Here is a 72,089-nt window from a genome sequence, read left to right as displayed (position 1 = left end):
ATTTTTAGGTGCAACATGTGAGTTTTATGGCTTATTATTGTAGAAATTACATGTCAATACATTCAGCAATTCAAAATGTCGGCTACCTTAGTTACAGACAAGGCGATAGAGAATTTTACGCTAACAGTCATCCAATCAGAATAAAATTGAGTATGGAAATGGGGAATGTGTCAAAAAGACAACAACCCGACCATAGAACAGACAACAGCAGAAGGCAAGGCCGTAACTAGGCATATTATTTTAGTGAGGCAAAATAATTGAGCCGAGCGAAGCGAGGCGAAAATTTTTTTTTGGAGGGTATAAAATGAATGGTGCAAAATCCTGCATTCTAGGCATTTCCAGAGAGTTTGACAATGTTTTAAATTTGGACACCTTTTATATAAATTTTTCATATTTTAAGACTTTTACTAACACCAAATTTTGAACAACTTTATTTAATTTTAATGTAAGATAATCATTCAAATATCAATTAGAGGGTGTCGCCAGAACATAGAACAAACATCGATTCAGTAGAGTTTGCCAAATTTTTCTAAGGCCGGTTTCGTCAAATAGTTGTAGTATATATGGTCTGCTAACATCCTTATCGCGATGAACATGGAGCATGACAAGACCGCACAATCTCTCGCCACACATGCATGCGCTTCTCCAAGTTTTCAGTCGTTTCAGGGAAGTCTGTGTTTCTAGCGGTAGCACTTAAACACAATGATCAACGTCTTCTTCCGATTCCTTCTTCATCAACAATTCGGTAGTAGCATCGGTAGTAACAGTTTTGTTTGCAAAAGGGAATTAGGCCGGCTTTCCTGTTAGCACCATCATACAGTGGTAGTTACAAAATATTAAAATCGCTTTTATGCTGACTAAGAGTAAACAAACTAGGGATAGAATAAGATAAGATACATGAATATGATTCTATCTAGAGTAAGTATGACATGGGCACAGGGGAATTGGCTTGGAGTTTTCGCCGTTTACATGTAGGTCCGTAATTTCAAATTATTTCTAGAAATAGTCGATGGTATTTTAGTTCCAGAATCTATAAATTTTGGGGTTAGGAGTTTGGGGTTTACGATTCCGAAACCCCGATTATAAAGAAACGAAATTCCGTTGTCCCATATAAGTAAAGACAAAATCCCGCCTTAAAGTTTCTACCGTTCCTCAATAATGTCAAATTAGAATATGGGATGTTCTTTCAACTTTTAAGGTTAAAGAAAAATGGATAAATACTAATCCATGCATGTCTCATATTATTTATATTTTATTTATCTGTAAAGAGAAAGATTAAAGTTCGCGAAACAGAGAAATAAATACGCAGACAGGCTGACTGCTCCCTTGCAATGCCCAGTACTTGATTTTTCAGTCTACTTATCGTTTCTGGATTAGTTCTAATGAATTTGTATTAAATACTCAGACTCTGTTCACAAAAAAAATAGTTTACTAGAATTGTTCCTTCTTTACATTTACGGTAGAGGTTTCCTTTTTTATGCAAGAGCCTGTTTTTAACCAAAGATCCATGATGATTATCGTTACTAGGTTAATGTAATCGAGAAACATCACCCGTTGAGATGCTGAGTTATTAAATTAATAATTTAAAAGGAATAATGACAAGTTATAGAAATTAAGGTAGAGACAGAACAAAAAATTACTTTTATATTTATACAGGTTTATAAAAAAAAATCAGTGTCGAAATTTTAGTGAGGCAATTGCCTCACTTGCCTCAAGGGTAGTTACGGCCTTGGAAGGTCACCAACAGGTATTCAATGCAACGAGAAATTATCGCACCCGGAGTCGTCCTTCAGCTGGCCCGTAAAAAAATATATACTAGTTCAGTGATAATGAACATCATACTTAACTCCAAATAGTACACAAGAAACTAAAAGTTAAAATAATACAAGACTAACAAAGGCCAGAGCCTCCTGATTTGGGACAGGCACAAAAATGCGGCGGGGTTAAACATGTTTGTGAGATCTCAACCCTCCCCTATACCTCTAGCCAATGCAGAAAAGTAAACACATAACAATACGCACATTAAAATTCAGTTCAACAGAAGTCCGAGTCTGATGTCAGAAGATGTAACCAAAGAAAATAAACAAAATGACAATTATACATAAATAACATCAGACTACTAGCAGTTAACTGACATGCCAGCTCCAGACTTCAATTAAACTGATTGTGTCTTCATCATTTGAATATCAGGCACAATCCTCCCCGTGAGGGGTTTAGTATCATACCCTCGTAACATATATGAGAACATAACCCGTGTCATGCCAACAACTGGTTTATTAGTAATAAGTGTGTTTAGTTCCGATGTAAACCCTATAAGTGAATCAATATTAACGCCAAAATATGCAATCTTTAATGACTTGACAACAGTATCCACTACTGGACGAAAAAACAACTGTCCATACCAGTAACAGTCGTACAACGACTGTCTTAGTCTGTAAAAGACAAGTAATGACTGTCAAATCTGTCATATTTCGTTGCAACAGTTCATTTATGTCTGTCCCAACTTTTCTACGGGTTGTGAAAGTCAAAAAATGCTACCATCAGTCATTTCAGACCTGTTGTAGTGGTTTACGGTGTTGTCACAGTCAAAATCTATTTATTACAGTCTTTCTAATAGTTGTGGCAGTTGCATAATGTCCGTCCCAACCTTTTAATAGTTGGGACAGTTAAAATTTGTTTGTGTCAACTTTTCAGACGTCGATGCAGTCAAAAAATGTTTGTCACAACGTTTTTAGAGTTGGGACAGTCGTTAAATGTTTGTTACAACTTTCTAAAGGTTGGCACAGTCATTAAATGTTTATTACAACTTATAAAAGGTTGACACAGTCGTTAAATGTTTAAAACAAACACTTCATAGGTTGATACAGTCGGTAAATGTTTTAATACAAATATTTTAGCGTTACGGTAGTCCATCAGTGTAAAAAAAAATCACGTCTCACCCGGCTCTCAAGATTTGATTTTGTTGTGAAATAGTCCATTACTTATACTATTAACGTCTATCGTGCGATTGTAAACTTGTTTTGCTGTTTATTCACTTATTTTGCGATCGTTGTTTGTCTTTTGTCGTTTTCCATTTATTGCCGTAGCATTGTCCAATCATTTTTTACAGTCATGTGCGTTTGACTTTAAATAATCCTTTTGATATCCTTACTTTTTATTTTATAATATCTGTGTTATAACATTTTCGTTCATAACTGGTTTTAAAAACCAGAAGCTTTCGTTTAAAATAGAGTTTTAATATTATTGCCGAAGAATGAGAAGATGATGGATTCATTAAAATTCATATTTGATAAATTCTGCGCAATAGAAAAATGTACAAAATTAAGGGTGTACCTGAAATAAATTTAAAGATTATGACTAAGTTACCAATATTTTACATCATAATAAACCCGTTTTAATTCGAATTACACCAAGAGGGACATTTCCGATGATTAAAAAAATAATTAGTAAAATCTGTCAAGTTTCATTAAAAACGGAAAACAATTCTTCACCGTAAACGATTTATCCACTTTAATTTTTTGTCGGCAAAAAAACAAAAAAACCGGGACGTCAGGTCGGCAAACTATATTTTTACACAGGTAACTACAGATGTTAGACCACATGTTCAATAATCTGAGCTGGAAAATACAATCGGTGAGTAGAAATTATCAATATTTTAAAGCATGTCTATCGAATAATCATGGATTCATAATTTTGAAGGGAAAATGTGCACATTTGTCGGCTTACAGACCTTACAATGTGTTTTCATTGGCGGATTCAAAGGACTTGTGGGGGGGGGGGGGGGGGGGGGGGTCCAAGGGTTCGAACCTCCTTTGTTTAATGCATTTAAATGGGGACATATAGTTGGACCCCCCCTCCCCCTGTTTCGTTCTGGGCTGGAACCCCCCCCCCCCCTTTTTAGAATGGCTGGATCCGCGACTGATCCTACGGAATCTACAGTACAGTTCAAGAGTACCAACTCTCCCACACCCTACACCGAGGAAAATGTCGGAGCCACTCCGACAAACTCCGATATTCCTCCCAAAATGTTGGGAGGAATTTGGGAGTAATCTCTCCCAAAATCAGGTAAATGTTTATTGTGATAACGAGCTCACACTCTACACCGAGGAATTAATTGCCCTTATCATACTTTGATCTATACCGGCACAAGACTGAATGGGTAATTGGATTACCTGACAGGTAAAGGTTGAAGTAATAAAGAGTTATATTTCCGGTCTACTGTACCAGTTTAAGTGTCAAACAGGTGTATAATTTTAAATGTCTTTTATACTAATTAAATTTCATTTGTGGTAATAAAAACTAAAGTCAAAATATTTTCGTATTTTTTGTTAGCCCATCTAAAAATATCTTAACCTTAATGTACTTGCTTTAAAAAAAAACGATTATAAAATATAGCGGAATATGTGAAAAACAAAATATTCTACTTCAAAGTTAGTCTTTATTTAAAAATTATAAGTCTAAAAGTTTTATATATGCAAGTAAAAAGGAAAATTTATTCACCATTCATTAGACAAAATGATTGCCCCGTATTAATTGTGTAAATCTACGGCATTTTCTTTTTACGATTATCTAATTGCTGGAATGAATAAAAGATTTAAAAGCAAAATGTTGTTGTTAATTCTTTCAATTGTATTTAAGTTTTATAAAAAATGAAAACTACTTAATTTTGACCTCGATGTCTTCACCAGTAAATTAATATTTTATTTACGAAAAGAGCATACTTGTGTAAAAATAACCGGAAACTTTCGCTAAATTAATCTGAGCAGTTAAATAAAATTAGCGTGTTTGAAAGTTTTGTATATTCAAGTAAAAAGGAAAATATTATTCACCATTCGTTATGCTTAACAATTACGGCATTTTCGTTTTACGATTTGTTGGCGGTACAGCAGAATAATAATACATTTCCGTTACAACAGGAATACTTCCAGCTGCATTAATTCGTCTTTGTTTAATATTAACTTTCGCACAATGAATGTAAATTTGTGTATTTTCAACAAAAGATTTTAAAAACAATTATTTGCCGTGCGAAGACAATTCCACGATACACATCTCAGTTATCAACAGTTTGGGTTGAACTTGAACTTGACTTACTTAACAATGTTAAATGCTAAAAATAGTTAACATCAATGTTATCCACAGCACGAGTTTTTTAAAGGGCGGGAAAAAATATCGCGTACTAGTAAACTCAGGTGACCTTTCTGGCCGACCGTGGGAAAGCCCATTCAAGGTTTCTAAAGTTGCAGAACGACATTTTTGTGCAATCGTATTGAGGCTCCAGAAGGTCCTTTTACAATTGATTTATCGGGAAAATATAATTCTTATCCGAATGAACGTGAACACATTTTTAACTATTTGAATTTTAATGTTTTATCTTTCAAAAAAGAAAGTACATTAGTTATATGTCCATGGTCAATGATATAGATTTACAGTTGGTGGTGTATTAATTGAAATTATGATGGAAATTGTCCGGGGTGACTGATTGTATTCAAATGACAATAATCATGATAATACGATAAAGAAATGCCAATTGTAGGCGGTTGGGAAATTTTGAAAATAAAATGATGACTGATTTAACTGGAATAGAATATTATGATGGGCAATTATGAGGTTTGATAAATTTTATTAATAATTAAAGGATTAGTGGGAATAATTTGGTCGATTATATAGGGAATCACTCAAGCATGACTGGATCCGTGTCCCTAAGGGCAGTCAGGGGCCCTGTCCCTTATGAAAAGTTCTGGATCTGCCACTGACCATGCTGACCTATACATCATGTAGTGTACATATTGTATGTTAATGTATTGCTAACTCGGGTCATAAATTTGCATGAAATACTTGTCACTGGACATTTTATAACCAACAACCAACTGATCTTTACATGTACATGTACGTATCCATATAAATGTGTTTCTTATCATGCTTATGCTGGATTACTAGTATTTCCCTAGTTTTGCTTTATCAGCTGATAGTTTTTGTTCTATTTAGAATGCATTGTGACGTCACGATTTCGATAAAAAAAAACATGCATATATATATATAGTACAAACACATATGATTTGATCATAAAATGTTAAGAAAATTATTAACTTTAAGATTAAATAGTGACTTATTTAGCAAGTGTCCATTTTCATTTAGATTTTAAATAATTCTCAAATCATGGACAACAAAACATTAATATATTTGATAATAGCATGCATATGCCAGGCATTGAAAGTGAATAAATATTTTAAAAATGGTTTAAAATAGCATTAATCATCAAAATAAAACAATATTATTAAATTAATGTTCCTGAAACAAGGCACAGAGTCATAAACAGTTGCCATTTAAACACAGTTGATTAAACAAATTGTGCTAATTCAATTAGTAATTGTTTTATCATGTACTACATTGTTTAAAAAACACATATTAAAAGAGCAAAGCTAGCATCATAATTTTATTCTTTTTAGATTTAACATAGAATTTATATTAAATCACTATAATTTGTTAATACTTTGAACCTTAACTATATATTTTCATGTGAAATTTTTATATAAATTGTGCCCTGTTAGCATTGTTTTTCAAAATTCATTTGTGCCATACATGTTATCTAAGGCCGTGTTCACATTGACCTAAACTCGGTGTTGTGTAAGTGTAACTCACACGTAAACTAAACAAAATTACGTTCCCATTGATAAAATTCAATGTTTAGATGTAGTGTAAAACATGTTTTGTCTACATGCAGTCGATACTCGATGTAGGCCTTGTGTAGATTAAGTGTACACAGAACTAGGCATTTAAAACATTAGTTTCACCGTGTATATTTAAGGAAGAAACAATTTTTGAATAAAATTGATATTTATAACAATTATTAATAAAGTTCTTTACAGAAATATTTGTCTAAACTTGATATATTTATTTGGTTTTTTTTTAAACTTAACGTAGCTTTATTGAAGCCCTTATCAAGACTCAAAGCAGCATCATTGCCGAACACATAATTCATTTGAAAATTAAGGTCTTTCCGAATCGACTTGACTTGCACAGAAATGTTTGCCACTGGTCTTTACTGAAACAACGATTCACTCATAAATGCATTACTTAAAAAGTGTGAGGTAAATGTATTGTTTGTCTAGTACATGTATCTCGGATCCGTTAAATTACCCTTAAAACTAAAAAAAAAAACATTACCCCCTCCCTTTGTCAAATACTCCTTGGAGAAGAAATACCATTTGAAACAAACAGAAAAGATAGGAATAATATGGTGATCCCTAATATATCATTTCCTCTTCTCCTTCAATCTCTGTACCGATGTAATGCATTGGCTTTATGAGAATAAAATATATATTTTTTTCACCTGTAAGCACGCTGCTGCAGCCTACGTTTTCTAATGCTTAATCGAGACATCTTTATTATTTTTAACTACTGCAAATCATCAAAATGGCTTTCATAAAGAAGCAACCACTTAACTTTAAAAAAGGGAGGGGTATTTTGTTAATTAATCTGAGCCAGAAATTTTTCCGCGCAAACGTTTTATTCCGTTTTTTTTTTCGATGCTGGTAATCAATTTTTTTTCAACATTTAACGCTATAATGTATGGGGAAACTCTTGATTTAGAATATTTTTGTATCATCGGTAGGACCTTTTTTTATGTATATAGTAACAGGGCATTTATTTATTTTATTTTTTCGTTCCTTAAACTTTTCTTTGTCATGTTTGTAGTATCAATATATTTCATATTAAATCATAAACATAATTAAAATAAACAAAAGAAATAACCTGTTGTGTTTTAGAGAGGAATAACTATGTCCATGATGTCTGACTTTAAAGAATTGATGAAAAAAAGTATGGTGTGAGCCTCAATGAGACAGTAACCCTTCAATGAAAGTACACAATCACAATTAACAAATCATTAATGTAGGAAAAAAGACAACACTATATAGAATTTAGACCCCCTTAAAAGATTTATTTTTCTTGTTAATAGGGACTTGAAAATAGAATTGTATTAGTGCTAGAATTTTTTGGTCAATCAAATGAGAAGCGCTAGTTTTATCTAGGTAAATACAGTTATTGTAATTAACTTTCTTATTATTGCACAATGTATATACATGTAGTATTATATATTTATTATTAGTTAAACATTTACTGTACTTGAGTCTAAATGTATATTTTATTTTGTAGAATCATACTGAATATGTATTGGTTTGACCATGATTCCCACTTTAATAGAATATGACACCTGCTAGTACATGTACACTTTGATGCATAGAAAATATAGATGTCACTGAGTCGCTGTATAGCTGCAAATTGTGAAACAATGGATTAATTCATTATTTAATGCTAGTTATCTATTGTTTTTGGAAATTATGAATATGGCGTGCAGCATTATTCCATGATGATAATGTGATGTTCTGATTAAATTGGACAAGAAGAAAATTGTGCCTTGTACAAATAGGAAAATTACAAATTGTATTAAAGGAGACCTAGGACCATATTACTGGAGGACTAATAACCTTGGATTATCATGATCAATTGTGAATTTGGAATAACAAAATTTCGTAGTTGCAGTGAATATTAATAGTGCAATCATACATGTACATTATTTCTGAATTCCATGAATACCAAGGATAACTATTCATTTGAAATAGCAATTTGGAATAATGAAAATACATAGTTTCAGTGAATACTACTAATAATAGTGCATCATATCTGAATTCATGAATACTTTTAATTAGTGGATAATCAGTCATTTTAATATAATAACAATATGGATAATGTGAATTTCTAGTTTCAGTGAAATTAACAAAACAGTACATGTATATCACATCTGAAGTTTATGTTGGCATTGCAATTGTTAACTACCGCCAGCATGTCCAGGGTGTGTAAAAAGATCTTAACCAACTATGAGGGTCTCGTGCAGTCCGTGTCAATTGTTTATCTATAGAGTCAAATGACTGCTTGCTGTACTTAAATTATTAAAGTCTGAATTAGAATTAAATAAAAATCTTAATAAGCATGATTAGTCATGTTAGTGGCCAAGTGTTCATGGTTTTTGAAACAAATATACCATGCACGTACATTAAAGTATAATTTTATTATCCCTCCTGCAACAAAAGTTGAAGTACATGCATGCAAGCCAAGAAATATGTATTACAATCTGGCAGTGGCTACAGCGTACCGTTTTGTATTTAAGCTTCACCAGATACATTTTAGAAGCTGAAATGCCTGGATACTTCCTTTAAAATGTTATGAAGTTTCTGTTATTGATTGATTGTAACATGTAACTGTTTACAAAAAATATTACTGTTTGAACAGTCACAGTGAAATACACTTGAAGTCTAAAATGTATAACTTATGTATATTAATTGAGTTACTGGATTAATTGTTATGGTATCTTGAAAGGTGTACATGTCTCAGTGTCTGTCAGGCAGGGTTAGCCTGATCCTGACTTCATTTCATGGATCAGTGATTAAGGTTACTTCAGTTACATGTAATTTGTCAAGTTTGTTTCTCACACATGTTTAAAAATACTACAAGCAGTAGGAAAAGTAGGTCAACTATATTTGGTTTATGAAACGAGTGTAAGGTGAATATGTCTAATTGCAAGACTTACATCAGACTTTGACCCCAATGAAAATGTCATGGTTCATTGAACAATGCTTAGTTTTTGTGGTTTGATCTATTTCCAAATGTTTCTCAGATGCTACAGTATAAACTACATGTACATGCATGACATGTATAGGATCACTATTTTGGGCATATTATTGGATATTCATAAGTTAGTTTTCATGGTTTGGATGTTAAGAATGTTAAGTCTATTTCACAGACAGTATAAATCACTAAATTTTGGGTATCATGGGTATGGAATGTCAGTTTGTAGGGTGTACATCATCTAGCTGTCTGGCTTGGTTAATTTGACTGCAACTTCATTTTCAAAGGTTAATGAAAATTGAAAGTTTATGTGATACTTGTACATGTAGTAAAACCTTCATACATGTAGGCAAAGCAGAGATGACATTTCAGCATTTGCACAGTCACTCTTGTTTACATCTGACACCAGTGATCATGTCTACATCTTGATTATACACGTACAGTAGCTGCTTTTTGATAACAAAAGTCTGACAACTATTAACAATTGTTATAATTCATTTGATAATACTAGGTATTTTAGTCTTGTATAACATATAAAAAAGAAGATGTGGTATGATTGCCAATGAGACAACTATCCACAAAAGACCAAAATGACACAAACATTAACAATTTAAGGTAACCGTACGGCCTTCAACAATGAGGAAAGCCCATACCACATAGTCAGCTATAAAAGGCCCTGATAAGACAATGTAAAACAATTCAAACGAGAAAACTAACGGCCTTATTTATTTTAAAAAATGAACGAAAAACAAATATGTAACACATAAACAAACGACAACCACTGAATTACAGGCTACAGACTTGGGACAGGCACATACATAAATAATGTGGCGGGGTTAAACATGTTAGCGAGTTCCCAACCCTCCCACTAACCTGGGACATTGGTATAACATGTATACTGTATGATAACCAGAATAAGGAGATGTGGTATGAATTTCAATAAGACAACCATCAACCGTAAACCAAGACAGGGATCTCCATGGATGAAAATTGAACGATGGAGGAACTTCAAGTGAAGTGATGTAATTGTTAGTAACTGTACATCCTTCAACAATGAGCAAAATCAGTTCCCCATAAGTGTGATAATGAAAAACCTATAACAGGCAAAGCTATATTAGATAATGTAACACCGTGTGAACAAGTTCAGATGAGAAACCCAAGTTGGAATTTTATACCATGTATACAAAAGCAACATTGATACGTCAGTGATGACAAATATAATATTGTGGTTAATCAAAGACTTGTACTATAATAGTTGATCATCTGCCCTTTAATATTCATGTTTTTCTACAAATTAATTCTATCTGCTTTTGAATAAATGCCTTCTTAATATATATCCCAAGATGTTAAGCAACATTTTTCCATTGTTTTCCATAAACACAATAAGCATTACAAAGTCATACATGTATAACGCACTAAACCATTATAGGTCAATGTATAGCCTCAGGCGCGGATCCAGGGGAGGGGGGTTCCGGGGGTTTGAACCCCCCTTTTTTGGACGATCAAGGCATTTGAATGGGTACATGTAATTGGAACCCCCCTTTGTCCTGGGTTAGTAACAACTCCTTTTTAAAATGGCTGGATCCGCTCCTTGGTCTTCAACATGGAGCCTCGGCTCACACCGAACAAAACTAGAGGCTCTAAAGAGCCTGTGTCGCTCACCTTGGTCTATGTGCATATTAAACAAAGGACACAAATGGATTCATGACAAAATTGTATTTTGGTGATGGTGATGTGTTTGAAGTTTTTGAACGATTTTGCTTCTTACAATTATATCTATCATGAACTTTGCCCATTAGTAACAGAGAACTATATTTGGTAAAAATTTACATAAATTTACCAAATTAATGAAAATTGTTAAAAATTGACTATAAAGGGCAATAACTCCTTAAGGGGTCAATTGACCATTTAGGTCATGTTGACTTATTTGTAGATCTTACTTTGCTGAACATTATTGCTGTTTACAGTTTATCGCTATCTATAATAGTATTCAAGATAACCAAAAACGGCAAAATTTCTTTAAAAATTACCAATTGGAGGGCAGCAACCCAACAACCAGTTGTCCAATTCATCTGAAAAATTCAGGGCAGATAGATATTGACTTGATTAACAATTTAACTTCTTGTCAGATTTGCTCTAGATGCTTTGGTTTCATAGTTATAAGCAAAAAACTGCATTTTACCCCTATGTTCTATTTTTAGCCGTGGCGGCCATCTTGGTTGAATGGCCAGGTCATCGGACACATTTTTCAAACTAGATACCCCAAAGATGATTGTGGCCTAGTAGTTTCAGTGGAGATTTTGTAAAAGATTACTTAGATTTATGAAAAATGGTTAAAGATTGACTATAAAGGGCAATAACTCCTAAAGGGGTCAACTGACCATTTTGGTCATGTTGACTTATTTGTAGATCTTACTTTGCTGAACATTATTGCTGTTTACAATTTATCTCTATCTATAATAATATTCAAGATAATAACCAAAAACAGCAAAATTTCCTCAAAATTACCAATTCAGGGGCAGCAACCCAACAACCGATTGACCGATTCATCTGAAAATTTCAGGGCAGATAGATCTTGACCTGATAAACATTTTTATCCCATGTCAGATTTCCTCAAAATGCTTTGGTTTTTGAGTTATAAGCCAAAAACTGCATTTTACCCCTATGTTCTATTTTTAGCGGTGGCGGCCATCTTGGTTGGTTGACCGGGTCACGCCACACATTTTTTAAACTAGATACCCCAAAGATGATTGTGGCCAAGTTTGGATTAATTTGGCCAAGTAGTTTCAGAGGAGAAGATTTTTGTAAAAGATTACTTTAATTAACGAAAAATGGTTAAAAATTGACTATAAAGGGCAATAACTCCTAAACGGGTCAACTGACCATTTTGGTCATGTTGACTTATTTGTAGATCTTACTTTGCTGAACATTATTGCTGTTTACAGTTTATCTCTAACTATAATAATATTCAAGATAATAACCAAAAACAGCAAAATTTCTTCAAAATTACCAATTCAGGGGCAGCAACCCAACAACCGATTGACCGATTCATCTGAAAATTTCAGGGCAGATAGATCTTGACCTGATAAACATTTTTACCCCATGTCAGATTTGCTCTAAATGCTTTGGTTTTTGAGTTATAAGCCAAAAACTGCATTTTACCCCTATGTTCTATTTTTAGCCGTGGCGGCCATCTTGGTTGGTTGACCGGGTCACGCCACACATTTTTTAAACTAGATACCCCAATGATGATTGTGGCCAATTTTGGTTTGATTTGGCCCAGTAGTTTCAGAGGAGAAGATTTTTGTAAAAGTTAACGACGACGGACGACGACGACGGACGACGACGGACGACGGACGCCAAGTGATGAGAAAAGCTCACTTGGCCCTTCGGGCCAGGTGAGCTAAAAATATAAAGGGACCCAAAATATTGTCTGTACATAATTATCTATCTATCTATCTAGTAACATTGTTAGTTTCTTTACTGATTGAATAATATGTCATTATTGTACAAGCATTTATGGGATTAAATTATTTGAATTTGAACAATTGAAATGGGAAAATATTTAGGATAAACGTTAGTACATCTGATCAACTGAAACCACACGTCAGTCTTTAGAATTTAATAAGACCGGAGTCTAAAGAATACATCAAGTTCTAAAAAGTGATGTGAAAAAAATAAAAGAATTAAGATTTGATTTCCCTGTCTTAAACAATGCGAGTTTTCATGGTTTGAACATTTGAACTTTCACTTGCGCTAGTTATTTTGTCGGGTCTTGAACAGTACGTCCATCTACTAGTATTTACATAAATTATGTATGGTAAATTCTTTGCGAAAAATCCGGTGAAAATATGAATTTTTCTCGCGAGTGATAATATTTTTTTACCTCAATCATGAATGCTGACGTGCTATTTACCTGTATCATGTGTATCAATTACAATTGAACTTCAAATAGACCATTCCGTACAATGTACAATACAAAGTCGAGTTAATATTGACCTATTCAAAAATAAAATACGGTAAAATAAAATAAATTAAATTCAGATAGATTTAAGATTTGTTTTCCATAGCTGCAAAAGATGTCTTAAATGTCTGATTTTTTTTTACATGTATAGAAATCAAAATGATTTTACGGCAATATTTATAATTTTACAAGAAATGTAGCCCCCAAAAATTAGTGTGTGAAATAAGCCCTCAAGAAAATATAAAGCAGTTTTATGTGGGGATAAGTTTAACAAGTGCGTGTATTAGGAGTTCCCCGCTAGGTTTAGAGTATATCCTGTATATTCAGCGTTATTATGAAGTGATGTGATTCGTAAAACTACGGGTATTGAAAACAACCGTGTATGCATGAATGATTTTACACCTAACTTATTTAATAGAAAAATAATTAAATTGTTATTTAGATGATATAAAAATTGTCAACTTTTAATTCAGTTATAAAGATACATTTGGTAACAAATATATTGCGTAACGTTTTTCGATTTTTCTGTTAGTAGATATATCTTTTATCTAGTGAAATTGCAGGTATCTTGTGCTGGTTCTGATTTTATTGGTTCGAAGAGATAAGGGCGAGGAAGTGTTAAAAAAATATATAAATTCAGCACATTCACTAAATAACCGAGGAATACAAAAATGTGTTCAGCGGCAAATATTTCAAAATACTTTTCTTTTTAAATCAATATCTATCTAAAATTAATGTATTACATTGGAGTGATAGTTGTTTCTCTTTGTCACAACCTTATATTTCACACAGTAAATTTTTTTTTACAAATAATTGAACCTATATCCCTGACTGTTAGACATTTTGTATCCTTGATTTTAAGTGTACATGAAGATCAATGTTTGGAAGTTGCTACGCTTATAAATTAGCTATGCCTATACAATGGTTGTAGCTATCATATTTTAACTGTTACAACCTTTTCTGCGTTTAAACAGTTTATTTATGACTGTTTCAACGTTTTCCGTGTTGGTACAGTAATTAAATGACTGTTACAACTTTCAAATGGTTGCATCAGTTTTATTACGACTGTGACAACCCTTTAGGCGTTTAATCAGTTTATTTATGACTGTTGCAACGTTTTTCGAGTTGGGACAGTTGTAAATCAACTGTTACAACTTTGAAATAGTTGTATCAGTCCTTTAATAACGGTGACAGTTATTTCTTGCGTTGTTACAGTCGATTTATGTTGTAGACAAACACTTTTAAAGTTGGGACAGTTACAAAAAAACTGCAGCAGTGAAATTTAACAACTGTTACAACTTTAACAAACATTATCAGTCTTAGAACGACTGTTACTGGTATGGACAGACGTTTTTTCGTCCAGTAGTGATCGTAACTTTATCCCTTCTAAATAAGTCTATTTAAAGGTTTTGTTAGTTTCTGAGGTGAATACTGACATTTTTGTGCTTTATAAAGAATATTTCCATAAAATATTGGATGTGAAATACCTGAACGTATAAGTAGTCTGCATGTTGAGCTATATTTACGAATGATCTCCTTATACCGATGATAAAATTTAGTAAATGTTTTGACTTGTTTGTGATGTCGAAAACCCTGGTGTAATAATTTTTCAGTAATACATGAATTTCTCTCGTTAAAATCTAAAACATTGTTAAATACACGAGCGAATCGTACAAGTTGAGATATATAAGCACCATAAGATGGTGACAATGGAACGTCACCATCTAAAAATGGATAATTAACGATAGGAAATGAGAAATCATCTCTATTATCATAAATTTTAGTATTAAGCTTTCCGTTAATGATATATATATATATCAAGATCGAGGAAAGGGCAGTGATCATTGTTAGTATTAGCTTTATTTAATGTAAGTTCAACAGGATAAATTTCTTTAGTAAACAGGCTGAGGTCGTCATTATTGAGAGCCAAAATATCATCCAAATATCTGAAAGTATTATAAAATTTGTTTATCGGTAATTTGTACATTTTTCCTTTGATGTGTACTCGCTGATAATGTCAGTATCAGTGGACTGGCCGTGATATAAAAATTATTGGGTTAGTACGCAAATGACATGCGCGAATGCAACGCGTAAGGATCTACTTTCCCCTTTCATTCACAAAATTGCGCGTGATTTTTATCGCAGAAACGCACGAGATTTTTGGCGAATGAAACACTTGACATTGATTATAACTTTCACAAAGTTAGTTTAGACTTTTTTGTTGTGAAAATGTGAACAGAAAATGCATGAAAAAGTCGACAGACTGAAAAAAAAAATGCGTTATCTATAATTGATATATGAAGTACAACTAACACATCGACCATGGTGTTCCAATCCGAGTTTTTATTCATACAATACCAATACATAGCCTGGTGCCGTCCCAAGTAGTTTTCTTTTTCTGTTTCTTGAGAAGTATTTGTTTTACCTGTTCAGTCACTATTAAGTGTTACAATTCATATTTAAACGCAAGACATAAATAGTGACCAAAAAGGTACCGCTATTGCATGAGAGAAGCTAGAAAAAAAATGAAATTTACGCATTTTCGACATATACAATTTTAAAAGATGTGGTTTCATTGTCAATTTAAAGACAGATATTCATAGAACAAAGAACAAAAAAGTGAACTTATTCATATGCGGATCTAGGATAAATTTTAAAAAGGGGGTAACCGGGGCACCATAAAATGTTTGAAATAATTATGAAGTAGACAAGAAATGAGCTTGTTCAGATAATTTACAAACTACAGTCAGCTTTAAGTATTGAAAATATAATTATAACTTGACGTCGTTGAACTTAAAAATGATGATCGATGAAAAATCTGCTGATTAATATCGTATCATTCTACTGTAATGTTCTCTTCGAGAGAAGCTCTACTGTGATAGTCGACTTTGGTATATTTTTGAACTCTTCGAGAGAAGCTCTACTGTGATAGTCGACTTTGGTATATTTTAGAACTCTTCGAGAGAAGCTCTACTGTGATAGTCGACTTTGGTATATTTTTAACCCCTTATTGATAGGATAAGAGAGCTCTTCAAGTGAAGCTATACTGTGATAGTCGACTTTGGTATATTTTTAACCCCTTATTGATAGGATTTAAACTCCTGTGATTTAAATTCAGGACCTCGTGATTTCGTGTTTTTAAACCCGGGATTTCGGGATCAGGACCCTCCTACTCCCCCCCTCTATGTTGATGCTTTGTGAAAAATAAAGAAATCTGACTTACCGGTATGCAACCATTATATTTGCCATTGTTAGAGTCATGTCCAAAGCAGAATATTAATGAAACACATGCAATAATTCCTTTTCAATACTTTGTGCAAGAGAACGCCATGTTTACTGCACTGTGACAAAATTTCAAATGACGTAATGCACCCTGTGACGTCAAGTGTGATTCGCCGTGATTCGACACGAAAAAGAATTAAGTTCGTTTGTTATTTTCTCTATTATTGTAGTAATTTTTATCTGTTTTAAATTACCGATAAACAGAATAAAGGACTTTTTGTTTTTGAAACTGACTTTATCACAGAAAATATCAGGCTCGCCCTTCGGGCTCACCTGATATTTTACTGTGATAAAGTCAGTATCAAAAACAAAAAGTCCTTTATTCTATATGTATCAGATGTTGTTTTGATGGGTCTTTGCTGATTTTTGTCATAAATTGTAACTCATAGCAATACAAAAACAGGTCCGCAATAAGATAGTTAGTCCCCATTGGAATTCTGATAACCTGACGATATACGGAATCTCCAAAGCGAACAAAAATATTATCTAGTAAAAATTCAAGGGCAGGTAAAGTATCAAAGCATGTCCAATTGACATAGTTTTTTTGTTTATTGCTACTAAAAAATGAACTAATAGAGTTTGAACATTCTGACTTTTTAAATGCCCATTAAATTAGGTGTGTGAATTTTTCATAATGAGAATGTGAGGCAATGTGGTATAAAGGGTTGAAAAATCAAAACTTTGAACAGATTCAAAATCACCAATATAAGCATAAAATTTCTCAAGTACTTCCAACGAGTTTTTGACACTCCAAAAGTAATTAATTCCACTATTTTCGAAGGCCTTTTTGAATAATTTATTATCAGGTTTTTGATTGTACCAAGTGTACTGGTAAGAAGAATAGATAATTTAGTAGTGGATAAATGGCTAGAAGACGTAATAAATCTATATTTGTAAGGTGTTTTGTGTAGTTTCGGAAGCCAATACATAGTTGGGACTTTCATTGTTTTTGGTTCTGCTTGAAAAGCGGTAGCTAAAAGTTGATGTTTGTTACAGATGCCGTTTTCTGAAAATGGAGTCAGTTGGAATGTTGGTGAATTGGTGATTTCCTTTTGTAGAACCTCAATGTAAAATTTAAGTCATACGATAATAATATTATTAGCAGCTTTATCGGCCGGGACAAAAACAAATTCCTTGGCTAGTTCTTTTAGTTTATGTTTGATACGAGAAATAGGTTTATTGTGGTTATTGTTAAGAGTAAAATGTTCTTTAAAATGTTGAATATGTATATCAACTACGTTCATTACTGAATTAAAAAAAGAGTCCAAAGATTTTTTGTCAGCTTTTTCCCGTTTTATCCATTTCAAACAGTAAGTACAGAGTGAGTCGTGGATGATATCACGACACTCATTCCAATTAATAATTGACGGGGGACGATATTTAGGTCCTTTACTGAGGAATCATTTATGATTTCAACTCTCGGTCTTGAACGATGTTAAGATCTCCTGTTATAACATGGGAAATGGGTCCATAAATGTATTCGGAATTAACGCAATTTCATAAAGTAGGTGAATTTTCACTGATATTAACATCTTTACACAATTGGCTATAATTAAACACAAATGTCCTGGTAGATTTCTCGTAAATATAACAAATAAGAGGGAGTTCAGTATTATCAAAATATCCAGGAATTTGTTCTTTAACAGAACCATTGATACAAACTAATTGCATTAAAATTTTGTTTTTACTACATAGACTGCCATAAAATTTATGTATAGACATTTACAAATATTGTTGCGTGTTATATGTAATAAGAGAGGTTTTTTTCCTGATCATTAATTTATATCGATACAATTCTGTGATTCTCAAAACAGGTTGGGCTTTCTAAAAATAGTTATATGGCCTACATGTCATTGACTGTACTTAGAACTAGTTTTATTCTTTACACGAACCAATGAAAAAAAGCAGAATTTTGGAAATGAACATTCTAGCTTGTTAAGTACTACAAAATAACTTCCCCTATGATGAGTTGGCAAACAGATATTCTGTACAAAATGAAGGGATAAAATTTGTACAAAAGTGAAAATATTATTAGACATAAAGTTCTACTAGTATTTCTTTTGAACCAATACAAAAGAATAGCCCTGTTACTAGATATGTTCATCTGGAGTATGCTGCAGTTTCTTATTTACAACATATTTGTTAAGTTTGGAGGTAGACTTTGTCAACAAATTCCTATGAGAACAAACTCCTTGCCGACCTCTGTTTATTTGCATATGAATCGGAGTTCCTACAGACACTTGTCAAAAAAGAAAAGATCAAAGAAACCAGCTTATCTAATATCACATTCAGATACTAGTATATTAATAATGTTCTTTCAATGAACAATCCGAACATTTTGCATTGGTTTCCATTAATATATCCCCCAGAACTTGAAACCAAATAACAGAAATGGCTTCTTCTGCCTCAATTTTAGATTTATACCTCGAATTAGACATTCACATTCATCTCAGTGTCAGAATCGGAAACAAACGAGACGATTTTAATTTTGAAATAATCAATTTCCCCCACCTTAGTAGCAATATGCCAATAGTTATCAAAGGTACCAGGATTATAATTTAGTACGCCAGACGCGCGTTTCGTCTATATAAGACTCATCAGTGACGCTCAAATCAAAATATTTATAAAGCCAAACAAGTAAAAAGTTGAAGAGCATTGAGGATCCAAAACATCACCTGAATATGGGATATACATTTCCCAACTTTTTCGGTATTCAAGAGCTTGAAGTTTCTCTTAGACTTTGTAAACAGTCAAAAGTGTCTGAGCGGAAAGTTGATTCTAAAAAAGTTCATCGAAAGGTATCAAGACCTTGTTGATAAATATTCGTATGAAATTCACATATAGTTCACGATGGCATTCAAGTATAGATTCTGGGTACTAACGTTGTTTATTATCTTAATAACGTGTTATATTATTTCTATATTTGTATTTATGAATATTATTGTTACTGTTAAGTCTGTTCTTATGGATATCCATTAAACGTACTTATTTATTGTGTTATTGTTTTAATTATTTGTACTCTTGTCTTTCATTTTTGCTAATTTGCATTTTCCTAATCCTTTTTTTTTTTTTTTTTTTCTTTGATACATATGACGTTGCTCTGTACTTATACATTTCGTCATAATATAATTGTGCTATTGTAAATTTATGTATTCTTGTATTTCATTTTGGCTTATGTTCTGTTCGTTATATTTGCTTCTTTGATACATATTTGTTTGTTTGAACTAGAAATTAAAGAAATAACAGCCACGGCTTCCTCCGCCTCATTTTTAGACTTATATCTCGAATTTGACTTACACAGTCATCTCAGTACCAGAATCTATGACAAAGGAGACGATTTTAATTTTGAAATTATAGATTCCCCCATCTTAGTAGCAATATACCAACTTCACCTGCATATGGGATATACATTTCCCAAGTTATTCGATATCCAAGAGCTTGCAGCTCCTACCCAGACTTTGTAAAACGTCATCAGTGTCTGAGCAGAAAGTTGATGAACCAGTGGTATGTCAAAAACGTCTCGTACTTTTTCAAAAAAAAAAGTTCTTCGGAAGGTACCAAGACCTTGTTGATAAATATTGCGTACCAACTTCACAAATAATACATGATGGTCTTTATGTATAGATTCTGCGTACTGACGTTGATTATCATTAACAACGTGTTATATTGTTCTTTCATTTGTCTTTGCTCTATTATTAATATTAATTTTACAGTTGAATTGTTGTTTTGTAACGTGGCTCGGCACTTATACATCCGGTCAATGTGTTTGTATTATCTTTTGTATATGCGACTTTTTGTGTTTCTTTGGTTCTTATAACGTGACTCTTTCTTTTTAAAGATCCTGTCAGTATGTTATTGTTCCATACTATGTCTTTATGTTATATTTTTATATATTATAAATTAGAAAACACGTTGAACCGCAAAGTCAAAATTATTTTATCGCGTAGTGGAATTAACCAATGTGGATTCTTATAAATTCTATATAAATTTTGGACTATTTTAAATCTCTGTCTATTCCTGAAATTAATTCTTACTACTTTTGATTTTTTATCCCTGTATGCTAACATTGCCCATGAGAAATTTTAAAATTAATTGTATAAACATTGAACGACAAAATTATGTGACGTATAAATAGTCTGACGTCAAACACGCGAAGCAATGAGTGTGTTTTTAATTTGATAGATGCTTTTGTGTTTTGTTAAATTGTTTCTTTTAAGATTGTTCTGTTAAATAGTTTCTTTTAAAATTGTAACACGATGATGACTCCGGTACCCATATTTAGACTATTTAATTTATGATTTCTGTTTAGTTCACGCATCGTTGTAAATAGAACGAAATTTGACGAGACTGTTGTACAAAGTGAAAGGTTTAGTGCTATAAAATTAGGTTTAATCCACAATTTTCTACATTTAAAAATGCCTGTACCAAGTCAGGAATATAACAGTTCTTGACCATTCGTTTTTTATGTGTTTTGACATTTGAATTTGCCGTGTGATTAGGGACTTTTCGATTTGATTTTCCCTGTGAGTTAAGTATTTTTGTGATTTTACTTTTTTTGAGGATTAAGGTTAGGGAGCCAACATTTGATTTTTAGAGGGGGGGGACTAGGATGAAATTTGAAAAAAATAGGCAGGACAGGAGTTTTGAGTAAAAAAAAAAGGCAGGATGTGACACTTGCAAAAAAAAAGTCAGGACGACAATTTAGGTAAAAAAAGTCAGGATAAACTAAAAAAAAAAAAAGGCAGGACCGATTAGAGTGAAAAATAAAAAGGCAGGACAGAGATTACAGCTAAAAAAAATGCAGGACAAAATTTTTCATCCTAGCCCCCCCCCCCCCCCCCCCCCCCCCCCCCCCAATAAAAATCAAATGGTAGCTCCCTTATAACAATATGTTGACTGCTCGTACCCTATTTGGACATCTTTACCTATTATGTTTGTTTGTTTAGTTCACACACTGTTGAATAGATCAGCTGGAAACAAGAAGCAAAAAGTAAAATCACGAAAATACTGAACTCCGATGAAAATTCAAAACGGAAAGTCACTAATCAAAAAGCAACTGACACCTGTATTAGTCACAAACACATTGAAAGCACTTCTCAGCGTATCTTCTTTACCTTATAAGGACGTAGATAATTTGCAAGCCGAACTTGGTCAGACATATATATTTTTAATTCGTATTTCTTTTCAATTCTACACATTATTACATTTTTTGCTGATATTTAAGAGAACCATAATAATTTGTCAATATTATGAACTTTGATGCGTCATTCATACAAGTGACAAGTTTAGCTAGCTATAAAACCAGGTTTGAGACATCATTTTCTACCTAAGAGTATGCCTGTACCAAGTCAGGAATATGAAAGTTGTTATCCATTCTGTTGATGTGTTTGAGCTTTTGATTTTGCCATTTGATTAGGGACTTTCCATTTTGAATTTTCCTCGGAGTTCAGTACTTTTTTTATTTTACTCTTCACGATCAAATACAAAATTAGTCAAGAACCTGATGTTCAGTGTTTGTGCGTTTGTTGATATGGTTCATAAGTGGTTTTTCGTTTTTTTTTTGAAGTAGATTTATTTAGACCGATGGTTTCCCTAACATAGATATGAATAACCATCTTAAAGTTATATATAAAACTCATCTGAAAGGCTTATTTCATCTACTCAACATTCATTCTTGACGATTAAATTAATCACAATACATATTTATTTAAGTAAAATAGCTCAATTATACTTTAAGTAAGCATCAGCAAATAAAAAGAAATAATATTATATACCTATATGGAGTTATTTTCTTTCAGAACCATAGGTCATTCTTTTTCAGAACCAATCCGGACGATACCATGTTTCAAAGAAGTAAGCTCCAAGGCATAACATAATGACCTGTGTTGGGTCATTATTTTTCTTGATAAAAAGCATTCTATATTATTGACTTCAAAATCATATTCGTCTGATAGTTTTTTGTTGCCGATTTGGGAATTATTTTTTTTTTAAGTTCAATTAATGATAGGTGTAATAAAAATGTCATTGCCCACATTTCAATTTTAGAAACAAGAAAGGTGAAGTTTTGTAAATTTATCGCTCCAATAAGCTTCGGTCACACCTTACCGGATAGCACGAACGGACGACTAACGGATGAAAATAAAAGTTGTCCGTTGACAAAATTATTATCCGTTGGGAGTCCGTTGATGTACTGAATAAAACGGACGTGTAACGGAAGCATAACGGACTCACACCGGATACATGTATGTAACGTAAGAGAAAAGGACACGTACCGGACAGAACGGATGTCGAACGTACATCCCACGGACGAGTACCGCATAAAACGGACACATAACGGAAGCGTACCGGATAAAACGGACGAACAAGATATACGGAAAAATCAAAGGCGACAATAACAAGAGGCTCTCAAGAGCCTGAATCGCTCACCTGGTAAACAATGCCTTATTGAACATATTGAACCATGCCAGGCAAACATGTACAGCTAACATTTCTTCAATATTACAAATATATATGACTTACTGTTTATAAATAAAGAAAATGAGACCAAAACACAAACACTTAAAACTTAGCAATGGACTGTGAAAATGAGGTCAAGTTCAAATAAAACTTGCGTAACCGACATATAGATCATAAAATATTTTCATACACCAAATATAGTTGACCTAATGCATAAAGTATTAAAAAAATAGACCAAAACTAAAAAAGTTAACTTTGACCACTGAATTATGAAAATGAGGTCAAGGTTAGATGACACCTGTCAGCTAGACATGTACACCTTACAATCATTCTATACACCAATTTTAGTAGACCTGAAAATTTCAGGGCTGATAGATCTTGACCTAATGAACACTTTAACCCCATGTCAGATTTGCTCTAAATGCTTTCGTTTTTGAGATATAAGCCAAAAACTGCATTTGACCCCTATGTTCTATTTAAAGTAAGGGCGGCCATGTTTTTTGACGGATCAAAAATCGAAGCACACACTTTGTGCAGGATAATCTAAGGAACTATCATGCTAAGTTTCATCCAAATCCATTCAGTAGTTTCAGAGGAGAAGAATTTTTAAAGTTAGCAAATATGATGAACAAATTGTTAAAAATTGTCATTAAAGGACATTTACCCCTTAAGGGGTCAATTGACAATTTTGGTCATATTAACCTATTTGTAGATCTTACTTTGCTGATCATTTTTGCTGTTTACAGTTTATCTTCATCTATAATAATATTCAAGATAATGACCAAAAACTGCAAAATTTCCTTAAAATTACCAATTAAGTGGCAGCAACCCAACAATGGTTTGTTTGATTCATCTGAAAATTTCTGGGCTGATAGATCTTGACCTAATGAACATTTTTACCCCATGTCAGATTTGCTCTAAATGCTTCCGTTTTTGAGATATAAGCCAAAAACTGCATTTGACCCCTATGTTCTATTTTAAGTAACGGCGGCCATGTTTTTTGACGGATCAAAAATCGAAGCACACACTTTGTGCAGGATAATCTAAGGAACAATCATTTTAAGTTTCATTCAAATCCATTTAGTAGTTTCAGAGGAGAAGATGTTTGAAAAATTGTTAACGACGACAGACGACGACGACGACGACGACGACGACGGACGCCAAGTGATGAGAAAAGCTCACATGGCCTTTTAGGCCATGTGAGCTAATAATACATGTAAATCGCATAAATATTCAAAATGTTTCTGTGTAACTGGTTTTGGTTTGTTCTTCAAAATTCCGCCAAAGGGCAGTGTCTGGCCTGAATAAAAACTGCTTGATTGTGTTGACGTGCCTATACTCAAAGATCGATTAAGAAATCTGACATATCAATATTTGGCATTTCTGACGCGCAATTTTCAATTGGCATTTATCCGTTTCAGATCCGTTCATCATCCGTTTTATCCGTTATACGTCCGGTAGAAGTCCGTTTCTCATCCGTTCAACATCCGTTTTATCCGTTAAACGTCCGGTAGAAGTCCGTTGGTAAATTTATCTTCCAGACCTCCAACGGATGTAAAACGGACACGTAACGGATACAAAACGGAAACGAAACGGACGAGTACCGTACAAAACGGACGCCTAACGGACGTTCAACGGACATTTTATCCGTTGGACGTCCGTTCAAAGTTTTGAACATGCTAAAATTTTCCACCGGACAGAACGGACGTCGACGGATAAAACGTACGCTTAACGGACATGCAACGGATATGGACGGACGTCTAACGGATAAGAACGGACGTCTAACGGACATGAACGGATTAAAAAAAAGTTATTCGTTAGGCGTCCGTTCGAGCTATCCGGTAAGGTGTGACCGAGGCTATACACAGACATTCTCACATATGCGAGATGAATTTTAATGTAAACTTTCATAAAATAAAGCCAAATTTAATATATTCTTGTGTAAGATTTTGCAAATCTTATTGTATTACACTGAATAGGTTGATTGATTGTTGGTTGCTTAACGTCCAGTGGGAAATATTTCATGCATGTTCAGGACGATACACTATATAGGAAATCATGATTTGACCTACGTGTATCTTTATTCGTCTTCATGTCAGTTCTTAACTTTTTTTAAATTGATGTATACCTTTTACTTTATCAAATGATCAACTAATAAAAGAATAACATGCACGTAACTCACAAAAGGGCGGGTGAGGAGGGTAAATAATTATATCCTGATTAACTGTTAAAAATGTATTGCTATTCAAAAGACAATCTTTCTGAATTTTTCATTCGATTCAACTAAAATTGTTGAAAAAATAAAGACTTTTCCGTGATAGAAATGTCATTACAAATTTAACCCAGCCCCCCCCCCCCCCCCCCCCCCCCCCCCCCCCCCACACACACCTTTTCCATAAACTAAGTTGGTATAATAAATAACTTACAACGTGTCCTGTATTTGTCATACACCGTTATCGAATGGTAACAATTCATTTGTGTCTTTCTTCATGCAGTTAAAGTAATATATTTATTGTATATGGATGATAATTTCAAAGGTTTATATGTGAGCACGAACTATAAAGAGATTTTGATTAAAGTTGATATTGGTAAACCCTTTTGTTTAATTAATTGACTATGCAGGGTCTAGAGACGTATTCATTTTAAGTCTTCAACCTAAGAGGTACATAACTTGGCATAACATTTGATACAAACCACCGGCTAGAAATGTTGGCACCTGCTTAATTCAATTGTATAATACTATTTATGTAAGAGAAATTGAAACTGTGACCATTCTTTGATCAATGACACGTTAGTAATAAACAAAAATATTTATATGATTACAAACAACTTGAGATTAATTGATTTTTAGTTGGAAAAAAATAATAATTTCAAATTTTTAGGTCAAAATCTTGACAGTTGAAGATATTTAATTTATACGTCAAAAATAAACATCCAAATGTCAATACTAAAATGAACCTAGTTTCTCTAACATATGCCACATGGCCATGAAACTTAGCAAACTATCTCATAATTGCCTAAGCTTAGGTCATGCAAAGGGTTTTATAAAGATTGGTCAAGTCTTTCTGTCCTATTAGGTCCAAGGACATGTGTTATCGTCCTTTGGTTTTCGTTGTCGAATATAGCCCCTAGTGTAAACAGTGTATAACTTGCATGTTTTATTTGATACACGTTCCCAATTTATTAAATGCATGACATATTAAGTAGGGGGTGTATTTACATTTAAAAAAAAAAATGGTGCTGAATCTTTATGTTAAGTAGTGATTTGGTCCAGTTCAAAAAGGTCAAATTTTATCACGTCTGAAGCTGTCAAACTGAATTTTACACCCCCTTAACACAGAATTGTCAATATTTTGAGTTAGAGCTGGTAGAAGTTTCTATAATTTTGATCTTTTTGAGAAAGAGCAGATGCGATTTTTTTAATTTGAATTTATTGTCTAAAAGAAATGCACTACAAAATAACTGTGTTCTCGGGCCCACTCATTGTTTAATTTATTTATAAGTGGTCTCCTTTTCTTGTCTGTTTGCCTGATCTGCTAGTAGAGGTGGCTCAGCCAGTCTTTTATCAACTGCTGCTACAAATGTATATCTAAGCCACTTTTGTATGAAGGATACTTCCATAAGTTCATGCACATTACCTTTAAAAATAAATAAAAAGAGAATAAGTCTTGTTCAATTGAAAAAACGATTTGATTTGCATAGGAACAACATAGCTTGAATCTTTCAGCATGGTTAATAATTATGGACAACTTTCATTGGATGCCAGACTCCTAATGGATTTTTTTAAATGATAACACCATAATTAATATGTACTTTGTGCATCATTTAGTCTCTGGTGGAGAGATGTCTCATTGGAAATCATATCTCATCTTCTTATTTCTATATGTGTTAATTAATCAGTTTCAAATTAATGTGACTGACTAGAAAACATAATGCCCATCTACTACTGTCATAGACATGTGAACAAAAACAAGAGAAGCTATAAAGAAAGCAGGAATGAATATAAAAATAGAAGATCTGGTATGTTTTCAAATAGACATTTGCGGAAACTAGGTCTATACCTAGAATTACACTTTAGTCTTACGATTACAGGTGACAAAAACAATGGCTCATCTCAAAATACAAAAACAAACCAACAATACAGATACAAAATAGCAAATGCTGTTTTTTTTATTAAAAAAGATGTAAGCAACACGTTAAAATTTCTTGTGTTCGAAGCGTTTTTTTGAATTTACCGTCAGGACCACACAAAACCGAATATTTGAAGACGAGGATTTATAAGGACCGAAGGTATAGATAAACATATGATATATTATATTACTAGCAGGAGCAATAGACTTTCCCTGCTAAACAGGGTACTTTTAATGCAATGGTTAGTATACGAAAACCAGCAAAAATATTGTTCAGAGGACACTTTACAAACTGTTTCATTTGAAATAGTAATGTTGGTGTCGTTTTTGTTATGCACGATTACAACTTTGTATCCGCAACTGTTGCCTTGCCGACTTAAATGTATTGTGATTTTAACAATTTCTTCTCGCCTGCTACACTTGTGCATTTTTTTATCCCTAACAATCAATTGAATAGCTTTGCGTATAAACTTTGTGTTTAAATGAACAACGTCGCAGTGAGAGATAATGGACTGTTCCGGGGGTTGGAACACCCTTTTCTTTCCGATCAACGCTTTTGAATAGGGACATATGACTGCACCCCCTTTTTTATCTTGGGTTGGAATTCCCTTTTAAAAATGGCTGGATCGACTCCTGCGTCGTCAGTGCACTCTATAAAACAACTCCATGAAAACAGTACCCGTCTAGGAACAGGAGTTAAAGCTCATGTTTCGAGCATACCAGCCCCACATGTTCATAGGGGATAATTATCGACACCGCGGGAAAAAAAACCGTCCATACTTTATGATTCCCAAGATCTCTATTATAGTAATTGCGTAAAAGAAAAACAGCTTGGAACTCGCTTGTTCTTGTATGTTTGTTAGTGTGGAAAACATAGATAGCAAAGTTTTAACTATTTTAGTACACCTATTCTTACATTTTAACTGAGTTTGTCGAACAGTTTAAAAAATATTTCCGACATAAAGAATTTCGTTTCCACTGTATTTCCTTGTTTTCTTTTAAACAAAATAAAAGAGAGAAAGTTTGTCTTAGAATAAACATGTTACATGCTTCATGGTTGATTGCCTTTTTCCTTTTTTCAGCAATTGTCCCAATCTAGCTACTGCAAAGACAATTGCGATATTTTGTGTGTATCATATCAAATTTATCTTTAAAATAATGTTAATTCATTCTAACTCTATCGTATTTCGTACAATTACAACATTATCAACCTGGATAACACCGTATACAATAATTAATGTTAACACATTGCTGCAAATATATTAGAAAAAAAACGTGGTTTAACTGCAGAAAAACATCTACTAATACTATCGTATCATTGTTTGGATCGACGGTTTAATTTTACACTTTGAGAAAGCCGAAGATTTGAATGTTACCTGTAAGTGTAATTGTAATCCTAATCGTAGGTGTATGACAGTTTTCGCAAATGTCTAATAAGACAACTCTCCAGAAAATTTTCGCAAATGTCTAATAAGACAACTCTCCAGAAAAGACAAAATATCATAGAAATTAACAACTATAGCTCATCGTACAGCCTTCAACAATGAGCAAAGCCCATACCACATAGTAAGCTATAGAAGGTCCTATTGAAAAATGTAAAACAATTCAAAAGAGAAAACTGTTGGCTAATTTATGTACAAAAAATGAACAAAAAACAATTATGTAACAAATTAACAAACAACATCAACTGAATTTCAGGCTCCTGACACAGAGAGGACGTAGCCGGGTACTTGTACATGTATATATCTCAACCACAAAAAGAATAATTACTGATCTGAATGTACTGGCAGTTACTGACAACTAATAAAAAAAGTCTTTCATATCTCTGAATCCAGTTATCTTTTCTTTTTCTTTCTTAATTCCTTTTATCCTTTTTTTTATGAAAAAGGGGGGGGGGGCATTGTTTAATGATGGCCATACAGAGTTGGCTTAGGCTCATTTTTAAAATCTGTAAATTGACTTGATAGTTGTATACAATATAAAAAAGAAGATGTGATGACATGAGCAAACGACAACCACTGGATTACAGGCTCCTGACTTGGGACAGGTACATACATAAATAATGTGGCGGGGTTAAACATGTTTGCGGGATCCCAACCCTCCCCTAACTTGTGACAGTGGTTTAACAGTACAACATATGTCGAACTGATAAATTAAAACAATCTTTACCATTTAGCGATAACAAGCACTTTTTTTTACATTTTAATATTTTATGATGTATTTAAATGAGTAGTTATTGTTGCAAACTCCATTATTAATTTGAATTGAGATCAGTTTTGGGATAAGGGAAAGGGGGATGTGAAAAAAAATTGGGGAGGGGTTCAATTTTTCTCATTTCAGATTTCATCAATAAAAAGAAAATTTCTTCAAACATTTTTTCTGAGAGGATTAATATTCAACAGCATAGTGAATTGCTCAAAGGCAAAAAACAAATTTTAAGTTTATTATACCACATTCATTCTGTGTCAGAAACCTATGCTGTGTCAACTATTTAATCACAATCCAAATTTAGAGCTGAATCCCGCTTGAATGTTGTGTCCATACTTGCCCCAACCGTTCAGGGTTCAACCTCTGTGGTCGTATAAAGCTGCGCCCTGCGGAGCATCTGGTTAAACATTTAGTATATTCATTAACTATCCTGGGTTTTTACCAGACTTGGACAGAAGCTGCTCACAATATAAAGATAGAATCAAGTGGTTTTTTAATTACATTTTCCCCTCATTTTTGTTGAGCCTTTAACAATTAACATCAAAAGTAGGCGAAGCACTGTGTTCCGCCGAACTCTTACATATATTATACAATACTATATATATATACATAAATAAGACAGCAAACCTATAAACAAATTATTTTTTTAATACTATATATACATAAATTAGACAGCAACTTATCAGCAAATTATTTTTTGAAAAAAGATCAGTGATTGACTTTCAAACCTACCACTATTTTGTTATCAGTCTTAGAAAACATTTCAAATGTCTGTATTTGGTCTGTCGTACATGTAACTGCAATTTTTGTAAGCGCTTAGACAATTCCAGTGCACCGTTACGATTCAAATATGATGTAATGGTATAGAAAAACCTTGCATCTGAGTAACTATTGACAAAAACATCCTACATTTGAGAAAAATGACTGTAAATATTTTACCTATATCTGCCGTCGCCATATTGGGATAGTCGTAATTCCAGTTACGGTTATCCCTTTAATACCAGTGAGACACGTAAAACAAGAAGATAACTTTCACATTTAAATTAAGTGATTATGGGCTTTCCATTAAGAACCAAAACTTTTATGATTTGGTTCCATTAACATATTCTCCACAAGTAGAAATAAAAGAAATACAGGACACGGCTTCCTCCGCCTCATTTTTAGACTTATACCTCAAATTTGGCATACGCTGTCGTACTTTATTTAGCCTTTTTAACTTTTTTGGATTCGAGCGTCACTGATGAGTCTTTTGTAGACGAAACGCGCGTCTGACGTATATACAAAATTTAGTCCTGGTATCTATGATGAGTTTATTCAGTACCAGAATCTATGACAAACGATTTTAATTTTGAAATTATCAATTTCTCCCACCTAAGTAGCAATATACCAACTTCACCTGCATTCGGAATATCATTTCCCAAATCATTCGGTATTCAAAAGCTTGGAACTTTTTCTAAAAAATGGTTCATGGGTGAACATGTATATCTGTAGCGTTTTGATAAATTTAAACTTCGGTATCAACTTCACAAACAATACATGATGGTCTTGAAATATTGATTGTAGGAACTGACGTTGTTTTTTTTTACCTTAATAATGTGTTATAAGCTCAGTTATTTGTGTTTGTAATTTATTACCCTTTATGGTTTAGTGCATTTTGGTTATATCCTTTTATCGTGGCTCAAGACTTGTGCAGTCCCTCAATTTGCTGTTTTGCTTTGGTAATATTTTGTATTTTTGTCCTTCATTTTTGATTACATGTACATGTATGTACTTTGCATATATGCCATTTTGATTTTCTTCATTGACAACCTTTTTTAAAAAAAATATTACTAGTATAGTTCAATATTGACTGCTGTAGCCCTATTTTTTGACATTTGTATCTATTAGGTCTGTCTGTTTGTTCACGCATTGTTATTAAATTAAATATAATGGCATTTTATGCGACTGTTGTAAAAGAAAGAGGTTTAGTTAGCTATAAAACCAGGTTTAATTAACCTTTTCTACATAAGGAAATGCCTGTAGCAAGCCAGGAATATGACAAATGTTTTCCATTCGTTTGAGGTGTTAGTGATTTCGATTTTGGCATTCGATACTGGATTTTCCGCTTTAAACTTTCCTTTGGGTTCGATATCTATAAAAACATATTTACGCAGTTTTAGCTGCTGGGCTACATTTTTTGTTACATTATCCAATATGTTGGATTTTGTTGCATACTCAACGCTATCAACATAACGGAACTAATAAACAACTTCCACACAATTCTACATCATTGCAGAAAACTGTGCCTACCTATACTGGTGTTGACATTGATAAACGCGACAGCACATTGCCGATATTAAAATCTCTACAACCGATTTGGGGAGGCCAATCATGGTAAATAAAACTGAATCTGGCGGATTCGCATAAACCCTTAAAGGAGCGAGACATGGTAGGGGTTTATTCATCACCCACCATGCATATTCAGTCAGCTAACATTTCGCAATCAGGATATGACACAATCGGTATTTTTTTATTTCTGGATTCAAATAAGTGTATGACGATTGATTTGTTAGCAAATATTTTAATGTACGTGGCACCAGCTAAACAATTTCACCATTATCCTTTACTTCATTATTGTTAATACGTTATTGTTAATACGTTATTGTTAATACGTTATTGTTAATACCATTTTAAATCGTTTATCAATTCATTTCGTTTCTGGACAGAGCTATGCAATTAGATGTAAGTTTGAATACAACGGGATGGAGTTATGCAAAATATAAAAAGTCATCTAGATTGGTATGGTTGAAGACCGGCGCGGTTAAACAAAGACACACTGTATTAATGCGAGTATACAATGATACTAAATGATATTGCTATAATGCTTGTTTTAATTACTTGATAAAGTCATTATAGATACCAGGACATTCAGCGTTACATTTTTATACGACAGACGCGCGCTTTGTCCTCAAAGAAATATATATAAATTCTACCTAAAAGAACAAACAAGTTCAACTGTCGCGTATGTCGCTTGTACTTTCTATCTAATGATCATATAAGCAATAAAAACAATAGAATTCAATGTGTTCATTTGTATTGATTTGTTTTTATTAAGCTCGCCGTATCATCATGCGTGTTGTTTTCAATGAGTAGTTGTATCCTTTCCAGGTAGCCCAAATAACACCAGTTCCACGAGAACTGTTTTTTACCATGACGTACATTCCATTCAAATTTGAGTAATGACAACCAATATACCACCATGCTCCGTAGAACACCTCAGCACAGTTTCTATTGTAAGCATCATTATCTCTGTCCCTTGTAGTAAATCTATATCCATTATGTTTGCTGAGTGAATCCCCTGTATAACATAATGTAAATATTCATATATCATGACTGTCTATAACTATATAGATACAGGAAGATGTGGTGTGAGTGCCAATGAGACAACTCCCCATCCAAATAACAATTATTAAAAGTAAACCATTATAGGTCAATGTACGGCCTTCAACACGGAGCATTGGCTCACACCGAACACCAAGCTGTAAAGAGTCCAACAATTACTAGTGTAAAACCATTCAAACGGGAAAACCAACGGTCTTATTTATATTTAAAAAAAACGAGAAACGAGAAACACGTATAAATTACATAAACAAACAAAAACTACTGTACATCATATTCCTGACTTGGGACAGGTGCAAACATTTGCAGCGGGATTAAACGTTTTAAAGGTACCAAACCTTCTCCCTTTTTCTGAAACAATAGTATAACATCACAACGTAGAAAGCATACGATAAAATTTAATTGGAAGGTTTAACTCAATCAAAAAACGTAAATTAACTATGTATTTAAGTACTATATTGCCAGTTCGTTTCTAAAAAAAATAGAAGATAACTGTGTATTTGTAAAATGTAAAATCTTCATAAACAAATTTGATTTATGACTTTCGAACAGCGGTACACTACGATTGCCTTTATTTATATTGATTTGTAAGTATAAAATGATGTCTGTTGTCATACGCAAATATATATATTTGTTTTGTTATTTATATTCATCTTAGATATATTTGTTTTGATATTTATTCCCAGTGGCTTATGTATTAAAGCACTGCCTCAAACTACCGGCAACCTGTCTAATACATTTCTTCGCAGGTGGGATCAAACCCTATTTCACTGTTCCCTCCGTCTACTCATACTTCTTAGAGAACACTGTATTGAACATCTTAAAAACCTAACACTTCAATTTGACTCCTTGTCTCAGGCTTGCAAAACAGATCTAACAGCAAGTGAATTCGAGAACATCCAAGAGCGCCTGAGAGATATAACCAACACTAAGACCGCCACTCTCCGCTCCAGACAAAGATGCAAATTTCAACGGGATGGTACTTCTTTCCCATCCGTTAGTACAAAAGAAAAAAAGAATAATAAAACCAAAAACAGACATTTTAGACGTAGACCTCAAGTCCTTAGCAACAAGATCAATACCGTTGTTAATCTTTCCAGCAAACAACTTACTGAGGACGAAACGTCATTACTATCCAGAGGCCTAAACTTTTGTCCAGTCCCAGGTCCAGTGAATGATACTAAATTGTCTGAGGAACTGGATTATTTTGCCAGGAGCCTCCGCATCAAGGAACATTTTGCATCGAAAGAGGACGATAGCACCACCTCAGATAGTGACTCTGATGACTCCAACGAATATAGATTTAGAAAGAAAAGCAACTGGGTCCCTAAACCAAGCAAAAACACCACCTTAGAATCATTTATAGACAATGTTAAAACGGATATACTTACAAATGTAAAAATAAACAATCAGACCTATGATAATTTAACACCTGATGAACGTGTGGCTTTGACAAATTTGAGAGATAATGACGACATTGTTATTAAACCTGCAGACAAAGGGAGTGCAGTTGTCGTCATGGACAAATCTAACTATGTCCAAGAGGCCATTCGCCAATTAGATGATGACCGGTTTTACAGAAAACTTAATTCGGACCCCACCCTCCAATTCAGCGAGGAAATAACAGAATGTTTAAAGGAAATGTGTGACAATAACATCATTGATATAGATACTTTCAAATATTTAAAACCTGAAAATTCAAAACCTGGGCGATTCTACCTGCTCCCTAAAATTCATAAACCTGGTAACCCAGGTAGACCAATCGTCTCAGCTAATGGTCATCCCACAGAAAAAATATCCGAATTCGTTGATTACTATCTTCGACCTCATGTAGAAAACTTGCCATCTTTTATTAAAGATTCTACAGATTACATACTAAAGATGCAGGATTTAAACCCTCTACCTGCCAATACTACTCTTGTCACTATGGATGTCACCTCTCTCTATACGAATATTCCCCATGCAGATGGTATTGAAGCATGTAGAGAAGTTTGGGACTCTCGATCTCTTAAAATTCCACCTACTGATTGCTTAGTTGAAATGCTTACTATGGTCTTGAAAAAGAACAACTTCACATTCCAAGGAGAACACTATTTACAGACAAATGGCACTGCTATGGGTACAAAAATGGCTCCATCTTATGCCAATATATTCATGGGTAAATTTGAAAAGCAACTGCTGGAGTGCTCTATCGAAAAACCGCTTTCCTGGTATCGATTTATTGATGACGTTGACATGAAATGGGACAAGGGAGACCAAAAATTACAAACTTTTATAACAAATGCTAACAATCAACACCCTACCATCAAATTCACCCATGAAACATCTAATTCCACCATAAACTTCCTTGATACATCTAGCACCCTCTCTGTAGGTATAATAAACACAGATATATACTCTAAACCTACAGATACTCATCAATACTTGTCGCCTGAAAGTTGCCATCCTCCACACTGCACGAAGAGCATTCCATACAGCCAAGCTCTAAGAATAAGGCGAATCTGCTCCTCTGAAGACACTGCAAAACAACGTCTGGGGCAGCTTAAAGGACATTTGAAAAGAAGGGGATATAAACACAAAAACATCAAAAATAGTTTTCGAAAAGCGGAATCCATCCACAGAAGCAGTCTGCTAACTTACAAAGATAAACAGAAAAGTAAAAGAATCCCATGTGTGCTCACCTACCATCCATGCCTGAGAAATAGAGCCAAGACCATTCGTGATCATTGGACAGCAATCGAGAAACATTCGAAGTTATCCAAAATCTTTCCTGAGCCTCCCATGATTGCCTTCAAACAACCTAACAGCCTGAGAAATATACTTGTCCGTGCTGACCTTTCCAAACCTAACCATACTGTAGGTAATTGTCAGCCTTGTGGGGATAAGCGCTGCAAATGTTGCAACCAATTGCAGCATTCATCAACATTTCACAGTAAGACCACAGAAAAGACATACAAGATCTTCTGCAATGTCAACTGCAAAAGCTCAAACGTGATTTACGTTCTTGAGTGTCCTAGATGTGGTCTCCAATATGTTGGTGAATCTATGCAGCCATTTCACAAACGCCTCAATGGCCACAGGAGTGACCTCACAAAAAAACCGTATATTCCTGTCAGCCAACATTTCAGGTTACCAGATCACAATCTGAAAGATTTTGATCACATGAAGATCCTTGTGATCGAACAGGATTGTACATGGCAACATAGGCAAAGAGAAAATCGGGAGAGGTTTTGGATAAAAACACTGGGTGTCCTCCATCCAGATGGAATCAATAGAAAGAAATAATTAAATTTACAGTCTAGTGTTTATATTATTATATTCAGGATTTTGGATTAAAATCAATCGACCATCAATTTTCTTACAAATAAGGGAAATGTACACCAAAAGGAAACTGTCCTCTCTGAAAATAATGTTTTAATTACAAAACAGGAGGAGGTGTGTGAGATATTTAATGATTATTTTGTAAATGTTGCAAAGAATATAGGAAGCAGTCAAATAAAGGTTAATGATGATCACCCGAGTATTTTGGCCATTAAAGATAATATTCCTGATCTTGATCAAAACAATTTTACCTTTTCCCCTATTGATCAAGACTTTGTTGAGAAACGTATACGTAAAATTAATGTTAAAAAAGCCACTGGTATAGATGGCATCTCACCTAAATTACTGCATTTTGCTAAACCTGCTAATGTAAAACCCCTTACTGATATTGTTAATTTGTCATTATCATCATCGACCTTCCCTGACCGTCTTAAGGAAGCTCAAGTTGCACCTATTCACAAAAAGAATAGTGTTTTAGAAAAAGGAAATTATAGACCGGTAAGTGTATTACCGGCTATTTCTAAAATTTTTGAAAATGCCATAGAAGTACAATTAGTACAGTACTTTGATAAAATCTTCAGTCCATTTTTGGCAGCTTTTAGATCTGGTTTTGGATGTCAGTCAACTTTATTAAGAGTGATTGAAGATTGGAAATTAGCCTTAGATCAAAATAAATACCTTGCAGCTATCCTTATGGACTTGTCCAAAGCATTTGACTGTCTACCCCATGACTTACTGCTACTGAAACTAAAAGCTTATGGTCTATCCAAATCCTCACTTGATATGTTATATAGTTATTTAACAAAAAGAAAACAATGTGTGAAAGTAAACCAAAATTTAAGTGGTATGCTTGACATATTTAAAGGGGTACCACAAGGCTCTATCCTTGGACCCATCCTATTTAATATTTTTATTAACGATTTGTTCTTTTTTGTAAAAAATTGTTCTTTATATAACTATGCTGATGACAATACTTTGTCAAAGTCTGGAAATTCCTTACAAGATGTAATTTCTGCTCTTGAGGAAGACAGCAATCATTTAATACAGTGGTTTTCTTCCAATAAAATGCAGGCCAACCCAGAGAAATTTCAAGCTATCTCTCTTGGCAAAAAAACACATGATAAAAAGATTGTGTTTGACTTGAATGGTATTTCTATATCATGTGAGGATGAGGTGAAACTTCTTGGAGTTACAATTGATTTTAAATTAAACTTTAATTTACACATTTCAAATATTTGTAAAAAGGCTGCAAGGCAATTAAATGTTTTGAAAAGAATTTGGAAACATCTAAACAAACTGAGTAAGCTTACAATTTACTACTCTTTTATTATGTCTAATTTCAGTTACTGCCCTTTGACTTGGCATTTCTGTGGGGAACAAAATACCAGAAAAATAGAAAAAATACAAGAACGAGCGCTTCGATTTATTTATGAAGACCATCTGAGCTCATACGAAACACTCCTACAGATTTCGAACCTTCCATCATTAAAAACTCGTAGAATGCGCTCAATTGCCTTGGAGACCTTTAAAATAATTAATAAAAAATGTCCTTTATTTATTCAAGATTTAGTTGTAATAAAAAACAATTCATATAATTTCAGGTATGTAAACACTGCTGAGGTACCTAGACCTAGAACCTCCAGTTATGGTAAAAGATCTTTTAGATTTGAGGCAGCACAAGTATGGAACTCACTTCCTAATGAGGCTAGACTCATGACTTCTTTTGACCAGTTTAGGAATTACATAAATTCCTGGTGTGGGGGTCAAAAAATGCTTCTGCAGTTCATGTCGTTTCCATCCAGTGCTGTCTCAAAGCTGAAATTTCTTTCTTTCTTTTTATAATGGCCTTTTGCTCTGCTTTTTATGCATTTTTTAAATATATATCTGCCATTAAATGCTAGTGCTTATTTTTATTTATTTATTGTTTGTATGCTTTTAGTTTGTTATATTTTATGATCGTCAAGTGATTTGTTGATTCCTCCGCTTCAATGCACATAGAGGCGCTTGCCACATGAGCTTTGACTCTGGAGGCTCACAAATCAAATAGAAGTTTGCTTTATTATATTGCATGTTTTATTTGGTAGTATTTGCATGATGCTGCATGATTTTTATTGTGATAGTCGGTTAAAGAGCTCACCAGAGCTCATGTTTTCTCTGTTATAATGTATATATATGCCGACTCTAAATAAAATTTACTTACTTACTTACTTACTTACCAAAACTTACCTGTATTATTAGTGATCTATGTTTACACCTTATACATTATATCTCATTATTGTTAAAACTTTTGTCACCGAAGAAGGCCATTTGTTGAGCCGAAATATTTGCAATTATTGTACAATTTATATCATCTGTTCAGTTTTTCCATCTTTGTGCAATGATATTCAACACTTTTTAGTGTTTTGTTTTCCATCTATTTATCGGTATTGTTACACAATCTTTCAGACTCATATATATATATGATCCTATATGATATATAAAATTTGTTGAGTTATATATCATGATCCTATATGATATATAAAATTTGTTGAGTTAGATTGCTGACAAATAATAAATACATTGTGTATGAATATAATAATATAACATCTACACACGCTTAAAAAACACGTGTCTCATGTCTATCTCTAGATTCACCTTCCGTGACAAGGTAACACTACGACTATTGAAGTTATATTTTTAAATAGCGGATGTGGTCGAGTGGTCTAGAGCGCTGGACATGAGGCTAAGCGAATGGTGCTGTAGTGTATCAAAGGTGTGAGTTCGAATCCCGCTGAGGGACGGACAAAAATTTGTCAGTATAAAATCTAACTCTAACACTGTTTGGTGTAATTTTCAGACTTATATATATATATATATATATATTTTGATAAATAAAAAGTCCTTGGTACAGAAAATATAATTTAAAAGTAAAAAACACAAAAAATCACATCATAAATCGAACATTGTTTCTGTTAGCGCTTTCACCGCATCTCCAGCGGTTCATCAGACAGAATTGTTATCGTTAATAGTAACGACTTGTGACGTTACGTTATAGTAACGACTTGTGACGTTACGTTATAGTAACGTCATGCGGTAGTTGTATATATCTTACGGAATTTTATTAACGGACCGAATTTCACTTCCTATTTAGTGTGGGCTTATAAAGTTCAATAAAATATTGTTCCTTGGCTTCACGCGGAATTTTATCTTCGGTCCACATCTTAAACAAGAGGCTCTCAAGAGCCTGAATCGCTCACCTTAATTTTTTTGGTTAAATCTCTCATCAATGATTATTTTGGCTTTTCATTTTATTTAAATGTTCTTTGAATCTCCTATTTTCTTCAAAAGCAAAAAAAAAATCATTTTCTCCTATGTTCTATTTAAGCCATAGAAGCTATGTTTCTGACATACAAGGAAATGAAATATAAAATTTATACTAGATACTCTGAAACTCATTTAGCCTAAGTTTGGCTGAAATTGATACAGCAGTTTCAAAGGAGAAGATTTTTTAAAGTAAGTCAACATGATGAACAAATTGTGAAAAAAAGTCTTTAAAGGGCAATAACTCCTTAAGGGGTCAATTGACAATTTTGGTCAAATTGACTTATTTGTAGATCTTACTTTGCTTAACATTTTTGCTATAACAGTTTATCTGTATCTATAATAATATTCAAGATAATAACCAAAAACTGCAAAATTTCTTTAAAATCATCAATTCAGGGGCATTATACCTGAAAAACCAGTTATCCAATTCGGCTGAAATTTTCAGGACAGGTAGACCTTGACCTAATAAATATGTCTTATTTGCTCTAAATGCTGGAGTTTTTGAGATATAAGCCAAAAACTGCATTTTACCCTGTGTTCTATTTTTAGCCATGACGACCATGTTTTTTGACGAAATAAAAAATAAAGCACAAACTTTATTTTATACAACCTACTGATCATTCAGTTGAAGTTTGGTTGAATTTGGTTTAGTAGTTTTAGAGGAGAAGACTTTTTAAAAGTTAGCAAATATGATGAACAAATTGTGAAAAATTGTCATTAAAGGACAATAACCCCTTAAGGGGTCAATTGACAATTTTGGTCATATTAACTTATTTGTAGATCTTACTTTGCTGATCATTTTTGCTGTTTACAGTTTATCTTTATCTATAATAATATTCAAGATAATGACCAAAAACTGCAAAATTTCCTTAAAATTACCAATTAAGTGCCAGCAACCCAACAATGGTTTGTTTGATTCATCTGAAAATTTCAGGGCTGATAGATCTTGACCTAATGAACATTTTTACCCCATGTCAGATTGCTCTAAATGCTTTCGTTTTTGAGATATAAGCCAAAAACTGCATTTGACCCCTATGTTCTATTTTAAGTAACGGCGGCCATGTTTTTTGACGGATCAAAAATCGAAGCACACACTTTGTGCAGGATAATCTAAGGAACAATCATGCTAAGTTTCATCCAAATCCATTCAGCAGTTTCAGAGGAGAAGATTTTTTAAAGTTAGCAAATGTGATGAACAAATTGTGAAAAATTGTCATTAAAGGACAATAACCCCTTAAGGGGTCAATTGACAATTTTGGTCATATTAACTTATTTGTAGATCTTACTTTGCTGATCATTTTTGCTGTTTACAGTTTATCTTTATCTATAATAATATTCAAGATAATGACCAAAAACTGCAAAATTTCCTTAAAATTACCAATTAAGTGGCAGCAACCCAACAAAGGTTTGTTTGATTCATCTGGAAATTTCAGGGCTGATAGATCTTGACCTAATGAACATTTTTACCCCATGTCAGATTTGCTCTAAATGCTTTCGTTTTTGAGATATAAGCCAAAAACTGCATTTGACCCCTATGTTCTATTTTAAGAAACGGCGGCCATGTTTTTTGACGGATCAAAAATCGAAGCACACACTTTGTGCAGGATAATCTAAGGAACAATCATGCTAAGTTTCATTCAAATCCATTCAGTAGTTTCAGAGGAGAAGATGTTTGAAAAATTGTTAACGACGACGACGACGACGTCGACGACGACGACGGACGCCAAGTGATGAGAAAAGCTCACATGGCCTTTTAGGCCAGGTGAGCTAAAAAGGGATATATTTTAAATTTTCCCTTTCCACATCGGTCAAAGTGTTCAGAACAGGGAGAATTTCGAATTGACGGGTCTTTTATCTGCTGTTTATGAACTCTCACTCTATCAATTAGTCTATTTGTTTGACCTATGTAGTTTTTATTACAAGTGGGACAGGTTGCACAATAAATGACATTTTCCGATTTGCAGTTCATGCTTTTATTCGGTTTGATTACTGTGCCGGATTTCAGAGTTTTACTTTGTCCCACTTCTAGCATTTCGCACGTTCCACATCTGGGATCCCCGCATTTTTGTATTTCTGCTACCTTCTGTGTACTGAATTGTGCTCGTGTGAGAAGTTTCTTCAGATTTGGTGCTTGTCGACGGCTCCCAATAAGCTGTGATTTGTCGACAAGATCTTTCATTTTCTCTGATTTGTGAAGAATAGGTAAAAACCCTTTAGCAGAATTTAAGATCTGGTGATTACGTGGATTATGAGTTATAACAAAAGGAATTGATTGTTGTTTATCTTTTTTGTCTTCCCTTGATACTGTTTTTCTTAGTTCAGCGATTGGAATTTTCAATGCATTTTTAATTCCATTTTCAATTAATCTGACTGGGTAGTTTTGTCTTTTTAGATAATTTTTCAATTCCTGTAGTCTCTTATCACGTAACTCCAAATTTATTACTATTGTGCATATACGTCGGGCTAAATTAAAAGGAATATTTCGTTTGGTATGTGACGGGTGACATGACCTAAAATCCAAATACTGATGGGTATCAGTGGGTTTACAGTATAAGTCCGTTATTATTTCTTCTTCTTCCTTGATAATATTGATGTCTAGGAATGGGAGTTTTGAAGAGCTGGAATCGTAAGTGAATTGTATTGATTCATTTAAGGCATTCAGCATTGAATGAAATTTATCTAGTTCAACTTCACTTTTTGTCCAGAAAATAAAACAATCATCAAGATATCGCTTCCAATTTTCTTCAATGTAAAGTCTGAAGTTTTCATCGAATTCGGAAGGTATCTTTTCGTATAGTTGTTTTTCTATGTAACCCATAACCAGAGTGGCATATGTTGGTGCCACCTTTGTACCCATCGCGGTTCCCTTGATTTGAAGGAAATAAGTGTCGTTAAACTGGAAATAGTTGTTCTCAAGGATAAGTTTTAATCCTTTGATGATGAAGTCCTTAGAAAAACGTTCCGGAATTTCATCTAGATACTTTTCCAACCAGTATTGTACAGCTTTTAATCCTAATTCGTGCGGGATGTTCGTGTAAAGGCTTATTACGTCAAAACTCACTAGTATTGTATCAAGGGGTACCCGGTCTGGAATATAGTTTAGAAAATCCATGTCGTCTCTGACAAAACTTGGCACTTTTATACAAAGTGGTTTAAGTAGGATATCAAGGAGGTTGCTTAGCCTTTGGGTACTACATGAAGGTCCTGCAATAATCGGTCTTATTTTAAGATCAGTAGGCCTGTTGATTTTGATATACATAGAATCACAGTTTTCTACATGGTCTTGAATTTCCTTGGATTTGTGGATTTTCGGAAGGCCGTAAAAATTGCTAGTTTTAACCTCAAAATTTTTAAGATAATCTTTTTCCTTATCGGTAAGGTTGTCAGAATATTCCTTTATTAGTTTTCTTATTTTCGACATTGTGCTTTTGTCTCTATTTCCATTTAGTTTTTGGTAGAATACCCCGTCTTCAAGTTGATTAAGAACCATGTCTTTGTAGTGATCTTTGTCCATAATCACTATACCCCGCCTTTATCCGCCTCTTTTATTATAATTGATTCATCATTTTGAAGTTTCTTTATAGTCTTTTGTTGAGACTTCGGCAGATTTGATTTTACGTGTGAATCGACAATATTTGTGTTGGCGGTTTGTTTTAAACAATTAATATATTCTTCTAAATGTTTGTCCCTATTCGGTTGAGGATAACAAGCCGAAATATTTGTCAACACGATTTATTTACAACATTTTCGTATTATAACATCTTATATCAGTACCGTTGTGCAAATCTTTAGACTGATATAATTTTTTCCTTATCTGCATAGTATCGCCTATTTTAGACGATCCGGTACATAGTAAATTTGCTGGTTGGTCTTTTTTATAGACTTTTATATATACTAGTATATATATATATATATATTTGTTTTGTTATTTATATTCATCTTAGATATATTTGTTTTGATATTTAGTTTTATCTTAGATATCTGTGTTTTGTTATTTAGTTCTATCTTATGTATATGTGCCCTCCAAGGGTGACTGAGGAATAGAAATATGGTCACTTGGTCTTCTCCTCACCGGCAGTAAAACTCTTGCCGAAATGGGGCGTCTTTTTGACTGTGCGGTCAGAATGGGGACGTTAGATCCGATGTCTCGTGTAAACAGAGTGCCAGGCTCTTTGGACGTTAAGAACCCTTACAACAACTCTTTGAGGGCCCGTAGGTGGCCTGTTGTAAGGCAAAATTTTATACCCTCATTTTCCAGTGGCAGTTGAAATTTCCCCGACCCTCATCCCTTATGGCCTCTATTATGGCAAGAATTCCTATTGTATTTATTGTGAACTTGTTCTCGTCCTGAATATGCATGAAATATTTGCCACTGGACGTTAAGCAACCAACAATCAATCAATCATTGTATATATGTGTTTTGTTATTAAGTTCTATCTTATATATATATATGTGTTTTGTTATTTAGTTTTATCTTATATATATTTGTTTTCTTTTAATGTATTTACCTTTCGCTTGTTTTATTTTCCGTTTCAAATATCATTTTATTACCTGCATTTCCAGTATAACCAGCTACCTTCAGTTTGTATCCTGACTTCTCGTTCTCAACAGCAAATTTCTCATAGATGGCGTATTTGTGATTATTTTCAAAATCCTCCATATCAATCCGCAGTATGTAATATCCTTGTTCAGTTATTTTGTTCAAATACTCGTTTCCTGTAATAAAATACATAAACCTCTTACACTTCTTTTATATAACTGACAGTTAATTTGTTTATGAATATAGTTTATATTTTACACGATGACTGTGTAAATGAGTGCTAACATTTAATGAATCCGAGTGATCTTGGAAATAAGGATACAATGGAAATAAGAGATTAACTTCATACCTCTTATCCAGGATATGAACAGAGACGATCTATGAAAAACGTGTTACTTGTTTATCTGTTATTTTTCAGCGGTTACATATTTAATGTTCCATTGTATGGTTCTGACATATTTCAGTAAGCACATTATGCTCATCCATGTTTACACAATATGGACATCATTAACAGAGATATGCTGCCTATACAAAACCTGTTTAACAAAAATATGTGGTGAAACGACTGATATTCACGCATGGGTTGACTGATACGATGTGTCGGTATTCAACTCACTGTCGACATATTTACGAGGTTATGGATAAGCATAGATACCAGCATAATCCAAGTATCTGTAATTTTAACGTGTTTGTCCTATTCCTGATTCTTACATTTTGACTGAGTGTGAATTTGATAGGTTGGTGGTTTATATATAAAAAGGAAGATGTGGTATGATTACCAATTAGACAACTCTCAAGAAGAAACCAAATGACACAAAAATTAAAAGCTATAGGTCACATGGAAATGAGTGCTAACATAGAACAAATTCCATACCGCATAGTTAGTTATTGAAGGCTCCGAAATCACAAATGAAAAACAATTCAAACGAGAAAACTAACGGCTTAACTGATGAACAAAAATATACAAAAAAAAAAAACACAAATACGAACACTAACGACAACCACTGAAAAACAGGCTGTGGACATGGGACAGTCAAATATATACAGAATATGGCGGGGTTAAACTAGTTAGTTGGATCCAAATCCTCCACTAACCTCGGACAATTGTGCAACAGTACATCATAGGAACAAACTATACACATTTATTGAAAAGGCTTCTCTTATCAGATAGAGAGAGTCGTTTGTACTATTGGCACAACCGGTCGACGTGCTTTTGCAGTTGATTTTACTTCATCAGTGTTTGTTTGTTACCTTGATCTTTTTACTCCCTAATTGATTATCGTTATTGGATTATCACAAAATCGGTATCACCTTAATTTAACATTGATGAAAATGCATATATAATCATATAAATAAAGGCAACAGTATTATACCGCTGTTCAAACTCATAAATCCATGGACAAAAAACAAAATCGGGGTAACAAACTAAAACTGAGGGAAATGCATAAATATAAGAGGAGAACAACGACACAACACTACAATGTAACACACACAGAAACGGACCAAGCATCAGACAAAATCCCACGAGAATAACAAATATAAGATCAAAAACAAATACAAGAATTTGGGATAGACAAGTACCGTGACACGTCTTATCGCAATGTCAATTTACACTCAAAAATAAGAGAAAACAAACGACGCAACGTTAAATTGTAACACACACAGAAACGAACTATAACATTACAATGGCCAATATAATTGTTAATGCAATACTCAAAATAAAACCATACCTAACCAGAAGTCACTCTTTAGATTTCCAAAGCCATTCTTATAAGATTCCCATTCTCTATAAAAGCCGACATAATTGTTTGTTCTTCGTTGAAATACCTGTGAAAGTACATTGTAAACACTTATTATTTCTCATTCTAATGCAATATGACATGTATAGCTCAAGATCAAATGTCTTGTCTGGATTTAGTTACATTTCAAGTTGCTTTTTGGTTTCATCGATCAGAACTTCATCTTTTAAATTAGATTTCGATTTTTAAATAATTCGGCCTCGACCATGCTCCATGTTGAAGGCCGTACATTGACCTATAATGGTTTACTTTTGTAAATTGCTATTTGGATGGAGAGTTGTCTCATTGGCACTCACACCACATCTTCCTATAACTATAAACCAGCCAGATTATGTTATAACCTTCCCACGACAGGAAGTTCTATTTAAGTTGTAGTTGCTTTATCCTGTTTATCATAAACAGAATTATCGTTTATTGTTTAGAACAGTAATCGAGTCGTTAGTTTTTTCGATTCATTTTTTTTTATATTTATCATTAAGAGGGTTACTATAAGCTTACTATAAGGTATGCATATTGCTCATTGTTGAAGGCCTTATGATGACCTATCATCGCGAACTACTACGTCATTTCAGGTAAATAGTTCGTAGTTTCATATCAAAACACATTATTTGAATAAAAACATGAATTGTTCGTAATGTGCTGGCATTGGGAGAAATACGTCGTCACAACATATTGAGCAAAATATAATGTATCTTTATGATAAACATTGTATAAAGTATCGTACAGTTGCAATTGTTTTAAGTTACAGAACATAATGGGATTTAAGCGGCTTTCATTCAAGTGAGAGATTCCGCTAGCTATAAAACCATATTCAATTTATCATTGTCTTCATATGGAAATGTCTGTATCTAATAAGGAACTTGACGGTTGTTTTCCATTGGTTTGATGTGCTTTGGCTTTTAATTTTGCCATTTGTATAGGGACTTTCTATTTTGAATTTTCCTTGGAGTTTGATATTTTTGACATAATACTTTTTACCTTCGGTAGGGGACACAATGCATTGACTTGTTGTTTCAGTAATTAGATTAGCCACTTTGTCGATTACATCCCTGACACATTTCTCTACAATGAAAATTTGAAGACGTCTTATATATAATTTCAGTCCTTAGAACTAAAACAAGTCCTATGAAACAATTACAAATTCTATACTAGATAAAACCGGAATACTTAAAAACAATACCGATGTTAAATTGCAATTAAATGATCTCGCATACAGAATTTTAAATATCATAAGCATCCCTTTTCAAGTAAATAAAAAATCTTTTTTTGAGAATTACATACTACAATCTAAATAATTTAAACGATATCGACGCGATGTTGCATTTATATATTCCCTCTGCCAAAACTTAGTTCACCTTGTCAAATTTTCAACAAGATTAATTGAGAAACCGATTTTGTAACAGCATACGCCTTGCTGTCACCAAACAATATCAATTGTGTTGTTTCGCATGCTTATATTATAAAAGCAAATTATTTTAGTCAGACACATAACTCTTTTAAGTTAAATTATTAACGGTATGTCTTAATACATATATTTTCACCCAAACTTACAGTGTAATATGATATCAGAAAGACTTTAGGAATTTGATGAGAATCATACCATCTTAACAAGTTTTTAGTTGACTTTTAAGGTTTGCTTTCAATGTTTTGTTCTTCCCTTTTGGATTTCATCGGTCACCCTTTTAACCATTTGCTTTCCAAACAAACTGTTCTTCAACGTTCTAATATAGTTTAATAATATTACAGAATATATTTATACAATGTCTTTTCAAACACACTTGTTTATTCTTTGACAAATTTGAATGAGATTGAAAATGCAACACAGGTTTGTTCGTACAACTGTATGTATTTTCATTATGTTATTGTACGTATACGAAACTAATTTCGCTTTTTAAATTAAAATCTTTATTTATTTTTCAGATATTAATTGATTATATTCATTTGTTCACCAAATCAAGCATTTATATAAACATCGTCGTTCTGATATTGCATGACATATTTCCCTGTGGACGTAAAGTAAACAACAATCTATTATTACATATGCAATTCTTACCTTTGTTTATTTTATGGCCATAGCATTCCTCAGAAACAAAGAGCAAAGCGGTTAACAATATCTTCATGTGCATGGTATTCCAATATTCACTTCAGAGGAAAAAATTGTACTGAATGTGTTTCCATGGTATTTTGACTACATCATGTACATATGTCAACATATCAAATACATTTTATAAATTTTTTGTCGTGTTGCATGTGATATGAGCCGTATTGTTTTCCTGGTCAATATATCAACTGAATGCTGAAATTCCAAAAAACATTTTAAGGACTGAAGATATGGTTTCATTTTATGCAACTATTCATTACTTTTCTTTAGTGAGTAATTTGTTATTTATTTATTTTGGTTTATTCTTTCGGCATTTATTACTTGTAAATATTATTTTCATATCCAATTGTGAAGCTAGCTAAAATACATTCGGAAATAGTAATATGGCCACTTTGATCTTCCTCCGACCGGCAGTCAAACCCTTGCTATATTAGGGCGTCTGTTTGGATAAACCGAACGAAGAGGTACACAAACTTGTCCAGTCAGAATGAGAATCTTTTGTGTATAGAGAGTATTATGGCTCTTCGCGTTAAGAACTTTAGCAAAAACTCTTTGAAGAGTATGTAGGTGGCCTTGTTGTAAGGTAAAATGTCTCTACCCATTATGTCATTTTCAGTGGCAGTCAAAATTTCCCCAATTCTCATCCCGGACAGCGTTTACCACAGGGCTTAACTATTATATGCATACTTATTCTCATCCTGACTATGCATAAACCATTTGCAACTGTACGTTAAGCAAACTAACTAAATAAATCAATATAGAAATGCAGTAGCACGATGTCTAATTTTTTTTATCAAGCGAATAAAAGTAACCCAAGACAGACTGAGAAGTATATTCACAAAACTCATGACATACCGTAACGATTTCTATTAAATATATACATTTGAACAACATGCAACCTGTGTATATCCAAGACAATTGTGACATATTTGGACCAAAACGGTTGCTAGAAAAAATATCCTGCATGAATTGTAAATATAGGACAAGTAACCATATGTTCATAACGTGTGACGCAAAACTTCCATGTTAAATACATGTATGAATACAGCTTAAAACTTACCAATGCAGTAGTTTCGAGGTAACCTATTCACCGTGAGAGTGGGAGCACGAGTGTCCGTCAGCCACTGAATTAAATTATAAACATGAAAATTGGTAAATACTGCTTCTATGATAAGCACAATCATAATGAAATAAGTGAAAGTTTTAGAGTCAGAAAAATGTGTTCGGGTAGGACGATATGTCTTGTGGACTGTTATCTTGTTAACTAGAACATATAAAAAATGGTTCAGCGCAGAGTCTAGCTCAAAGAATAATTACTGTCACAAAAATGTTCTTATTTTCATGAAAAACATTGCTCTGTTAACTTTCGAAAAATAAATAGCAGTGCGTAGCAGATACGAAAAGAAATTTCCCCTTAAACGACAAAACAAATTTTAATACATTTCCTTTCCAAACTGCTCTTCGACGTACTTTTCCAAGTTAACTAATATATCGAAATCACGTATCACGCGCTTTGAATACGCTTTGAATACAACATTCTACGTTAAAATCACAATCACCGAACTAGAACATCTAATAGTGGACTGCTAGTCCCCGGTGGTACCCTCCGGAATACTAATATTGATATGATTTCACATGTCTTAATATGTTTTGATTATAAATCTGATAATTGTCCTATTATCAATGTTGAAACTCAATATTGTAAAAGTATTTCTAATTCATTGAAAAGAGGAACCTTTTCTTGTTAAGACCTTACATTTTTTGTGTCTTGCATACCGGAACCACGTGTATGTAAAAATCACTATCAATTGGTTGGTACCTTTGTTGTTTGAATTTCTCAGCAGGTACCATTGAATGAAAATGGTTCGGCTAGAACAATAAAAAAAAATCAAATCAAAATGAAGGCGAGATGTCCTGTTTGTAATATGTTTTTCTTTATCTCATTCAGACTTGCTATACCAAATAATTGTTTCCAGGAGAACATTTTAGTGAAGGTTCTAAGTAATCTCTATATATATACTTATTTATTGAGCATTATCTCAGATTTCCAGTGTAATTCTGTGGCCATTTCTAACTGAAAATATGCCATGATTTTTTAAATGGAATGAACCCATGCGCGCCGACCATTCACGATATTTGAACCCTGTATAGAAACATTATGATGCACTCTATGTACATTGTTGCATTATTGTTATGACAAAAACTATGCAATGACATTTGGTGACTGAATACACAGTTTCGTTTAATTTCAGCGATGTAAAATAACGGAATCTGACTCTAAAACAATATTTCATTGCCAAAAAAGTTATCGCTCTTAGCCTAAAAATTGAAACTATGCGTGCATACAAAACACCAAAAGATGATAAAACAGAAATAATTAGACTGTAATGAGTATAGCATCACAATAAAAAGCATGAAAAAGGAAACAACACACGAGTTATAGATGTAACTTAAATTGCATAAATTATTCCCATTTATTCGTCCAAACATTTGCATCGTATATTTGTAAACGAAATCCGATTGAAGTATCAATATATATTTCCGTAAGTAATGCGGTATTATGTGAAATATTTAACCATACTTTATTAAAGAAAACGTTTATCTTTACAAAAAAAAAAAAAAAAAAAAAAGAGAAAAGAATGTTAATGACTTTTATACTTCTGCAGGTAATCATGAAAATATTTTCTGTAGTTATTTCAAATGTTTGAAGTATATGCAGCGTTTGTCAAAATGGAATCGATATTCATCAGAGGCATTATTTGATCTAGACACAATATGTAACTGCATAATGTTTGCTTGATTGTAGATATTTTCTCTTGTTGTGCAGTATATCTTAATAATATATTGACCGACTGTGTACGCATATTGTTTTTAACCTTGCAATCTAATCATGGCACTTGAGGCGTTTAGTTTTGTGCGTTCAAATGATCCAATTGCTTATTTATATAGAAATGGAGTAAACTTAAATGCGAACCAAGAATAGAGTCCCAAAATGACATTGGCTTGGTTTTCAAAAGTATCTAAGACATGTCTAGTGATGGTCTTAGAACATATCATTATCATAAGATGTTTCAAAAGTGTCCAAACAAGGATTTTAATTCCTTTTCATATAAAATTTCATGTTCCTTATAATGAAGAAAACAATGTTAGTAAATAATAAGAATAGTAATAATTATTATGTTCATACTTATTAGGTATCTCCACTATTCTGTAAAAAGACCTATTGTCTTTTTCCGCCAAATTTGTTACGTGCCCTGTTTTGTGGTTTCGCAAGATGTCGCTTTGCTTTTTTTTGCATATGATATCGAACAGCAATAGCTTTTGAGACTGACCCTTTTTAGTCGAAGACCTTAGCTGTATTTGGCACAACTTTTAGGAATTTTGGTCCTCAATGCTCTTCAACTTCGTACTTTATTTGGAATTTTTAACTTTTCTTGGATTCGAGCGTCACTGATGAGTCTTTTTTGACGAAACGCGCGTCCGGCGTAAATACAAAATTTAGTCCTGGTATCTATGATGAGTTTATTCAAACAGGTTGTATAAATACACATCCACGTTCATTTTCTATATCGCGGTTAACTTCTGACTACTTGTATCCTATTGTCTGTCGATTTTTTTCTTTTTGGCATTGTACAAGTCATGTCATGTCATGTCCGTGTATGTATGCTGTCTATAACGTTAAAATTATAAATCCCTTGGACGTTTTTTACTTAATTTAGTCTCTGATGCATGATTTATTGTATCATTAATTGTACTTTCGTGTTAATTTGACCTGTTGATACAATTTGTAATGATTTTGTGTTATTTAATGTTTACTTATTTAGTTTAATATTTCGCCTCTCTACTTTTGATACATAACAGCTTTGATAAGTCTTTGGTATGAATATACGCTTTTACTTCTGTTCTCGTAGTATGGAAAACTAAATAATTTATTTTGTAAAAACTATTTATACTGTTTACCGTACAACAAAATTTGTATTTACCTGTATTTGTGTTAATATGTCTTTTGATTGAGTTAAGCCATTTCAATTGATATTTTATAGTGTATCTTTATATATTATGATGCTACACTACTGTTGCAGGTGAGGGTAAAGGTTGGTACCTATTAACACGTTTAAATCCGCTGCGTTTTTCTATCATCTGTACTAAACCAGAAACTGAATGTTCAACAGTTGTCGTTTGTTGATGTGGTTCATTATTGTTTCTCGTTGTTTCCCGTTTTTATATAGATTAGACCGTTGATTTTCCTGTTTGAATGGAGTTGTCTCATTGACACTCAGACCACATCTTCTTATATATATATACATATAAAAAAGAAGATGATAGATAAAGGAAGATGTGGTGTGAGTGCCAATGAGTGATTGTCAATGAGACAACTTTCCACAAGAGACAAAATGACACAGAAATTAACAGCTATAGGTCAACGAACGATCTTTAACAATAAGCAAAGCCCAAACTGCCTAGTCAGCAATAAAATCCCCGATATCACAAATGTTAAATAAATCAAACGAGAAAAATCAACGGCCTAAAAAATGACAAAAATGAACGACAAACAAATATGAAACACAGCAACAGACAAACTAATGTATTGCTAGCTCCTGATTCCGGTTAGGCACATACATACAGAATGTGGCGGAGGTTAAACATGTTAGCGGGGTCCTAACCCTCCCCTACCCTGAAACAATTAGTATACGGTAGACGCAGACTTAACAATATCTAATGTGTGATTAAAGGTCAAACTTGATTGAAATTAAAAGCATATACACACATATGACTACGACCAGAAAAAGAATAAACGATTCCATGTGCGTTGCTTGCATTTAAGAAGTATTCATGAAAGTGATAACATAGAATACACATTTTTAATTTTATTCATTATAATTTGCTAGACTCGCCGTATCATCATACGTGTTCTTTTCAATGAGTAGTGATATCCTTTCCAGTCATACCAATTAACACCATCAGCGTAGCTACTATGGTATCCATTCAGATACTTCCCGTTAAGATTGGAGCGATGACATTTGTTATACCACCATCCTCCTTTATACCTCTCAGCACAGTTGGCTCTAGACACATCATTATCTCTATCCCATGTAGAAAACCTATATCCATTATGTTCGCTTAATGAATCCCCTAAATGGCATAAATATGTAACTTTAATATGTAGCCTATTCTAGCTAGATGGGCTGAGCCTTCTTTTTTATTTAATTAATAAAATGTATAAGAATAGAAAAGTAAGGAAAACAGTGTTCACTTTGAACAGTTTGAAATGACATATCAATTACAAGGAAACGTGTCGTGCTTACATTATTTTGTCGAGTATCTAACATAGATTATACATTTCGTCAAGTCCTTATGAATTAACTATTTCAAATTCTAATAAGAAAATTAAAGAAAAGAAACCAGTAAAGTCGCACTAAAAGAATCGTATAAATATTGTTTATTTTCAAAATTAGCACTATTGACTGATATAAAGTAGATGAAGTAATTACAGATGTTTAAAACAATGTGTGGCATTACAAAACTTGTGTGTCGACATGAATAATCATTGAAATTGTCATATTTATAATTTTGGGAAGGGAATTTCATTTCTGAGTTTTTCTCGGAGTTCAGTATTTTTGTGATTTTGCTTCTTTTTTTTTAACTGTTTTCAAACGTACTTTTTTTAACCTTTTCAACTTGTTTTTAATTCGAGCATCCCTGGTGAGTCTTTTGTAGACAAAACGCGCGTCTGTCACAAATAAATATATTCAACCCTAGTATCTATGATGAGTTTATTTACAAGCACTTGGTCGATGCCACTGCTGGTGGAGTTTTTAACCCCGAAGATTTACCAGTAGTCAGCAATTTTGTGTTGACACGCATGCATTATCATACATAATTATAAATTAACTGTTTACAAAACTTTGAATGAACTCTGGTATCTATGATGAGTTTATATATCTCGGTACGTATAAACATGTATATGTGTCTAAGTGTTTCGAAATAATCTAAGTATTCAACGAAATATGGTTACTATCTACTTTTGTTAAAATTAGGAAAATGTCTGTCTATTACCTGTTTATAACATTTCTTTACTGATGTCATAAGATATGTAGTTCAAATATTTTTTCAATGAAATTGGCGCAAAAATTTGCTACTTTAAAAGAGGGGCGAAATATACCAGAGGGACAGTCAAACTCATGAATCGTAAAATAAACTGACGACGCCATGGCTAAAAATGAAAAGGACGAACAGACAAACAATAGTACACATGACACAACATAGAAAAGTAAAGAATAAACAAAAATAAATATTCAGCTTTGCTCGTTCCTGCAGAATGTAAAGCCACAAAAAAGCGATCCAAACGCATGAAACTTATAAAGTGTTGTTTAAACATATTCTTAAATATAAAACTAGATGTCGCGAAGGTTTTGATATAAAACGTCAAATTAAACTTTGACCTCGACCTCATTTTTATGGTTATATAGCTAGGAAATCAAATCAAAAGACCATAGGTCTTTATTATATATGACTAATGAGTTATATCATTATACAGCATATTCTAAATATCAGGTTGGGAACATTCTCATTAAATGTCAATGTATCCTTTCAACCAAAATAGATGTATTAGAACATGTCACAGTCAACAATATAGTTCAGATATTTTGTATATTCTGTTTCTCAGAAGTAGCGATAATAAGCAAAAGTCAAAATTAAAAACACGATCTAGCCATTTTCTTCTTCTCATGTCCATGAACCAACGACCTCAAATCAAAATACAGTTATTTACCATCGATTACTGTTTACAATTACAATTTATAATTTTCTCATGAAGTCTGTGGACGACACCAGTTACAGTTACTATCAGATGCTTTAGAATGCTAGCATGAGCAGCAAGATATCATCAAAACAGGTACTGAATTACTGTAAAGCCTATAACAGGCAACTACAAATGACAATAACTTACAGCTTTCTTGAACAGGGATATTGTCTTGCATATACACTTTTGCTGATTTAAAATGAATCATACGTGTAAATTTCTTATAGGAATATTTTACAGCATCACTGGGCCATTGGCCAATGATAAAGGGGTTAATGTGTTTCGAAGTCATTTTCTATTGTTTAACTATTCAATTATAGTTATTATGAATTGTCTAACCTGCATTTCCAGTATATTTAGCTACCTCAAGCTTGTATCCTGACATCTCGTTCTTCACAACAAATGTGTTGTAGATGGCATATCGGTGGTTATAATGGAAGTCCCACATATCTATCCGCAATATGTAATAGCCCTGTTGAGTGAGTTTGCTCAAATATTCATTCCCTGTAGGAAAAATACTAATATGACTAATTATTGTGATATCTGCTAGTTTAACTGAGAGTATTTGTGTGCTTCCTTAATTTATGATATTTCCTACATCTTTAGTAGTCATGAATGATGTAGTCACTATGTGCATACACCCTATTTATATTTGTATTTTGGGAAACCTTAAGAGCCTAAATGTGTCAATAACCACTCAAAATATTCAAGCATTGTTAAAATGTGTAAATAATAAAATATTTATAAAATCAATTATATGTCAATGGCAAGCCAAAATATGTTAGATATATCCTTACCCAACCAGAAATCTGCTTTTAGATTTCCAAAACCTTCGTTATACGCCCTCCAGTCTCTGTAGAAGCCAACATAACCATTTGTTCTTCGTTGAAATACCTGTGGAAGTATGATATTAAAGTCAACCGATATGAATTTCAGAGATGAAAAGGGAGAGGCGAAGTTACCAAAGGGACATTCCAACTTTTAAGTCGAACATTAACGGACAACGCAATGGCTAAAAAACAGAACAAGAGACTAACAGCAGTAATAAGAACACAACATAGAGAATTAAAGACTGAGAAACAGGAAACCAACCAAAAACTGGGAGGAATATGAGGTTCACCGAAAGCCTAAGCAGATCTTGTTCCACATATGGCAGCCGTCGTGTTGCTCATATTTCTACAAACACGGCAATTAGTTTAATTGTTGTTATGACATTAGGACAATAGTAATTGATTCCGCTAATATATCGTAAATTATCTCTATCGACAAATTCTATATATGTTATGTGTCGTTAATGAAATGAATGACATTTATAAGTATTAAGATCCAAATCGGCAATCTAAACTTGTAGCTCGTTGCGTATTTGGGCGACATTCTCGTCGACATGTCCTTTTATTGGCGACATTCTCGTCGACATGTCCTTTTATTGGCGACATTCTCGTCGACATGTCCTTTTATTGGCGACATTCTCGTCGACATGTCCTTTTATTCGTATTAAACGCCGGCTATGAAATTCAGCAGTTTATCTATTCAACGAGTTAATACCCTCGTTGTTAAACTAGTCCAGTCAATCTAGCATAAATTTGCCCTAACCTGAAAGTAATTGCAACAGAAGATTTTTAAGTTTTAATCTTTAGCATTATACCTCAAATATACACAGAAAAAAGTCCAATAAAATCTTATTTGAGGAAGACTAAAAAAATCACCATTTAAAATTCCTATGGAGATTTGCATTAAAAAGGGAGATGACTCTTGCAAAAAAGGCAGAAATATCAATAAAAATTGATACAAAATTATAACTTTACCGCTTCTAATCATCAGAATGTATACGTATTGATTCTTGATTTTTTATCGGTCTTTAGGGTATAACAAACAACTCTAAAGGTGTTTTTATATCTTTTATCAAGCTATAATCTAGATTTCGTAATTCATTAGTTGACCATTTATTTATTTTTTCAACATGTCAAGGTAAAGAATCTCAAATTTAATAAAAAAAAATAATTAAGCATGTATTATTCTTTTTGTGGTTTAAAGTTTCTTTAGACATGTAAGATGCTGAAAAAATATAATATACAGATATAAACAATACCAAATTTTCACATTATTTTTTCAAAATGGTCACAAAGCTTCGAATTTGCAATTTCTTTAATGAAAAATGCACAACAAAAAATAAAACTACCCATAACAGTTCGGTTTTGTACATTTCATGAGCAGACGAATATATAATTTAGTCAAATGTCAACTTATAACCCCATCAAAATATCATACTTTACATAAATTTCAAGAAAATCAACCAAAAACGACTCATTTTTGTGAAGTTATCTACCCTTCCAGTGTTAATTTCCATAGGAAATTAAAAATGCTGATTTTGAGTTTTCATTAAGTTAAATTTTATGGGACCTTTTTCTGTGTACATTAAAGGCATAATGCTATAGTTTAGAACTCAAAAATTTTCTGTTGCAATTAGTTTGAGGTTAAATCTTAGTTTGACTCGACTAACGTGTTTGTGATATTTTCACAACCTATACGAGCAATAATGAAAAAACATCAAGGGACATAAAGGCCACTAACAAGTAATCTGAATTATTTCAATGTTTGAAGCACAAAATGTTTAAATAAGTTGAATAAATACCTGAGGTCAGTCTATATTTATATGTATACTTATTTTAACAGCTTCAAAAAAAAAGTCGTAATCAAAAATGCGTAGTTTTGAATACGCGCAATGTATTTCTTGTATACAGTAATAGTATCATTTTCTTAAAATCCTTCCATTCATATCGTTAACTTGGATATGTATGATGAACCTTTTTGAATCTTGAACTTTATCACATATGTGATTTGATTTTTGAACACATTAACAATATCAGATTTTTTGCAACGAAGGAAACTCACAAGGGCTCTCTGTGACACTGTGGGGCTTCAAGGAATAAACAATCCTGATTTTACACAACTTGATTCTCTACAAATTCAATTCTTTGTAAATATTGTTACAAATTTATCGTAATTATATCTTTATTATATTGTTCTCTACTCTGCAAAAAGCACTAATGATTAAAACCATTCAGTGATTCAAAAAAGTCTTCAACTATGTAAACAAAAGTACCAGATCCAATACCACTGCACATATATTTATTGTTTACATATTATAATTTATTCCTTTCTTTAAGTCACACGTACGATCATGAACCAACTATAACTCTTAAATTAATGCATAACTCGAAAATTATCAGGTCATGGATGTCGAAAACATAAATTGTGAAAAACGTTTACTAAGTTATTTTATAGACATATAGATATGGTTTAACATTTTGGATATCCCTGTAAAATGTTAAAAAAAAACCGGGATGTTACATATTAATTTATAAGTTGTGTTGTTTATAAAGCCCGTAAACTTACATAAGAGCACTGTTATTTCAAGTCATTGATACTTTGAATAAACTTATTTTTAAAAGACATCAATTTAAAACCTTAGTAAGTTTTTTTTTGAAAACTATATGGTCATACGGCCTGTGGGTATTATTATTTACATTTTGACACTGCAATAGTTTATGCTTATCTCAGATTTTTTGTGTTAGTCTTTATTGTAAAAACATGCAAAGTGATAATTCAGTAAGGTAGAAACTATATTTTACTATGGTTTCTTGGAGATGGTGGAGAATTGAAAATGAATAACTTAGCCTGGTAAGCACATATATTGAAAACAAAATGCTTTAAAAAGAATTAAAACGAATATTCTGGAACACAAAATGCAGGAAACAAATGGGTAAACAAGTGACGTTACATTTTCGCGGGGCCATGGAAAATCTTCCTGTCCAAGATGACCAAATGGTCGACAATATAAACATGTTCATGCCTGTTTCAGAAACCAAACAAATAAAGTTTATGTATTTAGAATTATTACATATTCAAATAAATGGTGCCAATATGTTTTATGTAATTTCTAAGCGGGCTAAAACATATCAATATGTATATGATGTATATGATGTTTTATATCATACAAACCGTCCAACCACCTCCATAATTTCGCATATCACAATAGACGTAAAAACCAGTACTTCTATCAGGATAAATTTTATAGATCCCACTTTTGTATTTTGACTTCTTCAAATCACCACAATCAGATGGTCGGAAACCCAAATCTGAATTATAAATTACATAATGAAGAATACGATAAAAAGTAAAATAACAAAACTACTGATCGCTGAGGAAAATTCTGAACGGAAATTACCTAAGCAAATGGCTAAATCAAAAGCTCAATACATCAAACGAATGGAAAACAATTGTCATATTCCTGACTTTGTATAAGTATTTTCTTATATAGAAACAGTTGATAAAACACGGATTTCTGTGGATTCATTTATTTTCGTTGGTACCAATTTTCGTGGATTAGGAAAAACTTGCATGTTTGTGTATATATAATTTCATGTCTTTGCCGAAGTCTACAAACAAGTGGATAGTAAATGTGTCATTCGTTGAACATTTAATTTTGTGGTTCCCTTGTACCCATGAAATCTACGAAAATTAGTATCCAACGAATAATACTGAATCCACAGTATAGCTAGCTAAACATCTTACTTGTATGACAGTTGCATAAAATTACATTATATTGACAAAGATGTGTGAATAAAACGAACAAACAAAATATGTAAATATGTCAAAAAAATTAAAAATAAATGATAGTCTTTCTCCCAATATGTCCTATATATATACTAATATCAAAAGGTGCATTGTTTTGTTGTTTGATAAGCTGTTTATAAAGTTGTAAACTTGTTCAGTATGATGTGCATTAAACTTGGCAAATAGAATATTTTGGTGTATCTAGTTTTTAAGATGTGATCGATGATTCTATCTGGCTACCTAAATGACTGTCAAAGCACGAATTGAAATGCGAGAACGGCGAAACAACTTTTAAAGATTAATTAAAATTTTAAAGTGAAATGTCACAATATATATTCAACCTACTAGTGAGACGACTTATAGCCCTGAATGGATGAGTTTTACCATTTGTGTTAGTTTTTATCTATCATATTGAAAACTATAAACAAAAGGAAGTCTCTGAAAAACAACTTTTCTACATATATATCAAATGATCGAAGTCGTTAATCGACTCTTTAAAGGAGTTGTTGTCCTTCAGTGCCAGTTGTTGTACCACTTTTTCTGCGTGTTTCGGCTTTTATCATGAAATTGTCCATGCAAACTTTGGCTATATTTTCTATCTAATTAGGTATTACCTGGAAATACGAACAGGTGTCCTAGCGGACCGACATTATCAGTAGCTGTATTGTGTATGTTCGTGTACAAAACATCCTGATGTGTGCTAAACAGTGGAAACGAGTAGTTATTTTATAGATAGAACTACGAAAAATAACGGAATGAATTCGACATTAGTAGTCAATCCTATGAGACAAGTCGATTTCCTCCATAGATGTAGCATTAAAGTAGCAATCGACTTGTTTTGAATAAGGCCATTTTGATAATAGCCAAACAGTTATTTTAATTAATAAGTAGTTTCAAAATAAGTTGGTTTTATAATCAATTTGATATTTTTTTAGGATTATAGTGAATGTTTCAGTAAAAAAAGTATTCAAATAGGTCCAGCAGATATTTATTTAGTTAAGTATTTAATATTAATGAATATAAGAATGATATACAATGAATAAAATAAACTGGGTAGTTTTTATGTGTCAAATTGAACGCATTTCATTGGTGCCAATTTTTACAACCTTTAATTTGTGCCACAATTTTTTTATTTCAATTGCGCCATGAACAAAACTACATTTGTGCTATTTTCTACTTTTGAGTATGCCTGTACCAAGTCAGGAATATGACAGTTGTCCATTCGTTTGATGTGTTTTATCATTTGATTTTGTCATTTGATTAGGGACTTTCCGTTTTACATTTTCCCCGGAGTTCAGTATTTTTATGATTTTACTTTTTACAGTTAAAATATATTAGAAAAGTTTAAAATATTCATTGCTACATCGTGAATAAGATTTTTTATCCTCCTTTGTAACTAAGTAAGTTCATAGTACTTAATCTTTAATATTAAACTTTTCCATCTTATCGTCACTAAGGTTTAAAATTATATAGTGTTCACATCTTTGGGGTATCAAGATGGACATTGTCTATTTTGAGTTAGTTTCCGTTAGTTTTCTCATAATTGGGTTGTTACATATTGTTCATGTTGAGGAATAGGGTTTTGAAGGCCGTAGAGTTGTCTGTGATGGCTGTCATCCACACTTTAATTGAACTTATGTGGAAAGCATTGCTGTCTTTAAGTTTTTTATGTTATCATTAATTTATTAGAGAACTGAAAACATAATTATAAAAAATCTCTTATTAAAAACCTATCAGTGTATAGTGCTTCATTATTGTTACAATGACTGATCCAGACGAATATTTTTTTATATGCAATCAATAACTGTGTTTTTGTTAACATGGTGACTGTTATTGTAAAAAGTCTCTTTTGAATAAAAATATGTTTTATTCTATTTACATGTATGTACCTGTAATTTGACACAATTCAACGTCCATATAGTTATATTTACAACAAAATGTCTAAGGACCTAGTTTTATATCCTGCATTTATCATGTTGTTTACTTGAAATGTTTTCAAAATGCTCCCCCTGACATACAATGCGACAAAACAAAATATTTGGTGTAAATTAAATAACGCCTTCATGAGTGTAATTTATAAAGACAGCCCATGCATTAGACTTGTTATACAATCAAATTTTGGATTCTTAAAAACAGTAAAATATGTATCTGTGTAATTAATGTAATACAATATGTCCCTTAAAAAGTATGCTACTTATATAATAGTTCTTGAAAACTGGTCATTATCGTGATATATGGACTGCCCACAGGACTGTGGTATTGACTAAGATAGTGATAATGACTGAGCCGAATAGGCCAATGTTTCTACATAAGCATAGACCCCACCAATTTTTGGTTTGAAATATGTAGTTTTATATTTTTTCTTCCAAATGGGAAAAAGAATTAATTCTTCTGATTTTGACAAAATATTGTTTTTTGTGTTCAAAAATAGGTGAGCTGGACCGAATCTAGGTCATATTACTAAGTTTCATGGGACAACAAACTTATTTTGTTTGCATAAAGTTTTCTTTCTCCAAATCTAAGAATTATTTGGATATCACTCTGATAAATGGAACCAGTAATGGAGATTTATTTATTAGAGAAAGCATCAAAATACATCTTTGTAGTATGTTAGCTATATTTTCACAGGAAATGTGGAGTAAGGAAAATTTGCATGCCGTATCCATGGTAACCAAAACATTTAAATGAATCAAAGTTACGTTTTTCAACATATATTAGGAGGTCCTTCAAATTCATGTTGAATTAAAAAAATATGCAACCATGCATTTCCAGCTAATTTTGGTCATTACAGATAATTGCTTTTAATACGGATAGCATGTTTTTTTCTTTTTTACTGTATCATTAACAATAATCACTCACTGTTCTTTCAAAAGTAAGATACAAACACCAATGACACAAAAAAAAAATCAGCAAATAGAAAACAGAATTCCGTCTTATATTATTTTGTATACGTTTCACGTATGCATAATGTAGACGATTTTCCAACATGCTAAATAATGCATGTAGTTACTGGCTGTTGGTAGGATATTTTGCCAGCATACACATAACTTCTTTTCCTCTAAAAAGTCATTTTCTAGTAAGTCATGTAATCAGAAATTACACTTTAAACAATTAACCATCCGATAAATTTCGTATTACTACAATTATTCACTGTGTTACGAATAAATAATGATTTTGTTATCACAAAACGTATTTATGGTTGTTTTTTTCATGATAAATTTCGTATTAGGACAATTGCGCACTGTGCAACTAATTAATCCTGATTTTTTTGCACCTCATCACTTCTTGATTTTGTTTTCTTTTCCATGATGAATTCCGTTTTAAAAAACATGATGAAAGTATTTGTTTAGTATTAAGTCAACAGTATGTATGGTATAAGCGAGATAATTCGAATGAGTTAATAAAAATATACACTGAATCAATGCTCTTCAACTTTGTACTTGTTTGGCTTTTTAACTCTTTCGGTATGAGCGTCACTGATGAGTCTTATGTAGACGAAACGCGCGTCTGGTGTATACAATTATAATCCTGTTACCTTTGATAACTATTAGGACAATATCAGCGAGTCAAATTGCAAGAAATCATTTTAAATCAGGATTATAAATATAAACTGAGCATCTTTGCTCATTATAAAAATAAATCAGTAAGGAAACTACTATTATACATATGGTTACATCATATAATCCTCATCACTGCAAAATAAAGACATGATTAAAGCAGCACCGAATATGTGTTTCTCCAAAAAAAAACAGACTTTTGATGGCAACTGAATTAAGAAGAATATCTTCACAAAAATAGATGAATATGAAAAATAAATAACTCAAAGGTATTTCAAAAAGATCGAATATCGTTAAAACTTACAAAGTCAAACGTTATTAATCAACAAATCAAATGAAAACAACAGTCATAATCCTGACCTTGTACAGGCATTTTCCGAAAACAAATTTTATGACAGTTAATTAATTTCCGTTATATTCACAAACCCGGGTGTGAAAACTAGAGAGACATAATAGTAAAATATGACAACAATAAATGGGATCAAGCAGCTAAAAAGGTTTAAATATATCATAACTGATCAAAACATTCCAACAAGCATACACATGAAGGGAAAACGGTACTATTACATTTTCCCAGCATTATGTTGGCCTTTTGTGTACCCGATTCAAGGAAGGTGAAGAAAGTCAAATTATGAGCGCTGTGATTGGATGTAATGGGAAAATATATTTTTTATTTATCTATGAATAACTGCAGTGTGTATATTTACAATATCAATTTTGTAACGTATTGAAATATTTTCTAGAGAATTATTCGAAAAGACTTCCAAAATTTCATAAATTTAGTGCAAAATGACGGTGGGGATGGATAACATAAACAAGGTCCGTTGGAAATTGGTTATGATACTATTTGTCTTTATTTTTTAAAACAGAATAATAAAGTACTAACACCACACATAACTGTTTTATCCAGGTTTTTATCATAAAAAGTGGTAAATTTAGAAAATGTTAATGTTGTCGCCTATGGCAGAATAAATAGTACCGTTTTCCCTAAATCAAACAGAGATGCCAACAAACAAAAAAATGTATATCGGACTTGACACGAATGGATAAATAACCAATTTGAAAGCGCACATGAATATAAACATCGTAAAACAATAAAAGTAAGTCAACGGTTGACATGTAGAGAACAGTACCCGCACAAAACTTTCAATATAACAGGTACATATTTTTAAACCCTCGGATAGATACTGTTGCCGGCGGTCTAATGGTAAACATTTGGTATTTTATGCTTATACCAGAACACAACCAAACTCCATGAGAGTTTGTGAGGGCACGAGTAAGTACGGACGAACATATTTAAGAAAATAATATTGACAAATTACAGCCCTTGGATGGTGTAAACTTCCCAAAAAATCGTGTATGGTTTAATGGTGCATGGCATATGGTGCAATAGTGTAAGGTGTATAGTGCTATGGTGTATGGTGTAATGGTGTATGAGGAATGGTGTGATTGTGTAACGTGCGATTGGGAATGGTGTGAATGAACGGTGTACGACATTTCATTGGTTGAAAACGAAGTTCTTTTTATTTTAATTTTTCGAATTGTAAACATACACAATAATAATAATCTTAATATTTGAAATTTAATTGCATTACGGGTAATTTCGGATCGTGTAGATAGAATGGGGAATGGTGTATGGTGTAATGTGTAAGGTGTATGGTGCAAAGGTGTAACGTGTATGGTGTAATGGAACAAGGTGTATGGTGTAATGGTGTATGGTGTAAAGATGTATGGTGTTAGTTGGAAGTTTACACCATCTAAGGACTGTAACAGACAAAACATAGGCGGGTCAATGGATTGAAGGACGTCATTTGCGCTCGCCGATATGCAAATGTTTAAAATATTAAAATCATTACAAAATGTTATTATGCTTAAAATGTAGTGACGATGGTTTTCGTATACAGAAAAATAAAACAGCAGTACGCATTGATTATGAAACACCGTAAAGTGACCAAAATTGACAAAAAAAGAACACGATCAGAAATTGTCATACAAATCACTGCTCCGGGATCATTCTTACAGTCAAGTTATAAGTCGAAAGCCTAATCCAAACGCAACAACCGTTTGGAAAAACTCACAAGATAACAATTGCCTTCAAAATACAAAACAAAAAAACAAATATCATAGAAGCTTCCAACAAATTTTAAAGCTCTAGAAAAAGATCGAAAAGATCCTCATAAAATCAAATTTATTGTCAACTTTCAGCACGATCTAATGCACGTGTCAACTTTTGTCCAGCAGCACTGAAATTATCATTTTTCAGATACTAGAGATTCACCATATTTGGACAGACACAGAAGATTTTGAATCAGCTCAGTATTCTGTTACCCGATGGACTCATCGAGATAGATGAAACTCTATTTTGCCAGAAACCAAATAAACTCAGCTACGAAATGTACGACAAGCTACAAGCATTTCTAATCAGCATCGATGAGGAAACTAATTTGACTAGCGAAACATAAAATGAATCTATAAATAAAACCACTATTTTCATAACACTAATTGGTATGTTAAAAATACATTGTTATGTATTTATATGATTAAGTAAGTAATTGCATCAGTTAATTTTCAATACAGTAACACGTTACCTTCACAGGGGCTCGTTCTTTTGGTGATACGTTTAGCTACTTTGTCGGATACTTCCGCAACACGTTCATCTTCAATAAATTGAAAAACTTGTGTTTTAGACGTTAACTTTGTCCTTGTTCAACAACAAAAATATGTTGTTTTTTTTTCTTTATTGCATTAAACATCGAAGCTATCTTGTTTCACATATAATAATTCCAAAACAGATTAAATAGACGAATGGTTCAAATATTGTCGATGTTATATTAAGCCTGCAGAAACCGTTTATACAAACTGTCATAGAAAACATTTTAAACTCGTATTGCTTCTGTATTTAAGACTTAATATTGACGAGAAAATCACGGATTTTGAATATTCAATAAGATAGTACAAGGTATTTTCATTGTGTGCTTGTACGGTGTACCTGATAATTCACTTAGTAGTATGTAATTGGAAATATTGTATATATAAAAAGTAGGGATGTCAAAAGATCTGAAATTTAATACTCGGATACTCGGTCCTAATACTCGAGTACTCGCGAATACTCGGATGAATATTAAACGTCTATTGAAAAGTTTAAATTTTAGGTGGAATGCAGTGATTTTGGTATTACCTTTCATAAACATAAGACAAATGTACTACAACCATGATAGCTGGCTCCTCTGTTTTGTTTTGTGTCAATTAAAAAACAATGAATTACCGACCGCTGTTTCTACATCAACCTATCATAATAGCAATTATTTTTTGTGTACGTGTTCATGAACCCAGAGACATATATGATCCAATTTTCAATAAAATCAAAAATATTTGCATGAAAAGTCCGACAAAGAAGATTACATTTGTACCATCTGTTCCTGCGGAGTTGGTATTTTTTTATAATACGACTTGTCCATTAATTTGTCAACAACAATATTGGACTTCAAATTACTTGCGCTTTTTCGTGTCGCTCAGTCTTACTTTTTCTGTGTTTTGTTTTATGCACTATCGTTTGTCTTATTTTTTTATTTTTTTTTTAGTCATAACGTTGTTAGTTTATTTTCGACTTTTGGGTGTGAATGTCGCTCTCCTACTTTCGTATATCTTTAAATTGTAAATTAAACAATTATAGTTAAGTTTCAAACAAAAAGTAATAAAATTAATTAAGATATACATCTCATACCAATCACGTTTACATAGAAGTCTTGATTAACGAACAAATGTAAGTTTTACGGCTTGTAATGAGTTAATTATTAATCCATGACAGTGTTGATCCGTGTTTAAACACCGTTAAAAATGTCTCTTATCAGTTGCGTAGGTTTCACCGCAAGTCACTCTGTTCTTGTTAAGAAATATGACTGGTCAACAGTTTCAGACGAAAGACTGTTTGACTTACTTTTTTTTTCAAGTAGTGCACATGAAAACATTCCCTCGTAAGGTAAGGACGTTGCTGGTACTACTATAACAAATAGTAAGGATAAACATATCTATGTTGTTAGTTGATTTTATTTAGTATTACCATGGGGATATTTCAACGGAACTAAAAGAGTGGAAATATGCAGAGAAATATCTCAAGATTTATAACAGCAAACGAGTATATCCGAGTACTAAACCAGTAGTCGGCCTTCCGAGCGAGTACTCGTTGCCATCCCTAAAAAGTAAAATCACAAAAATACTGAACTCCGAGGAAAATTCAATCAGAAAGTCCCTAATCACATGGCAAAATCCAATGACAAAACAGATCAAACGAATGGACAACAACTGTCATATTCCTGACTTGGTACACGCATTTTCAAATGTAGAAAATGGTGGTTTGAACCTGGTTTTATATATGTGTATGTGGTCGTTGAATTCATCTTAACTTGTAAGGGAAAAAATGTATATACATTTCCTACCTTTGCTTATTTCATGACCATCGCTTTGTTCAAATATTAGGAGAAAAGCAGCTAACAGAAGTTTTCTATGCATAGTTTACAGACGTTCACTCCAGTGGACAACCATTTTGAATGTGTTTCCTTGTTTTTGATGACTTCATATGCATATGTTAACATATCAAATAGACTTTTTGCACAGGTTGATTGCGTGATTTACTAGTATGTAATATGAGTGGCTTTGTTTTCCTGAACATTATTTCAAATAAAACTACGTAGTTATGCTAATATGTTTATTCTGCTGACTGTAGGTATAGTATAATAATAAACATGTACCAATGAAATATGCAATCATTTCTTACATCATTTTAATAATTAATTTGTCCTTTATTTCGTAGATCAAATTTCTTTTTAAATCAAAATTGACGGTAGCATAGAAATACAGCTTCATAATTTAAATGTTTCCGCCTTGAATGATACCAGTAATACCAGGAAATGTGAGAAGCATTCTTATAATAAGTGTAATATTATCGTAAACACACTCTAATATAAAAAAAAATAAAAAAAACACGGTTTACAAATGACTATAACAAAAAATATAAAAATAATGTTTCAGGATTATTTGCCTTTAAAATCTACACTCAAGACCAAAAGTTTGAAAAGCCTTAACCGTTTGAAAACATAACTACCAACAGGGCCTAAAAAATCAAAGGTAAACTTTTCTTAAATGAGTGGCAAACTCAATACCAATAGCATAATTAAATGAACTGGACATTTTAGAAAAAGTTAACCTTTTACTTGACAAGATTCGTTCATATTCACACATTACACGATTTGCAATCATAGTTATCGCTCTTCGTCTAAGTGTAATACCACCATTGAATCCCCCCTATTAGTATTTGTTAAATTTGCACTTTTCAAAAAATTGTGCAGAATTTATCTTTGTTTCAAACAAAGAAATACTTGGCATAAGTGCATTTTTATCCTGTCTAGTACTATAGAAAACAATTCACTTAACATTTCATTGCATAAAAGAAAATAACCATCACTGGGAGTTAACCAAACAAATTGTTCCCTTATTTAAACTGTGTACAAACTTTAGTCATCATGTTACCTTAAGTTTCCAAAATATTTTATAAAAATCAAAACAAAAAAATTATGATGCTTTGAAATACCCAAGATATATGTTTATGACCCAGGAATGTAATGATAAGAACTTTCCGTTTGAATTTTTCTCGGTTCGGTATTTTTGTGATTTTACTTTTTACTGCAATAAAATGTAGGATTAATAGCTATATATAGTCCAGTCAATCTAGCATAAATTTGACCCTAACCTTGAAGTAATTGCAACAGAAGATTTTTATGTTTTAATCTTAATGCATTACACCCCAAAAATACACAGAAAAAAGTCCCAAAAAATCTTACTTGAAGAAGACTAAAAAAATCACCATTTTATAATTCCTATAGAGATTTGCATTGAAAAGGGAGATAACTCTGCAAAAAAGGCAGAAATATCAATTAAAATTCAAACAAAATTATAACTTTACCGCTTCTATTCATCAGAATGTATTAATTCTTGTTTTTTTAGCCGTCTCTAGAGTATATCAAACAACACTACTGGTGTTTTCGTATCTTTTATCAAGCTATAATCTAGATTTCGTAATTCATTAGTTGACCATTTATTGAATTTTTCAACATGTCAAGGTAAAAAATCTTAAATTTAATCAAAATAATTAAGCATGTATTCGTCTTTTTGTGCTTTAAAGTTTCTTTAGACAAGTAAGATACTGAAAAAATAAAGTATACAAACATTACCAAATTTTCACATTATTTTTTTTCAAAATGGTTACAAAGCCGCAATTTCTTTAATGACAAATGCACAAAAATAATAAAACTACCCATAGCACTTTGGTTTCGTACATTTTATGAGGGGAATATTATATAAGTTAGTCAAATAAAAACTTATAACCCCATCCAAGTATCATACTTTACATACATTTTGAGAAAATCAACCAAAAACTGACCAAAAAAAGACACATTTTTGCGGAGTTATCACCCCTTCCAATGTTAATTTCCATAGGAAATTGAAAATGATGATTTTGAGTTTTTCTCAAGTTAGATCTTATGGGACTTTTTTCTGTGTATGTTTAGGGCTTAATGATATAGATTAGAAATAAAAAAAATTCTGTTGCGATTAGTTTGAGCTTAAATCTTAGTTTGACTGGACTATAATTACCTGTCAAATTCAAGGGAATATGGTTTTTCGACCTATTTTCGTTTGCAAATGGATGTGACGTACCATGATTTGATGGTATTACACCTCTAATGCTTTTACTGCAAATGTATGAGTACTTGATGTAGAAAACATTTTTTGTAATCGACTGACACTGGAGTCAGATTTTTAACGTCTATTTCATAAGGCAACAGTCCAAATAACATATTCATCAAACTTTGAACCGATCAGTTATTTTACTATTAAATGACGTTTGATTAGCGTAGAAAAAACAAACATTAATCATAAAATCTTTAGATATACAAAGCCATGGACCTCGTGTACCTAAGACATGTACGCATCGTACAATCAAAATAAAACTGATATATAAGTAAATAAAGTCTTCGAATCACGATCTAAAAATGAAAAGTGAGCAAAAGTTTCAACGTAAATATGACCATTGTCATGGGATTTGTTTCAAATTATCTTCATTGAATGAAAAACGCTCATGCAAAATTTGTAATTATACAACTGCTATCACTCACTATTATCAACGCGCTTTCCACTAACCTCATCACACACTAATAATATATATTTTTTTGTTTTTGTTTTAAATTCCACAGAATATATCTGTGTTTCAAAAAAAGAAATACTTCGCATTAGTAACGTTTTATCCTGTCCAGGACTACAGACAAATTTTCACATCACATTTTGTTGTATACAACAAAACATAACCACCACAGGAAGTTAACAAATCAAATGTTTACTCTTTGTTTTTCTGAAAGAAGCTTAAGAAACCATGTAACCTCAAGTTTCCAAAATTAAGAAACACAAAATATAACAGAGTGGTGCTTTGAAACACTAACGGTATATGTTTATGACTTAGCTGAAGGATGAATTTCCGACAACTGTTTAATGGAAAGGAATATTTTTTTCGACCCTTTTTCGAATGCAAACGGATGTGACGTACTATGACACCTTTTACATGTAAATCATTCAAAAGATTCAAAGTCAATGCGTCATGACTGATCTTTCGTAACGAAATACTAAAACATTCGGCACATGCGAGTCCAAATGCTGAAGGGAAATGCATATTTAAAGGTCTTGCTTTAAAAGAATGGCTTCACATATATTTTTTTCTTTTTAGAGCTTCCCATTTATATTTAGGAATATGCATATACTTTATTTTCACAAGATATTTTGTCACTAGATGTCGTGAGAAAAATTGTGATGCGATGTAAAAGAAGACAGAAGATAACAAAGGTATATCAAAACAAGACTTGGTATATGGTGCTCCGGAAGGGTAAGAAGATCCTATTTCATATATGGCCCCTGTCGCGTTGTTCATGAATGTACAAATTAGGTGCTAATTATATTTCGGTGATGTCATGTTTGAGTAAAAAATGACGGAAATTGTGTTACGACAACTTGAATTTATCTGTCGTCTCTCAAGATTGATACTCAATTAATTTCATTAACACGTGAATAAGTATCGTCATTTTGGATCAAATATAACCACAACTAAGGTCAACGCTTATTTTTGAAATTAAACCAATACTCATATTTAAGAATTGTTTCCTTATTATACAAATGTTATATTTCTACCATATTTACTGAGCATTACACACTTTATTTTTCGAAACATTTAATAAAAAGTTTGGTAATTAAACAGTTTTGTTTTTATTAGATTTAGTTATGCATGTTTTTGTTCACTTCAAATCGTTGTCGTTGTCAAAATAGACTTATTTAAAATTATGTCATATATATACTCAAGTAATCTTTGCTTCTTTGTTGCTAGAATAAACAACAATATAACTTTAAAAACACGTTGTCTTCTCTGTACAAGTTTCCGTAATACATGTACATAACCCAGGACCTCTGTAATCTATAAGTAAAATATACTTTTATTCTCCACAATAACTGCATATGTAGGAATTGTCTGGTATAATTGGCAGCTAGGCCGTATGGTGACGTATAGTTGTTAACTTCTATATCAATTGGAGAGTTGTCTCATTTGCCAATCATATCACATCTTCATTTATTTTAATGTGTTGTCATATTTTTTCATTTCCAGATTCTTATGAAATCTAAGCATTTTAAGTTTGGTAGCAAATGATTTACTCTATTTTATATAAGGTTATGATATATTAGCTTACGCAAAGTTGGAATTAAATTATTCTTAATGTTTTGCATCAACAAAATCTGTATTAACCTTAAAAGTCCATGCTTTATATACATATGACGATACATTATCAGTGGACCTTCGGAAAGTTCCATTACCCGTGAAACGAGGATCAACTTTTAGGGGCGAATCGATATTAGAATCGAATTCATAACAGTGTGGCTGTAGACATTGATTGGCGCACTTTAATATCACATTGAC

At 32.7% G+C, this 72,089-nt stretch overlaps 2 protein-coding genes across 2 annotated transcripts; both read right to left on the bottom strand.

Annotated features, from left to right (window-relative positions):
* Window positions 1-32,720: 32,720 nt before the first annotated feature.
* Window positions 32,721-48,197, bottom strand: LOC139510500 (techylectin-5B-like). The gene is made up of 5 exons (XM_071297075.1): window positions 48,059-48,197; window positions 46,970-47,067; window positions 45,937-46,114; window positions 44,218-44,382; window positions 32,721-33,001 (listed from the first exon to the last, which is right to left on the bottom strand). The coding sequence occupies exons 4-5, from the start codon at window positions 44,324-44,326 to the stop codon at window positions 32,754-32,756; spliced, it is 357 nt and encodes a 118-aa protein (XP_071153176.1). The 5' UTR covers window positions 44,327-44,382; window positions 45,937-46,114; window positions 46,970-47,067; window positions 48,059-48,197; the 3' UTR covers window positions 32,721-32,753.
* Window positions 48,198-52,961: 4,764 nt separating this feature from the next.
* On the bottom strand, window positions 52,962-67,655 carry LOC139510505 (techylectin-5A-like). Its single transcript, XM_071297081.1, has 6 exons — window positions 67,519-67,655; window positions 65,671-65,739; window positions 58,911-59,047; window positions 55,706-55,802; window positions 55,248-55,412; window positions 52,962-53,239 (listed from the first exon to the last, which is right to left on the bottom strand). The coding sequence occupies exons 1-6, from the start codon at window positions 67,589-67,591 to the stop codon at window positions 52,992-52,994; spliced, it is 789 nt and encodes a 262-aa protein (XP_071153182.1). The 5' UTR covers window positions 67,592-67,655; the 3' UTR covers window positions 52,962-52,991.
* Window positions 67,656-72,089: the final 4,434 nt, after the last annotated feature.

Source organism: Mytilus edulis, chromosome 2 (genome assembly GCF_963676685.1).
Source record: "Mytilus edulis chromosome 2, xbMytEdul2.2, whole genome shotgun sequence".
In the NCBI taxonomy this organism is placed as follows: domain Eukaryota; kingdom Metazoa; phylum Mollusca; class Bivalvia; order Mytilida; family Mytilidae; genus Mytilus; species Mytilus edulis.
The sequence above is the reverse complement of the archived record's forward strand: the minus strand, read 5'-3'. Positions and strand labels throughout refer to the sequence as shown.

What these genes read in the sequence shown, in the direction of transcription:
- LOC139510500 (XM_071297075.1), bottom strand. Translation starts at nt 44,326, where the DNA reads ATGGAGGATTTTGAAAATAATCACAAATACGCCATCTATGAGAAATTT. An exon ending in TGGTTATACTGGAAATGCAG is followed by an intron (nt 33,002 to 44,217) that starts GTAATAAAATGA and finishes TATGTTATACAG; the next exon opens with GGGATTCACTCAGCAAACAT.
- LOC139510505 (XM_071297081.1), bottom strand. Translation starts at nt 67,591, where the DNA reads ATGCATAGAAAACTTCTGTTAGCTGCTTTTCTCCTAATATTTGAACAA. An exon ending in TGGTCATGAAATAAGCAAAG is followed by an intron (nt 65,740 to 67,518) that starts GTAGGAAATGTA and finishes AATTTATTGAAG; the next exon opens with ATGAACGTGTTGCGGAAGTA. An exon ending in AAAAGCAGATTTCTGGTTGG is followed by an intron (nt 55,413 to 55,705) that starts GTAAGGATATAT and finishes TTTTTCCTACAG; the next exon opens with GGAATGAATATTTGAGCAAA.